Here is a 72,089-nt window from a genome sequence, read left to right on the forward strand (position 1 = left end):
GTCGTGCTGCTTAATATTTTTCTGGAAACCACAAAGGATTCTTTGATGAGCAGAATGTTGAAAAGAACGGCGTCTATTTGAAATACACATTTTTTGAAACAAAGTAATTGTCTTCACTGTCACTTTTGATCTATTAATGATCATCCTTGCTGAATAAAAGTATTAATTTCTTTCTTTTTTTTAAGTCTTTTTTGCCCCTTATCATTTGAATGGTGGTGGATATGAAAGCTGAATTCTGCAAATGACAAATCAGAAATAGTTTGAGCTCAAAATATGAAAAACTGGAGAGTTGACAATATAGCATAACCGCAACTCAAAACCAGCTTTATTTATTTATTTAAATTCAGAGCATATCTTTTTTAGTTATTCAGTCACACATAAGGCAAACTCATCTTAGTTTCTTCTCTCTTCATTAGTACTGTAATTAATTAACACCATCTGAGCCACGTTCATAACTAAGAGATAGTCTTTTATCCATTACCTAAATTCACCTCAAGCTTGTGATATCGTCTGATGGTGGCCTGCTTTCAGTTTGCTTAAAAAAAAAAAAATCTCCCACAAAAATGCCTCGCAAGACAGTCTCTTTATCCTTTAATGGTTTGAATAAAGCAAGTTTATTAATCTGCGGAGAAAGCGTGGGGTGGAAAAAAGACTAAAAGAAAGTGGAACGAAAGCACTTTTGGCTTTCATTTTATTTGGTGGAAACTAAGAGGGAGAGAGAGAGGGAGGAAAAAGAAAAAATCAATTACTGAGCACACCTGAATATCATTTTCTGTCCTATCCTTCCTTCTCCACTGCCTCCTATTCTAAAAAAAAAAAAAAAAAAAAAAAAAAAACTAAATTACTCAGCAAACTTATCGCTTGCTGTAGCAGGGCCGGTATTAAAGAAAACAATCAAGGCTGGTGGGATTAATCTCTGACAGAAGCCTTATCTTTAACTTGCACCTTTGTTATTTTCTGATGAGCTGCTTCTTTCTGTGCTGCCACATTGTGCCATACCTCAGTGCTCCCTTTCATTGGTTCCCCAGGCTGTGGCGGAGGACCTTTTCAGTTTATTAAAAAACCTTTATTTGTGAAGAACAAAAAGGAGACGAAGGCAAACAATAAGGTCAGGCAATCTCTTTTCTGCCAGCTCTCTCTCCTCTCACCTGATATTTGAAGCATTATCAGAGTGTGTGCGGGAGGTTGTGCGCAGACGGAGGCAGTGACAGCAAACAGCCTCCAAAGGGTGACTGACACATATCAACCTCTAGTGAATAACCTTTTCCCTGCTCTTCATATCATAAAGGGCACCACCATCTCCTCGTGCCACTAAGAAGACATGTCAGTGTGAACGTGAGGATGTTGCATGCACACAGATATGCAGATACGAAGGCTATATAGACATGGCAGTTGGAACGCACCTGCAGTTGAATTTCATCATCGCACAATGGTTTTATTCTCATTTTTAATTTAAGATCTCCATGCAGGTGAGCAAATGAGTCTCAGTGATGAGTCGCAAATTTTTGGTTTATGATGTGCTTTCGTATGTAACAGTGGTCTTGGATTTCTATTGACACCTAGTGGTGTGGATTCAGCATCATATATATATATATATATTTTTTTTTTTTTTTATTTATTTTTTTTTTGAGGAGGCAGCAGTGGCTGTCCTTATTGACTTGGTCTTCTAGGTAATATAAGGAAAACATATTTTTAATAATTTAGAAGTGAATAATTTGCTGACTTAAGTCATTAAATTCATCCATTCTTTTCTCTAAATTTTCAGTGAACAGAAATCACGATGCATTTATCATCATAAGGAAACAACGTTTTGACAATATATCCTTTTATTATATAAATACAATCGGAGTTATATTAAAAAATGTCCTGGTTCTTCCAAGCTTTATAATGGTAGTGGTGGTCAAGATTTTGAAGCCCAAAAAGTGCATACATCCATCATAAAAAGTGCTCCACATGACTCAGTGGGGTTAATAAAGGCCTTCTGAAGCAAAGTGATGCATTTGTGTAAGAAAAATATCTATATTTAAAACTTTATATACTGTAGCTTACCCTAACTGTCGCAGCGGTAAATAAAATACTTGAAAGCCACACTTAAGTAAAAGTATTGATTTTTTTAAGTCAAATTTATTTTTGTGGTAAACAACATTGCCCCAAATGCCGTTGATTGACCTTAACTTGTATAGAGTCCGGAACATTCCTTTAATATTTGGCAGAAGAACTGTTGTTGGTCTGCTGACCTTATGAACATGTTACTCCATATCTTCAGGGAACAGCGCTGTCACAGAGTTCTGAGAGGAGGACCTTACAGATTTGGCCACTACATTATGTCCAGCCACACTCGTGAACATCTTCTCTCCCGCTCGGAGAAATCAAGGCCAACATCTGCAGTGACAAGTGTTCCTGTTCACCTCTTTCCGCTTATCTTTCGTTTTCCAGCAAGCTCTTTCTCTCTCTCTCTCCAGGGCTCTAATCTCCCACCCTCCTCCTTCCCTTCTGTATTCATCAGGCTTGGCCTGTCCACCCGATGGCTCTTTTTATCTGACTGAAGAAGGAAGAGCAGATACACAAATAAAATGGGGAAGGTAGAATCTGATGAATGCAGCTCCCTGCAGTGGCCCGCTCCAAGTGTGCGTCTTCTTCTGGCCTGTAATGGAGGTCCCTGTTGGGGAAGAGATTCGTCCTTTATTATTCAATGTGCTCTGAGGCCATTTCTTCCTTAGAGGGCATAGATGGAGGAGACAAAGCTAACAGCTCCTGCATTGGGAACATTGCGGTGACTGTGTTATTGTTTGATGTTGTTATTGAAGCATGTAGACGGTGCAAACACTTGACACAGTTGTTAAACACGGAGCGCCTAAACGTCTTCTAACTCAACATCAAACACTATGCTAATGTTGTGTTGCATTAGCGGCACACAGCGGAGGCAGTTAGCTCAGGCTAACTAACCAATGCATGCAGAAGTGCTCTCTCATTCTGGGCTAAAGAGTTTCAGATCACTTGATGGGAAGTGGTCCTTAGGAAAAGAATTCACCCAAACAGACAAGCACATAAACAGATCTCTGTTATGCATACAGACAGACACAATGCTACAACTGGACATCATGCAGATCACATTCAAAACAATGATGCATTGTGTCGGTAAGGATAGATGAGATTCCTTGGCCTTTGTTGTGATTGCTGTCACGTTTTTTACAGGCCTTAAATTTGTGATGAAACAGAATTAGTGAAAATCAAATCTATTTTTTTTTTGACATATGGTATATCCAAGTGAAATCGATTATCTTAAAAGAAAAAAAAATGTAGAGGGGAACTTGGTTCTATACATTGGTTGCTGATTGGATGGAGACAGATCTCAGTGGGAGCTTTATTCATTTATTTTTATTTATTTTTGTTTTAATTTTTGGTAAATTTGCCTCCTGTCAAATTATAAATGATTTCATATTGTTTATTAGCTAATATAGACATATATATTTATTGTTATAGTTCTTATTATAGTTAACTAATTACAACTGCTATTATAATTAGCTTGTAGCTTGACAAGCAACAGTTTCAAAGTAGATTCTCCAAAACTGCTCATTTCTATAAAACCGCTATGACATTGTGCTTATATAGGCAAAATTTATTATAATACACTGTACTTCTTTAGACTACATTCTTACATGTTCTGAAGAAAATGCGAGTGGTTCTTGCCCATGCAAAACAATGCTAGAGTATTGTGGTTGGTTGCAATGCCAGGGTGTTGCTAATGTGTTTTGAGTGGTTTTAGCATGTTGCCAAGTCTACAAATTTTTTTTGTTCAGTTTAAAATCATTCAGTTACTCAGGATATGTTTACACAACAACAATGTACTAAAAACAGAAAAGCTTTTCTTTCTCTTTTATGAAAAGCTGTTAAACGAACAGCCAAAGTGCATAAAAAGTTTTCCATTTATAGTTGAAATATACTATAACAGTATACTCTGTTTGATAGCTTGCACAAACACAAATGGTTGACAAATATGTTCTAGTATGTATAACTTTAACTAGTTATATACATTGGGCTTTAGGCTACGGGCTTGTTACATGGTTGCTCCAGTGCACTAGTGAATAGGTTTATATTTAAAATATTGAATAAAATAGTGAAAATTTTCTATTTGTATGAGCACATGACTACTGTAAGTAAGCAGGACTGCTGGACAAATTTAGATATTACACGTGTATGAATAAAAACTTAAAATTAGGTTTTCTGTCAACTTCATGATACCAGTATTTCTGGTATCCCACTGTTTTGTTCATATGTCATGTCTAGAATTTGGGACACATTAAACCTGAAGATGACATCTGGGCCTCACGTTAATTTATTTTGAAAGATATTAAATAAATGACCGTTTTATAGTAGCTGAAGAGCTAGGACATATTAACTCTGTCCATGAGGATAAGCCAAACCCTTCTCAACAGTCTTAAAACAGTCTCTAATGGCACCAAATGGAGCTAATAGCACCTGGAATCTTCGCTTGCTCAGTTTCCTGGCATAATTTTCTTATTTGCCCCAGAGCTGCTACTATCATCTGGACTGTTCGCCTGTAAGGGACGCACCCATGCTCCTATAATTGTCTTGTGTCCTTTGTTTGAGGGGTAATGAAGCTCCCAGCATGCTTCTGTCAGGTGTTTGTGTGCTGTCCCTGAGCTGGTGAGTGTGTATATGTGTCTGTGGGTCCCAGCTGGAGTTCTCTACTTGCACTCACACACACACACACACACACACACAAGAGGCTTTGGTAAAGAGAGAATAGGGCTCATTATTGCTACCTAACTGTGGTGTAAAGCCTCTCAGACACCTGTCCCATCCATATGTGGCAGGATAATGACCTCACACCTGACACCAATAGGCCATATACACAGGGCTAATTCAGTCACCAGGAGGTCCAAAGCGAGCATTTACTGCGCGATGACACCCCACGGAATCAGACCGCTACACCTGCACCCAACACAGATGGTTGGAAGGAGAAAACGAGGAAGAGAAAGTGAGGCAGAGAAAGGACATTAACTATGTATCTTCACTCACTGTTTATTTTTACAGTCTTCATTGCCTCAAAGACAGCAGGTCACATGATTCTGTATGGGGTTTTAAGACCCAAGACTAAAAAAATGAAAGTAAAATTTCACCAACACAATGCCATTCAGTTGCTATGCATTTGCTAAGGTATTGTGTGTATTTTTTTAGTACATTGTTGTGTGAATGCTGGGACATTGCTAGGTTATTGGGGCTGGTTGCCAACCTCAAGTCTCTATAGTTCTGGTCACAAAAATCCATCCAAATGAAAATCAGCCCTGGGATTTCTAGCTTATTCTTCTTATTCACTAATTTTGCAATGATGTTAAGTCTAAAATTCTTTTCTGTAAAGTGTTTGTTTCGGACAGTTTGCTTCAAAAAATAATAAATAAATAAAATTAAAATAAACAGACCAGTTCACAAGTTAATTTATTTTTACAAATTCAGTTAAACTGAAGGACAACCTGGAAGTTAGCATCTCCCAGTTTCATTGACAGAAGATAAGAAACATGCAGAAAATAAGCACTGTGACTAACAAAATTGTATGAAATTTGAAGTGTAAATACAATTCAGAGGTTTAAGTGAAAATCTAACATTAGGCAATAAACAAGCTACAGTACATTATGGTCACATGACTTGCATTAAGCTTCCGACAGCTCTTTCAATTTTTGTTTAAAATCTAGATGAGTTTTCAGTCGTGCGAGTAAGACCACTCGCACTATTGAGTTTACCTGTTCAGCATGATGAGGTTTAAGGTCCCTGACAACCTGTTTGTTCCCATCACCACTTGTCTTTTTCAAAACACATAAAAATATAAAGAAATCACGAGTCAGGTTTTATGCACTTACAGCTGTTGAATTAAATTCAAATGTTTATCACAGAATTGTCTTGACAAACTAGGCTTTAAATATACTATGTTGAACTAGGATTTTAGGTATTTCCATATGATTCATTATGAATTTTGCTTATTATAAACATCTAATACAAACATAAGATTTTATATATTATTTCCATACATTTTGTTTGACACCAGTTTACTAGATGATCATTCTAATATAATATAATCTAATCTAATCCCAAATGAGTTACCAAGATTAGTAGTAATAGTAATAATAATGCTTACTTTGTCAGCATTCAGCCTTTCTTCTGCAGCAATCTAAAATCCAGAATGAAATGCAGGGGAGCAAAACTCCAGCCATATGTCTGTCCACGATGATTAATTATGACCCTGAACTGTCATCAGCAATGTGACTGTGTTCAATAGCTATGATAGAACACAGTGAAGCTTTACAGGCCTCGGGACAGTAGATACTCCAGGATCTCATGTTGTGTCTCACAGAATAATGTTCTAATTAAAGCCACCCATACAGTGGGTATAGAAAAGAATCACCAACCTTAAAATAATCACATTTTTCTGCTTTGCAGCCTGAAATAAAGATGGACACAGTTTTTTGTTTTATCCAGCTGTATTAACTCAGTAAAACTTATACCATACAAGTATAACACCTTGTCAGAATTTTATTTTAATTTGTATTTTTTTAATTAAAAGCCAGAATCACTGAGTTGGAAAAAGGATCACCCCCCTCCTAAAACTGACTTGTAAACTTAAACAGGAATAACTATTCACCTTCTCAATTTCACAAAAAGCCGTTTGACTTTGTGTGCCATTGACTTGAAGCAACAAAATGTGATTATTTTAAAGGGGTGTGATTCTTTTCTATACCCCCTGTATGTGGATAACAAGGGTATAACAGTCTGCATTCTGAGCAACCTCTGTTAGGAAAAGGAAGCTGCAAAAAGGAGTTATGCATATCTACGTAACTTTTCCTTGTTCTTTTTATGCCTCATTAATGACTAATTTGTAATGCTCCTCATAGGCGGTGTACACAAATATTGCCCCTAATGTTAATTGTTGTTTACATATTTAAAATAGCATACATTAGCATACATATTTAAATTGTAAAACATATAAAAGTATATTTATAATAAACATTTGTCTTTAATTGTTTTTGATAACACTTTACAGTAAGATTCCAATGTTAACTTTAACAATAAGTTTAAGGTTGCTAACATTGGTTAACTACATTAGTTAACATGAACTAACAACAAAATTACTACTAAAGCATTTAATAATGTTAATTTCAACATTTTTTAATACATTATCAGAAGTTGTGTCTGTTAATATTTTTTAAAGGACTTTGGTCAAAATGCTTACAAAACACTTGTATTTTTAATAAATAATAATAACAAAGATGCATAAATACTCCACATTTTATTTAATATCAGCCAATCCATTAACAAATATTAACTAATGTTAACGTTGTTATACTATGTTAACATTTAGTTTTTTTTTAATGAACCTGTCACAAATTTCCTGCCTTGGAAAATGTCTTAAACAAAATAGATTCTAAGGCGCCTTGATATTTTTTCCAATATTTTGAAACATCTTACATGTAAGTGAGCATGTATCTTTAAATGCTGTTGAGTAAGGCAGCTTACTAGGTTTTGCTTCTGTCTTTATTTGCCTGTCTTTTTCTCATTCTACCTGTCGCCTCTATATTGTGGTAGGAAAAGAGGGGACAAAGCTTGGAGGAAGTTCTGTGTGCCTTACAAAACAGACTCGCTCTTTAGCTCCCATTAACTTTTGTCTCATTGCAACAGTCATGACTACTGATTAACCAGCTGCTACTCTGTGCTCACTCTTCTTTTCTTTCTCTAAATACAGTACTGACTATACTAATATTGATTAGTAGATTGAATGTACATATACAGATAAATATGATGTTTTTGGTAATACAGACTGTGATAAATAAGACAAATAAGGACAAAAAAGTAGTATTATTTGGATAACTTAGCCTTCTGTAGACATGTGCTGAAATACTTACCATTCTATACTTTATATGTGCACTCCAAGAAAAGCAAATCTGTGTAGCTTGGATGCGTCTTTGTTCTTTCCTCTCTTTTCACTGAGAGATTCTAAGCTCTGGGTGATTTTGTCTGCGTTGAATGTAAATGTGATCAGGGAGTCTCAGTAATAAACACTGTATGTGTGCTCGTGTGTGTTGCTACTGTACTCTCAGCTTGTTTACCTCTCAGTCACTGCTAATGAGTGATCAACTTTCCCAGCGTGAGTGTCGCGTGGGTAATTCGATGGCGCTCCATGTTCCCAAATGCCAAAGAGGAGCTTCATTAAAGAGAAGCCCTGTATAATCAAACAATTAGTGCACTGCCTGAGATGAATGCATTCCACTCATCAGTGAAGAATCATCTCTGGCTGTCATGCTTCCTCCTTCTTTAAATCCGTTCAGATGATGAAACCTGACAACTTCAGGCTCTCATATCACACGAAGAGCGGGAGCCTTAAAATGACTGCACCAAAACCCTGTAACACAAAACTCACAGATACCCACAAAACAACATTTATATAACATTCAAAACAAAAACAGTCATATACGTTCAAGCACATATTTTATGAAATCCCTGAAAACAATCAATCAGTAAAATGTAATCATTTTTACTGTAATAATAAAATTGGCAAAATAATTATAATGTTATTCATACAAAATAATTACATATGTACATTATTTTAAATGAAAAACATTTTAAATGATTATATATATATATAATCCATGCAAAATAATTATATCATATTTATATTTAATTATTTATTTTAAGTATTAATTTATTTATACTCGTTGACATTACAAATTATAATAATAATTTTTAATATATAAGAATGTATTAATAATAATAATAATAATAATAATAATAGTAATAATAGTAACAAAAAATATTATTATTATTAGCAAATACATTATCTCCTATGGCTGTAAGTGTTGCTGTGTAAACAGAGTCACCATTCAGTTAAAAGATGTAATATTCTCATGCAAGCTATAATCTTAATTTCATATTACAAGCAAATACCTTCAAATCTATTGAATAATACAAGTAATGCAGAAGATTTGATGTTTTTGTAATCATGATGGATTACATTTCATAAACCATACAAGCCTTCTCATTATTTGCAGAATATGGATGAACCTCTGATATTGCCACAATGCTGCCTCATCCTGGGCTATATGAAAAAATTCCAGTGGTATGAATAATACATGTTTCTCAGCTGTCTAAGCATATTAGTGATGGGCCTGAATAGCTGATGAGATTTACATGGGCCAAATAGAGCAGTGCCTTACTGAGGGGGCTGTATTAGACTTAATCTAACCAGAGTGCAAATGAAAACAAATTAATAAATATCTGCACTGTGATATAAATAAATAAATCAGACTGATGTGCTGACGGCTGCATGCTTGACTGCATGAGAGCGTGACTATGGTGCGAACAGCCGCTCCTCTAATAAAGGAAAACATTAACAAAGGGTTAAAGAAACCGTTTGCTATTCTTGCACTGAGAAAGCATATGTAAGGTTTAATCAGGATTATGTATTTCGGGGGGTTCTGAAGCACAGTGTGATGTGGCATAGGAGCTTTAAGTTGAATCAGCATAAATTAGCATTGATGGCACCTTGCTAATATACCACAGCTGCACCAGTGAACCAAATGCGGTTGCTGGGTGGAGGCCCAGAGGAATTTATGACCCCTCTGGGTCTATTGAAAACTGGCGAAATGCAGGCATCAGTTTAGCCAATTATCCCGATCCCACTCGGCTGGTCCCTGCAGTACACCGCACGTTTTTATTGTCATAAAAGAGACATTTAGAGCCACAGCAGAGTTTATTATTGCCTTATTTGGTCGGATATTTTTAAGGAGGAAGCATTCACCGTCACATAAAATCTATTATTTTATAAGTATCATACACTCACTCACACATATACTTTTGCTAATGCTAATGGATGATGTGACATATAAAGAACTGTGGTTCAAGGAACACACACACACTCACACACAGCTGTCAGCTTTTCAGACGCACAGCTGTGTTATGTCAGACAAGCCTGGTCCAGCAGTGTCTCTGTATGTCTGGACTTGGCGCCGGTCACTGAAGAGCTTGGCTGATAATTGAAAGCAGCCTGATATTCAGTCAACACCTCATACTTGCAAATGACAAACCGTTGTCTCCACTTGTATGAATGGACAGTCCTGGTTTGTACATTTGCCAAAACAGCAGAGTGACACTCGTTCTGTATGCAAGCTAATCAAGTAAGCTAATCTGTTAGCATGCTAATACAGGCTTTTAAATAGAGAATAATTAAAGATGTTTTGAAGGAGTTGTTCAACCAAGATTGAAAATTCTGTCATGATTTACTTACCCTCATGTCCTTCCAGACCCGTATGGCTTTCTTTCTTGTGTGGAACGTAAAAGGAAGAATTTACTGCCTGCTCTTTTCCATGGAGTTAAAAAAAAAAATGTAAATGCATCAGAAAAGTATCATTAAAGATAGTCATGTATATACATAAATAAAGGTGTACATCACACACATATATATATATACACACTGCTGTTCAAAAGTTTGGGACCAGTAAGATTTTAAGTGTGTTTCTGTTCATCAAGGTTGCATTTATTTGAGCAAAAATACAGAAAAAATAGTAATATTGTAAAATATTATTAGAATTTATATTCTAATATACCTTTAAATATAATTTATTTCTGTGATGCAAAGCTGATTTTTTTTATCATCATTACTCCAGTCTTCAGTGTCACATGATCCTTCAGAAATCGTTCTTAAATGCTGATTTATTATCAATATTGGAAACAGTTGTGCTACTTCATTTATTTTTTATTTTTTTGAAACCTGAGACAGTTTTTTCAAGATTATTTGATAAATAAAATTAAAAAGAACAGCATTTATTTAAAATAGAAATTAAGTAAAAATCTTCTAATTAGATTACAGTTTCTTTTTAATAAAATACATGATTGCATATTATTAACACATTATTTAATTCAAAGTCTCCATGAGATTTTAAGTTAATGTTTTTTCATTTTAACAACACATTTGCATGTTCACGGTTCTCTGATGTCAGTTAATGGTCACACTGACATGCAGGTAAACAAATAAAGTATTTATATTATACTGTTCAAGTATTGTTTTTATTTTAAAAGTATTTTTAATTTAAGTTTACATTTTTATGATTTTATTATTTGGCTTTAAAAAAAGTAGTAGGACTATATTACCTAAAATGTGCAATCTAATAGATTAGGCTCATCAATATTTCATTTATTTTACTTTTATAAATCTAAGAAGCATTAAATAAGTATTACTACACAAAAACTGCACAACCGTTTCTACCACTGATAACATTGTTTCTTGAGCACCAAATTAGCATATAAGAATGATTTCTAAAAGTGACACTAAATATTGGAGTTATGGCTGCTAAAAATTCAGCTTAACTATCACAGAAATAATTTACATTATAAAATAAATAAAATAGAAAAATGTTATTTTAAATTGTAATAATATTTCAGAATATGATTGTTTTTTTCTTTATTTTGACTAAATAAATGCAGCCTTGGTAAGCATAAGAGACTTCTCTCAAAAAACATTTTGAACAGTAATGTACTGTATATTAGGAAAACAAGTGCCTCACATATAGCCTACAGATTTCATATAGAGAGTATTTAGTAAGTAAATACACATACAGTTTATTTTTTTATTTATATTTTAAGCTGTCTTCTGAAAATAGTCCTACATTTTCACACAAGAGTGTAAAAAACGATACATCACTGTCAAGAAGCTAATGAAGAACTTATATTGGAGTACTGTGAGAATCTAAAGCTTGACATTTTCTCCACTTTACTGTATGAGCACATTAAAGTGCTAAATGAGAGATTGGTGGCTGAGTGGGCCTGATTTTTCATTACAGCTGCTGCCAGCTTTAGGGCTCTTTCATTTCCTTAATACTAATGAGCTAAAGATGGAGTGAGAAAGAGAGGAAGAGAATGAGACAAACAGACAGACAGAGAGGGAGACAGGGTGGTTTATGTGGCAGCCCATCTACCCTCACTCCAGTGGAGATAAAGTGGTGGGCGATAGGAGCCTTGGAGACCGCCAATGTCCTCCTGCCTTCAGATATGGCCAGTGATAACACTGGAGAGCAGTGGAGACTGTGCCAAGCCAGATGAGAGCAGAACAGCTGGCACCTCTGCTGCAGCTTTTCCTGCTCAAATAAAGAGAGGATTACAGGATACACAGGACCATCCTGCCCTCTGTCTGTTTGTCCTCTGAGCAAAATGCAAGATCTCTGTATTTACAGAAAAATAATATTACAGATTTACTGGGTTTTGTACCAGGCAACATAGCATATGGTCGGAGACTGTTTTGTGTATTTAAATAATTTAGTTTTTCAGTGTTGGTTTCGGTTTAATTTTTTTCACAGGAATAAAACACATTTTTACAGTTATTTTAAGCATTACTTTTTTATTTTTGATAGATAGATAGATAGATAGATAGATAGATAGATAGATAGATAGATAGATAGATAGATAGATAGATAGATAGATTTGTACAAGATTTGTACAAAGTTCATAGACAAAATATAGAAAAAATATATATATGTGGCATATGAGCTTCCACAAAAATTGTCAGGTCAAATAAACATTAACATTCGGAATGTGTCCATCATATAAGCGTAAAAATATAAAGGAAGCCAAGTTATTACTTTCTTTATTCTTGAGCAGCACTCATCTAATTAGTTAATTTACCCATTGACTGAATGCATTGAAATAACTTCCTAAGTTTACAAAAAATAGCGTGATGTGAAGATGACCGAAACATTATTCCAATAAATCTACAAAAAATGGTGCCACGTAGAGAGGAAGATTATTTTTCTTTTAGATGCATTTATCATAACATGCATTGAAGTTATGATAAATGCCTGATTCACTGTCACACATATTTTATTATAGCATCCCTGTTGTTTATGCATAATCTACAGTTCTGAGAATTGTCTTTTGTTATAATTGTTGTTGTTGTTATTATTCCTCGCTGGTTTGTTGAAGTGACACCCGCTGACTTCAACAATTCTGTGGCACACAGAATCACACAGAGAGTTCTGTCCATGACAACCTCCGGTTACCACGGTGAGGAATGTTGTTGTTATTGCCAGCGCTGGTCATATAACGGGAATCCCAAACTCACAAACAACCATGTTCTAATGGGCTGCCCATCTGGCCAATAATCCTGATTCAATGAAAAAACCTTTTTAAAGTGACCTCTCATCTGGAATAAATTAACATGTGTATTAGGTGCTAAATAAAGCAACCCATAGAAAGCAACAAAGTCAGAATGTTATAGATCAATGCAGTCATCCCTATCCTTTCCTGAACTTTTGAAGATAAATAAAGGAGTTAATATTAATAAATATTTCTTATTTTATTTTTGTATGACTAGAAATGTATAATAATATAATATAATATAATATAATATAATATAATATAATATAATATAATATACAGTAATATAATATAATATATAATATAATATAATATAATATAATATGATCAGGCTGTCATTTTTTTTCTGACAAAGACAAATTTTGTTTAGACATAAAAACATATGTTATGCAATAAATATATTTTGAGTGTTACTTTGATCTTATTTAATTTGAAGACGTGAAGAATTGAAGTCTTCGGTTACTGGACAGAATGCGTCTTCTAACTTAATATATTTGATTCATGAACAGAAGGTTTCATTTTTCATTCCGGACCGACGGATGGCGTTTCTCTGACACGAATCCCCTCGGGCCAACTCCACATCCACACCCACACCAAGTACACTTTTCTTTTAATGTAATTTCATTTGCACATTGGCTTTCCAACTAGTAGCAGGTGTGATTACAAAAGAGGAGCATATAAATACATACATACATACAAATATATATATATATATATGGATGGATATATATATATATATATATATATTTATTCAGAAGATGTATATCTATATATATATAATTAATATATATATATATATATATATATATATTCAGAATTGCTAATAAATTACACAAATTAATCAGCAAGTAACACATTGAATTAAACATTACATTTGAAGTGGAAAGACTAAAATAGTACTTGCTGGTAAATTTTCACGCAAAAATTCTCACTATTAACTAGTTGCTTATTGGCATGCATATTATTAGCTTATTAACTGTTTATTAGTACTTATAAAGCATATATATATTAATGCCTTATTCTGCATGACCATATTTTACATCCATTAATTCTACCCCTTACCTAAACTGAACAACTACTTTTCTAACTATTAATAAGCAGCAAATTAGGAGTTTATTGAGGCAAAAGTCATACTTAGTAATAGTGAGAATTGCTCCCCAAACTAAAGTGTGACCCTTATTTTCACAATGTATATATGTATACTTTTTTTGAAAAATAAATAAACACTAAATTACAAATATATAAATAAATAATAAATATGCAGTGTATATGACTTTCAGTTCAACTACCCACACACGTATATACTTTAGCATGGAAAGAACACTTTGAAAAAGTCTGTCTCACACCACCACAAGTGGTTCAGCCCTTTCATGTCAGGCATAATCAGCCGGTGTATGAACATGGTGCCAAGCGTCTGTGTGCCAGGAAACCTGTGGATGTGGCCCTGGCACCCTGCACCGGCATTTGCTGTGACATATTGCCCGTGTGATCATTCCACCTCAGGGTCGTGTTCCTCTAGCACGGCTGGCATCCCTTCCTGACAGCAGTGATCCAGATCCCTCGCCCTCCTCTCTAATCACTTGTTCTCCAGGGATAGAAGGGTGAATGGGGGGAGGAGTCATCTGAATGAGAGGCAAAGGCCTGGCATGGTTTACAGGGCTCATTTCTGTAATTCATTCTCCGTCTCTCAGGACCTGAACAGCCGAGGCTTTTCTCTTTCATTACTTTGTCTTTCACATTACGCTCCGCACTCTTACTTTACTTTTTTTCTTTCTTCTAATCATTTGTCCTCCTATTTTCTCTTTTCATTTTCTTTCTTCTCTCCTGTACACTCATTCTGCTGCCTGGCACAATAAGAAACATTGATTTTGAATGAATGAGTGTTTTGGAGGCTGGAAGAGACATGCTCACTGCAGAGAGCTATTTTACTTACAATTAGACACGCAAGCCCTCAAAGTGCTTCCATATGCTCCTGCATAATGACATAGATTCAATATCTATAGCTATATTGAACAATATGCTTTATTTCTAAAAACTCAAGAGGTTTTTGAGCAGCGCCTCTCAAACTAAGCATTACCAAACACATCTCAGTCTCACAGACCATAAATACACTCTATCCAGAAACAAAACACCAGTATGGAAATCTATTTCAAACTTAATGTCAGAAATTGAGCTGAGAACAAAAAAATATTATTATTATTTAAGCCATTCAATTTATACTTAGTAACGTTATATTGATTTTTTATTATAATGTATAATTTTGTTACTTTTTTTTCATTTTATCCACTCATGATATACTACAAATAAAGTAGCATTAATGTTTATAGTAGCATTATAGGTTTATTAATGATTTAAACAATGTTTTTATTTATGAATCTAGTTGTTTTATATCAACTGTTTATCTATCAACCATAATAAATATTGAATATATATAAAATTATTTAATATGGTTAACTAGTTATCTTTCAGTCTGATGAAAAAACAAAACAAAAAAGGAATATATATTCTAAAGTTAATTTGAAGAATATATGTAATATATAAAATGTAGTTTGTTATTCGAAAATTAATATGAAAAAAGCTCAGCTACCGCCACTATCCTTAAAAATGTACTTTTTAAAACTAGTATTATTTCTTTTAGTTAGTTACTACTGAATACTGGCAAATCTGTATTCTCTTATTTCCAGATTTAAATAATTTTTCCATCTTGCCATATTTTAGAGGCCAGATCTTGTCTTTGTTTATGAGTGAGTGACTGCCATTGTGTGCTAATAGCTACTTTAAATAGCACCAATTAGCCAGAAGCCTGAGATGTTCAATCACTCCGAGGCTATTAGTAATCAGGTGCTGTTCAGGACCCGGCGTGTTCCACTCGCTAGCTCCATCTCTCCCTGTCCATTTCTCTCTGCGGGGGGCCAGGAAAGCAGGAGGAAAGGGAATGAAGCCCCTTGATGACCATAAAATGAGGACTAAATGTTCATGGTTGAGTGGCAAATCGTATAGAACTAGATTGTGTTTTTAGTCTTGTGATGCAGTTTTAATGGAAAAGTGGGCGATAACTGTTTAAATGGCTGCTTTGCATATTTGTGAAACTACACTTTTTTTTTAATTGCATCCCCAAAATGGGAGGCACTGATGCCTGAATATAATGGTATTTTTACAACCAATCAAAAAATTTGGACAGACCTTGTGTAATCTTTATTATTACTGTTTTCAGTTAAGAATAATATAATAGCCATAAAACAATGAAATAACATTAAAAATAACATTTGTAACAAAAATAACAAAATTATAGATTACAGCTCTGCAAACTCTGTATAAACTCATTCTCTTCAAGATGATCATGCTTGGATGCTTATTAAATGGTATAAAACAGTTTTTAAACAGTTCCAATATTTGCTTTGCACCTGGCTGCCTGACTGCCTTTTCATGATCATTTCTATTAAAAATTAATAAATAAATATTAATTTTATTATTTTTAATTTGTATAATTACACACACACACACACACACACACACACACACACACACACACACACACACACACACACACACACACACACACACACACACACACACACACACACACACACACACACATATATTATGTGTATAAAAGGCCTAGTAAAAGTCCTAATAAAAATACAGTTAAAGCAGTTATATTTTTACAATTTAAAAGAACAATTTTTCTATTTAAATTCATGTTTAATGTCATTTATTTCAGTGATGGTAATGCTGAATTTTCAACATAATTACTCCAGTCTTCTGTCACATGATCATTTTGAAGTCATTCTAATATGCTTATTTGGTGCTGTAGAAATTAATTTTTTTTTTCAGCTTTCAACAGTATCAGTGTTGATAATAGCTGTGCTGCTTAATATTTTTGTGGAAGACATTATACATTTTTTAAATTCATTGATGGTGATGCAGTTAAAAACAGAATTTATTTGAAATACATTTTTTTTGTAACATTGTGTATGTTTACTACAGCTTTAGCAAATTAATGCATTTTTCCTGAATTAAAAAAAAAAACCTGGCCAAACTTTTGAACAGTATATCAACCCAATCAACTGTGTCCAAACACTAACTAGTAGTGTATAATTAAATAAAAAAAATCTTTAAAATATTTATCTCAGAGTTATTACTGGACAAACTGACCTGCTGTTTTTTTTTCAGTGATCACTTTTATTATTGAATACAGTTTAAAATGGACAAATGCGCGCGCGCACACACACACACACACACACACACATATTCACCCACACGCACAACATACAATGTCATACTGTCTCACACCTGTTCAAACAATCCCGACTTTACAACAGCAGCCCAAGCTGCTTGTTTTGATAATAACTCTGTTGGCCGAAAACATTTCCAGACCACTGATCCTTGTTTGACTGCTGCTCTATTGAGTTTGACCAACGCTACACGGAGGCCTTTTCTTATCAAACAGGATGTAATCATTTCCCACAGTCACCCTCTTCGCTGCTTCGAGCCAGACAAGGCGCCAGCAGAGAAAAACACCAAGGTGTACAATTAAACATTATACATTCTCCGGCTTGTTTATGGAAAATTATTATGGAAAGTAATATGACTGTCTGCAATGATGATTGATTACTGTTTAAGTGGAAAAAAGACAGGATGTAGGTTTCATCAGCTGTGGGTTTCTCATCATTTCTCATAAAAAAATATTCTTGGAATATTCACTTCAATTCATCTGTTTAATTGACTGCAATCCATATAGCTGGTTATATATGCTTATAGACCAGACGGCTGACAGCTGGGGGAGGTGTGGCTAATTCCAATGTGTATATTTGTTCTAAACCTGGATGACATAAGCAGTATGTTGGCTTTGTATGTAGTAGCGACACACAGGTGCATTTTGTACCTGCTGGGAATGAGGGGCCCTCAGGAGCCTCTATTAGTGTGTATGGTGACAGCGGGTCACGTCTTTTTTCACAATATTCCCCTGCCCTTTTGGAATTTCTCATTTCGGCGTGGCTGAAAATAGCTGAGAAGCCCAAAACCTGAAAATCTGAGAACATGTGACGCTGTGACCTCAGAGCATGCTGGGAGATGCTGCAGGCGGTATCTACAGTATCCCGCGGACATCTACGGGCTCCGTTGTTTTTAACCTTGAGATGGATGAAGAGAGAAAGGGGGAATTGCTATCTGTGCAAAAATGCTTGGGGTTTTCTTTTGTCGGAACTGATTTTATATGCAAACAATGTTAGCAGACATAAAAATGTAGGATACCTGCAGAATCTGCATATTTGGTTCAACTGTCTTATTGTTTTTCATGCATGATCTCCTCTAAAATAAATCAGTCCATTAGGGGGCACAATCAGAGAGGAGACTGCAGGCTTAAGCATAAAGCAGTCCACAGACAGGTAAACAATAAACAATGCAATAATAATAATAATAATAAAACGGTATTATTTACTTGGTTTGGAATATTCAGATAATAACACATACACGTGCATTATAGGATTTGAACTGTTTACCTAATGCAATAATAGTACAACAGGACAATATATTGCACACGTTTACAGTATGCCTGAAATACTTCTGTTTTATCACTGCTCACATAAGCACGCTATTAAATTATTTTTCACCTTAACAGAATACAAATTTAGACTACATTTCTAAAATAAGATCAAAGATAGTGTATGCAACTTGCCTTCAAGACAGGGCTGATGTATTATTTGTGTGGAGAGGTTTTGTACAAACAAATGCCTTCTTGAGTGATTTTTCTCATTCATTTCAAATAATTTATTCAACGGACGAAAAGTAATATTCCATGCCTTTAACAATTAACTGATTTAAATGAAACAGTTTACAAGAATCCAATAACAGTTTATTGTACATGTTTTAGTAATTGTGTAATTTAGTACAACTAATTTAACGGACAGAAAACCGAGCACGAGCAAATTAATAATTTATGATGTGAGACCTTTATTAGCAGAACATCATGTAATCATTCACTACATTTATGTGAAAACACAATATTTACAGAACAAAAAACATTTTTGATAAAAAATATTTTAGAGTAATTACAATCAGCTGGTTGAACATATATTCTCTTACACATACATTTATAGAACATCCTCCTTGTTATGTACAGTATTATTTAAGTCAACACTTATTGTAGTTCTTTACACTATTAAACAGCAGGGAAATCCCTGTTCAACACAAATCACCTAACAAAGATGTCAGATGTGTACATTTTCATTTTGATTCATAAAGCTTTACAGTCTGCTGTTTTTAGGAAAATTAGATGTGGGGTTTTAATCCGAGGTGCCTTTAGTTATGTTTCAATTGGAATTCCAAATTCCAAATTCTCGGTCCAAATTCAGCATTTCCCCCACTGAGAGAGAACAGAATAGCCACGGGAGAAATCTGGCTGGCTTCACCGCATCTTTGACAGTTGACGTTAAAATGTTTACATATTATGATTTAGTAGCTATTAGTTTCAGTGCTGCTCCCCTGCGATTGGGGCTGGTGTGTGTTGGATTCCCTGGTGAAGCTGGGCTTGGCTTTGGATGGGTTCAGTGCACACCTGTGAGAGAGGAATGAATAGAAGGGGTGTGTGAACTGTGTGCTCCAGACTGACTGGCGCCACCGACAAAACAGAGGGCATGCTTGATCAACAACCCAAAACAAACCAGGTCAAACAACAAGCACAGTGCTACGCAGGCCCGGACTGCTAACCTCGTGTGTACGCGCTCCCACACACAGCTGCGGGCCAACCAGCCCTGACGCTTCACTTTGGAGCGACCGTCAAACCCCCCTCTTAGCAGGACCGCCACAGAGTGGACAGTTATTGTGCAACCTACAGCTGGGTTCGAGTGGCTGCCAGCGTCCGGGAGCCAGAGTTACAGTCCAGCCAGAGCGGAAAGCGCAAGTAGACAGATTGTCACAAAAACCGGCATTCATACTAACAGGAATATTATGGTAATAACTTCTATCTATGCGGTTTTTACTGTCACGGCTCTATTAATAATAGCCATTGCAGCTGCATGTATACTGCCAGCTCTATTAGAAGTCTGTTACCCAATTATCCTGACAGTTCAGCCCTGTTCTTTAGCTGTGAATTCTGGGTAATGAAGCATTTCTCTGGCTTTTTCCACTGCTGCATGTGTTCAAGCTGGTTTGAAATAGTCTTAATGCAGGCTTATTAAAACACTTGGTGTATTCTTGCTTTGTTTTATCAAAAGGAAGCATCAAAATTATTATTGGTTCTGAAACAAAAATATGACAGTACTCTAAAATCTAATCTATAGAAAATCATTTTTATTTAAAAATAGTAATCAGTTAAATTGGATGCATTTATTATTATTTATTTCATGTTTTATTAAAAGTAATGTGTGACACTGAATGTGACAGGAAATAATTTGAAAATGATTAAATTAATAATTAAAAAGCAGTATTTGACTATTCATAAAAAACAAGATACATGCCTACACATGGAAGTGCCGAAGAACCGTTTTTTATCAGACCCTGCAAATTTCCCAGTGTATCAGATGAATTATTATTTGTAACCTTACATGAGACATGGGATGAGTCCTTTGAGAATATTTTATACTGAATTTCATGTACTCACCGGTGTGCAACATTTCAGCGACACAAAATTGAGTCTTCCTTATTGACACCCGTTGTCCTCTGAAAGCAAAGGAAACAGGTGCATTTATTCTTACTGCGGTTAATGGTGAGGTGACACCAGGGCCACAATAACCATCAATAAGCTATTGTGCATGGAGTAATTTATTTAAAATAATAAAGATCATATAGGAAACAAAAAATATGCACACACACACATATACAAAGGTTTAGATATAATACAAATTATATCTACATAGCTGAAAAATTACATATTCAGGTTACATTTAAGATTACATAAATAAAATTGAACACTAAGAAAATTAAAATGTTTTTACATTTTGGTATTTGGCAAGGAACCAGGCCTCCAGCTCTGTGATCTATAGCATCATGTTTCGTCTGGTGCAGTTCATAGAAACACACTATTTTCACTTCCGTGCGTAATGAGGCTACTGTGCACAGCCAATATCACCACAGTTGTTTTAGTGAACGTTCACGAAGGTTTCGGGTCCTGCTTACCTGCTCTGTGTTGATTTGTGTGAGAGGGGTCCGTGTGGAGGCGGGTGGGCTCGTCTGTTTCAGGAGAACCGGGTGCGTCTCCAACGCCAGCTGCAGGTCTAGGATATAGTCAATGACATGCTGGAGGATCTCCACTTTACTGACTTTCTTATCCTGCGGAATAGTGGGCACCAGACGCTTGAGTCGGCTGTAGCAGTCGTTCATGTCGTACTGCAGACAGAAAAGATCCTCCTCTTCCATTTTGCATCGGCTGCGCTCCGACAAATAACGCAACGAGAGCTGACTGCAGCCAGAAGAAACCTTATGAGGGCGAACCGGTGCGCTGGCCTTCATTGTAATAAACAACACCTTAAAGAGCTAAACGAGAAGGGGTGGAAAAAACAAACGTGCGCGGGAAGCAACAAGAGGTTTCGTTGAAAAACGCAATTTGGTGCACGCAAGAAAAGGAGCGCAGTTCTATCCTGACCACATCTCCTCTCTGAGTGCGAACACACAGTGTAAAACAGCGGATGAGTTGAGGCTGGTCATATATAGAGGAAAGGGGGAGGCGCCACCCGCGCGAGCTTTGACAGTCCTGCGCGAGGAGAAACCGGTCAGTCACGAGCTCCCGTGATGATGGAGCAGCGCGCGACCTGTAACTGCGGAGGGGCTCGAGCGCAAATAAGAGGCTGCTGGGTGAAACGTCTCTCTCTCTCTCGCTCGCCATGGAGCTTTAAAATAGCATAGCAGAGACCGGGGCAAGTTGTCACACTTGGGATTTGACAGCAGTTTTCAGTATGAGCTCAGAAGTCGAATTATGACAATATTGCCTAGAGATGGTTTTGTATGTTGATTTATAAATACCTAGTTCAAGCCCCTCTCAATAATAATAATAATAATAATAATAATAATAATAATAATAATAATTATATAGGCTATATATATATATATATATATATATATATATATATATATATATATATATATATATATATATATATATATATATATAGTGAATTCTGCCCTTAAAACTAAAATGTTGGCTAGCTTATGTATCAAGTAAGCACAATAAAACTTTATTATTTAATTATTAAGGGACACCTAGATAAAAAAGGCAAATTTTAATTAAAAGTGGTAACACTTTACAAGAGAGTCACATTAGTTAACATTAGTTAAAGAATTAACTACATTTGTTACAGTATTTATTAATCTTTGTTAACTTTAGTTAATTAAAAAACAATAGTAAATTCCACAGATGAGGAGCAGTGTAGTCAAAAGCTTGAGATCCCATAGAAACCAAACACTGAACAAGGTAGAACTAGAAGGAATGTAGACGATGATATGTGAGTTCGAGAAGGAGTATATGTTAAAAGCAGGTCAGATAAGTAAGAAGGAGCCAGGTTATGTAATGCCTTATAAACAAGAAGCTAAATTTTGAATTCAGTACTCTGTTTAACAGGAAAGCAGTGCAGTTGTTGGAGAACAGGAGGTATGTGTTCCACGACAGGGTTTTTAGTAAACAACAACAACAATAATAATAAAACAACGACAACATAATAAAACAAAATAAGCTATTTATATATTTCCAATAAACAGTCAATATCCATTTGCAAACTTCATATTTGCATATGAATATTTCTTCATATTTCATATTTGTTCAAACACTTCATACAGCATTGAAGAAGCAGGATATTGTTTTCCAGGTTAATACTTAGTTAGTCCAGTCACTCATACATGATCAGTCACCTCAACACCCAATGCTCATGGAGTCACCAACATTAACATACTTTTCTGTAGTGTAATGTCCCTTATTCGCAGCAGTCCACCTTCAAATAGTCTCACAACGTGGCAAGTTGCCAAGGCGATGGAAGTGCCTCCCCTCTGGTGGCAACAAGTTAGAATCCGCTTTGCTATTCCTCTCACTTTGATGCATGGAATCGTGTAATGTTCTGCCTATGTGTGTGATATGTATTAGGTAATCATGAGTCTTTGTCATGAAAAATTCTGCTTGCCTTCTGCAGGTGGGTTGGCCAAACACCCTGCAGCTTAGCAGGTGCAAAGAGTTTGCAAACAGCGCTATCCGTCATGTTCTGAAAAGGGGTCCTCAAAATGTAGCACTGCCGTCCTCTTTCTAAAACAAAACCACTTACGATGCATAAAGCCCTGCAATTAGCACATCACAACAAAAATCCTCGCCGTTCTTTTCTTGTTTAGTCAGAACTTGCAATGGTTGGTAATACTTTATTTAAAAGGGAGCATGCAAGGCCATTACAGGAATGTTTACCACATCTTACATCTAACTCAGGGCTGCAAAGCATTAAAAAGATTTAGCATGATGTTTGACTATAAACCAAATCATAGACTACAGTAGGTATGAAAAGGTGCATTTTATAATGCATAAATACAGAAAATTATTATAAATAATGACAAAAAAGTTTTATTATTGTATGTGTGTGTGTATATATATATATATATATATATATATATATATATATATATATATATATATATATATATGAAAAAATGTTGTCTGATAAAATGAGTGTCATGTGTACGTGCATGTAAAATGTAGAGAATACACATGCATAAACATGAAGAAAAAAATTAAACAGAAAATAGATTTTAAGACGTATTCTTTTAAAATATCACATAATTTGTCCCTTTTTTATTTCAAAGCGAGGTTAGTTCTGGTAGTAAATTGTCATTTGGTGCAACTTTCTAAAAACATAATGATATTATGAATTAATATTCATAATATTTGTAAAACAACAAAATATTATTTTATTCAAAATACATTATTAATTTTTGCTTAATAGTTACACCACATGACATTTTTCATCTATATGAAATCAACATAATTTCAATAAGTAAATTTCTAAGACATGGACACTTTTTTCACAGTTTTGATGCACATTGATCATACCATATTCTCTTTAATATGATCATATTTTAGTTGACTTTTTAATCTGCCTATTTTCTGTTTTGTGTATTATTTATGGCTCCTGATGGTGTCCTATAGTCCCTGGATGGGGGTTGTGTCCATTCAGGTGAAGAGAACACACATCTCACTCTCTCTTTCAAAGACAGCTCTTCAAAAGAGACAAGTGTATGAATCTTTGATGGTAACCTTTCCCAGAATACCTCTCCGTCTCTCTCTCTGACTCTCTATTTCAGCCCCTGGGCAACAGGATACACTGTAATGCCTGAAGTCTGCAGGCACCGTTACAGAACTTTGCAAATGTGTCTTTTCATCCTTAACAAAATCTTGAAAATTAACCTTTTTGAATGAACAAATGTCACTGAATGGATGAATGTAACTCTTTTACGTTAAAGCTGGAGTGTGTAATTTTTTGATGTCAAAATATCATACCATCTTAATATGCAAAGGCAACTACAGTACAATAAATAGGCTGATTCCCCTGAAAAGTATAATCTGTTAGCAAACTATTTGTCTGAGCATCCTGACCAGCCCAACACAGAAACACTGGATCAAGCAATGGTGTGAGTTTGGGGTGTGTCTATGTGTTTGTCCAACCAATAGTAGATGGGAATGATATATTAATTTAGTAAATATTCATTTTGTTCCACTGCCACAGAGAGATCAGTAAAACAACACAGGGATCCCCTTGTAAAAAAAAGTAGTGAACTTAATTGTTCAAAGCTTAAAAGTATATATATATATATATATATATATATATATATATATATATATATATATATATATATATATATATATATATATATATATATATATATATATATATATATACAAGTTGTTTCAAACCTGTATAGATTTCCTGTATGATATTTTGAAATGTGTTAGTAACAAACATTTGTCTGTAGCCATTGACTTCCATAGTATGGAGAAAATTACTGTGGAAGTCAATGGCTACCATCAGCAGTTTGGTTACCAATATTCTTCAAAATATCTTCTTATGTGTTCAACAGAAGAAAGAAACTCATACAAGTTTGCAACAAGTGGAATGTTAGGAAATGAATTTTCAATTTGGGTGAACTATCCCTTTAAATGTATTTAAAGCGAGGACATTTTCATGATTATGTTTCTTAATACACCGAGTATAAGTGCAGTTTGTTATAATCTCAATTTAAAAGCTTTACTTTAAAGTACATTTTAAATCATTGTTTAAATAATCTTTTGTCATGCTTCAAAGTACATTAGAGAAAGAATGAATGTGAATATATACGTATTGTAATGAGGAGTCAATGGAGTGAGGATCCATGTGCAGCTTTACTTATAAAAGATCAGCATTAAGACAGGTAGGATTAAATGACCAGTAGACAGGGCTATCAGACACGAGGCAAAAGGAGAGTCCAGGTACAGGCAGAGGGTCAGGGCAGGCAGCAAACAATACATAAAAGAGTCCAAGCAATAGAGCAAGGAGATCAAGGCAGGCAGCAAGAATTTGTGAAACATGGTAAGGGTCAAACATGGTAATCCAACAGAGTAATACAAGAGAATGCTCAGAAATGTCAGCTGGGACAAAACAGGAGTTCGCAATGAGTATGGGGAATGGAGGAGCTTATATAGAGCAACACGTGTGCTCGTAATCAGTGCCAGGTATGGGGTTTTGGGAAATGGAGTCTGTGGGAAAGCTAGTATTCCAGTATTCCAATAAATAAATTATTGTCAGGACTGTACATTCAGGAGTACTCTTTACAATTGTAAATAATTTTTTATGAAATTACAAACAAAGATGTACTGAGGCACTCTAATATGTTCAGCATTTAATATAAATTTTAACTATAATACATTTTAATATGTTTGTAGTTAAGTGCAATTAAACATGCAATTAAGTGTCTGAAAACAAATAACAAATTAATAAATAAAAATAAAAGTATATAATTTAAAGTGTACTTTTTCACAAGGGTTAGAGCCTTTTAGATACAGATGCAGTAAAAGATCTTTCATTGAATTAAACACTAAAAAGAGAGAATGACATCCAGTAAATTGTGGCCAAATTTATGATGACCTCATGATTAGTCTTAACGAATCTCTCATGCAAAGGACAAATGACCTGTGTTTTTAATCGCAAAGCTTAGACATGTTTAAGCAGATGCTGTTTTCACTTCTGTAAACTGGTTTGCTGTAACTTCCCTATTCCAGACAGCTGGGAGGATGCAGGCATAAAAATTGTTGCTTAGTCTGCATGATCATTGTGGATCAGTGTGGTACCTTGCTGTTGTGTTACTGCTGAGCTCCATATCCTGACTAAACAAACCATCATAATGTTCAGTATAAGCCTTAGCAGTTTTGTATGTACTTCAATTAAATTTGATCAGTGATGCAAACTGTTGTCAATGTGATAGGCGGTTGCCATTTTTCTGTCTATCATTGTTGGCAATGGGAGTTTATTTAGTGGGTCTCTTATCCTCTTATCCTCACACTTACACATATAGACACGTCTTCAAATAAACACTCCACCCTCTTTGTAAGTTTCCTGGCATGGCTTCGAAATTATAGCACATTATGCAAGTCTATCACAGACTCAGACAGTCTAAGCTGGGGTTATGTGATCCTGGGTGCACCGATGCAGAAATGATAGCTCCTTGCTTTCCAAACATTAGACTGCTTCTGAAGATGGGCGTGTTTGCACACATAAACCCACATGCATAAACATACAGACATAAACACACCCACACACCTGCACAATAAATAACAAGGATTCATCTGCAGTGAGTTAAAGGAATGCTTCACCTAAAAATTAAAATTCTGTCATGATTCTAAACGTATTACATTATGACTCATGCCTACAGTAAGTATTTGAAGCAATATGACAGATATGAATATAATTTTAAGTTATCATTTACTAATTCTCACCGTTCTTTCCTGGCAGTGAGCTTCTAACTGTTCTGGTTGGAACACTGAGAACTGAATGAGTCCAATGTGTGAATGAATCATTTAGGATCACATTAAAAAAAATGTGATTGAATGATTAATTTATGAATCTGATATTTCTTTTTCTCTCATGAAGGACCGATGTCAAGATTTTCAGTTACTTCAATTTTTATTTCTAGATTTTTATTTTATTTTATTATTTTTATTATTATTTTTTCTTTTCATTAAGGCATTTGTCAATAAATGAAAGATATCAACAAATTCTCCCCTTTGTATTCAACTAAAGAAACAATATCATACAGGTTTAGAACAACATTAGAATAAGTAAATGATTATATATTTAACTCTCCAAAATACTGCCTATTATTTAACTTCACATATGTTCTTTCTAGAAGACCAGCACAGAAAAACTGGTCCCATTTGTTGTTTTATGCATCTCTCTCCCTCCAGCTTATTATAAATTATGTTTACAGCTTGATGATTTTATTCTGGTAAATTTTCCATCTGTTTTAGCTTTGTGGAAATGAACATATTACACAAAGTAAGCATTTACTTACGCATTTGTTTTTCGAGAAACTGCACCTTCAAGAGAATATCTTTGCCATTTTGCCGAAACTGAGTATAAAATGTAGCAAGAAGATCAAGAATAAACCATACTGTCAATGTTGAGGTTGATTATTGAGAAGTTCTGGAGAAGCATTAGCAGAAAAACAAAAACAGGCCAAAGTGTCTGGAGAGCTTACGCTTTAGATCAACTCCTGGGTCACAACCCCAAAATGAGTCTCAGATCTACCTTAAGTGAAAAATCAATGCAAAATACTGAAATGCAACCATACAATTTTACAATGAATAAAATTGTGTATAGTTTGGAGAGCAAAATAAATAAGCTTACACAACAGTTAGTTCTAGTGATCTCATTTTTTTTTTTATTGAATTAAATTGAATTGAACACAGCAGTACAAGCAACAAAATGGGGTTGGCAGCTCTTTAAGACGCACAAGAAAACAACACAATAAAATAAACAACTACTAATAATAAGAGACATTATAGTCACTACAAACATTGTGCACAGTAGGACAGCTGCAGTATAATGTTGAGAATTAGGATAGTGGAAGAGGCAGTATATTGTAACAGCAGCAGTATTGCACGTTATGAATTGTAAACATGTTCACAATATAGTTGTAAGCAGTAAACAGTACTGTATAATTGTCACCAGTTTACCAGTGCCGCTCACCCTCAGCACTACACTTCCCATGATCCCCTCTGCCTACCACCTGCACTCACTTCCCAATCACCTGCACCAGCTCATCAGAACACTTATTTAAGCAGTTCACACACAATTAACAAAGCTGCTGGTTTTCATACTTTATTACAGAAACTTTCAATATATTAAATTCACCAAAATAATTTTTGTGATTCCATGAGTTTCAAGAACTGTATGTTCTTTAATAAAACACAGGGGGAATTTTTACACCTAGAGTTTACACCTTGATTTTATGTCAGTGTGTGTTTACATTTATATTATTATCCTTACTGTAAATAATTTAAAGTCATCCTGTGGGGCCTTAGAAGTTTGTTGAGGACCTCTAGTGGGCACCGGCTCCCTGCTCTAAAACCACAATGAAAACAGCAAAGTAGAAGGATGTATGACAAAATGACAAAAATATGTTCGTGCCAATCGCAATTTATTATTTTTTTTTCTGAAAATAAAACTGAAATACAAAACCAAAAATGTAAATTATAAAGACAATAAAAATTGACAAATTTTCTGTGTTTAATTCCTTTCTTTTACGGAAACCAATGATCCAGTCTCCAAAGAGAACATGTTACCCTCTCAAAGAATTAATAGCTCTCAATGATCTTGCCATCTGCTATAGTGAAAGTTCATACCTACACAATGGTTCTAGAGAGAGTGAGAATGGGCATTAGTTAAAGAGAACTCTTTCTCATACAGTTTTGTGCGTCCCATGGTCTGAAAGAGCAGGACCTTCACTAAAGGCCACCATCTGCTGTTTCTTTCTTTCGAACAACCCCTGAGTGCTGCTGACGGCCTCTTCCCAGCTCTGATCCCAAACCCTCAGAGTTTGTGAAGGAATGTGTTTTTAATGGAACAAAACAGTGCACTTGTGGGAATGGTGCAGGATTAGTAGTCTGGGTTGTAATGAGTGTGAGAGGCCAATGCCTGATCCCTACTCATTAACTCATCTTTTCACCCTCATCCCCCCATCCACACTCTTTCATCTGATTTCCTTTTTAATCCCTTCATTCATCCAAATGATCCTCCGGTGTTCAGAGATTGCTCCTGTCCTCTTGGGCTGAGAAACGGCCGTGTGCTAAATCAATATTTGTTGTTTTGTCAGCAGGCAAGTTGTCTTTGGTTTTCATCAAACTTTCCAGACCTATCTTTGAAAGTTTTAATTAATAAAAGTCAGCAGGAACTTAAAAGTAATGAGAATAATTCCAGGTGTTGAAGAAGGATGTAAAATGCTTCCAAAAATGTGTAAATTGTAAGCTGGCGGCAATATTCCGGATCCCTCTTGTGTCATCAGCGGGTGTGACATCTGAGAAATATTCTTCTTGGGTTTCATAGGATAACATGGAACAAGAAAAGTAATTATAACAGGATAAGGTGAAAATCACAGAAGAAAGAGTCCAGGCCCATTGGAAAAACCTGCCTTAAGAGACATTTCTGAAAAAGATCTTACATTGTTTCATGAACACTTTGTGATACTTTCAGAGTGAAATATCTAATGAGTGACGCTGAAATCATGTTCGTTTTTATCCTAAACAGATGAATGTGAATCTGGCAAACTGATAAAAAACACATTGCCAAGCCCAACCATGCCATTATGCTCTGAGCTGTTTTATAGTGACTTTGAATGCTTTGAATAGCAAGTGCAATGCAATACCAGGTGAGTAACTGAGCAAGTTTACCTTATCAAAAAAAGAAAAAGCCATAGATATAGAGCTGGTTATGTATGTAACCATCATAATGTATTCGTTTATAAATCATGCACTATTATAAAAGTGTTTTGAGGTCATAACACTGTTTCGTGTAAAGCCCTAAAATAAGGATTTTATTAATCAATAATCTACACCTATTATTATAATCTGTGTCAAAACAATTACAAATTGTTGTACTGTTGTGTTCACGTCAGTTGGAAATTGCAGTGATTATGAATGAGCAGATGTACAGGTACATTTTTTAGAGTTTATCAAAAATGTAGGTAGAGGCAAAATTTTCCAGTAAGCCTAATGACATTAATGTCATTTCCTGAATTCAGACACATCTGTTTATTAAATACACAAACCATTAAAACAGACTAACCTTTTTTTTCTTTTTCTAGGTTATAGTAAAATATTTTCTTCTCTTTGTGGAGAGGACGGATAGCAAAGATGGTTGGATTCTGAGGCAGTTTTTCTTCATAGTGCCTTTATAAAACAAAAGCCTTTTTCTTGGCTAATATTTAGCTCCTTCAAATGCTAATGACTTGGTTCCTTTCTCCAAGGTTAGCATAACAATTATGGGAATGCTTTAGATGTGGGACATTTGTTTATGAGTTGAAAGGGGTGTGCAGAAGCATTGAGCAGAGTTGTCCTAACTATTCACATCCTCCCTGTGAACCTCGAGTCAATTTCAAGATACAAAGCTGCACAGTTATTACAGTTAGCAAGCTAATTTCCATGTGGTGCTATTTGCACTAAATATTTAGAGCAAATGAAGGATGAAAATATCAGGCACTTTAGATTTTAATCAGATTTTTGGTAGTTTGTAGAATCCTGTTTATTAATCATGCCTCATTTCTTAAAAAAAAAAAATGTCATAAATATATTATTTCAGTAAAAATAACCAAAGAAATACAACAAATAAGTTCAAGCAAGTAAAGACTTCAATGAACATGAAAACAAAGTTATGTAAGAAATAAGACCTTTTTTTAAGTAAAAAAAACAAACATAGAATACACAATCCATCTTTTGTAATAATAAATGTAATATGATTGAATTTCACCCTCTAGAGAGTTCTATATTTCATTTAAATCTGGAAAGGAAAAATCTTGTTAATGTTCTAATTTCATGGACTAGATCAAAGTTGCCTGTAAAGAAGAGACATTAAATTGAATGTGGGCCCAACAGTTTCACCTCATTAACCAAAGTTATGAAATATTACAGATAGCCAATACAACATCAAACACACCAAATTGCATATGACTACACAAGCATCTCATATTGCGCCAATAAGATTTAATCTCTTCTTCATTATCAGCTCACTGATTTTGTTTTCTTTTTAACTGAATGTAGGTAAATAGAAAAAAGTACCCATACCATCTATCTATCTATCTATCTATCTATCTATCTATCTATCTATCTATCTATCTATCTATCTATCTATCTATCTATCTATCTATCTATCTATCTATCTATCTATCTATCTATCTATCGGACTTCAGTTATGTATATTTTCAATTTTTTTGATGGTTGAGATCTGTTCTAAAACTCTAGAGGACACACATAAAATCAATGTAGTTTTTTTTTTCTCAGAAGAAAAGTGAGAAGCAGGTGATGAAGGCAAAAGTCTCAATTTATTTTTAAAAGTACAGTTAAAATGAAAAAAATCGAGGTATTGTGACTTTCCTTTCCTATATGGAGGATCAACGCATGTGATGTGTAACTAAAAATACTTCCCATTCCTCAAAAAAAAAAAAGAAAGAAAAAAAAAGCCAGTCCCAAAAATTCCCAGTGTGCCTCACTCAAAAATATACCACTATTCCTTCAAGGCTTTTCCATGCATTATTCACCTGTTCTGTTGCCAAGAGAGCGCTCAGGGGAATCGTTGAGACCTCATTGCAATATTAATGCGGATCTCTGTATTGCTTTACTTCCAACCTTATTAAACTCCATAATTTTCTCAGGAGAGTCTTCCACACCAGAGCTTCTCTGTCAAAAATATTCATAAATATGCCTAATAAACAAATTAGCATATTCATAGTAAGTGCTTATGACAGTCACTCAGGGTTTTATATCATACACAAACAGAATTTTTAGGTTTCTGCAAATTTTATCAGCTCTAATAATATTATTCATACTAGTTCGCTACACTACAGTCCCTTGTATTTTATTAAACATCCCTGTTTTGCAATTGCATTGCATTTTAAAGCATACATATTTAAGGGACACCATAGTTTGTTTACAGTTCATCTTTGCAAGTAAAAGCTTTCTAAACTGAGGCAAAATGGTTGTGTTTTAAACTAAATCCATGAATGAGTTTTTCAGATGAGTGTAGAGACTGAAGTGTTACTTGATCTAATGTGTTCATGCGATTCCAAAAACCCAAACCAAACATATGAATCAGGCTAAATCAAACTCCTTGCACCCATGCAAAGTGCTTGAAAGTCACCCAGGTGTATTCTGCAGTTCCACACCTTGCAGAAGAGTCAGAGGTGGTTTTGCTGAGAGATAGCGGAGCATATGGCATTCTGGCATTAGTTAAAATTTGCATTGTTCATCACCCATAACATTCTTGAAGCTCTGGTCACAGACAGTGGCTTCTGCAGTTTCTGTACATTAGTGAAGGTCTGCTATCTCAGGCTTATCACCGCACATCTGTTTCAGTTCTTGTCCTCTAGAAACAGAGATATCACAGAATGGAGAAATGGCATTGCACTGTTCTTGTCATCATTTGCTGAATGTCAAGCATTAAATGACCATCTGTGCATTGCAGGGGGTATGCTGAGGCAGGTGAAGTGATCTCTCTCTGTGTGCACATACGTAGCTATAATTTGGGAACAAATTTGTCTCCAGAAATTAGCTAAATCTGAAAAAAAAAAAATGCATTAAAAAATCATTTTTAATGGTTAGTTTGTAATAATTACAATTAATTCTATCTCTCTTTTTTCTCTCTCTATAATACATTCACATTTGGGGAAATGGGGAGGGAATTGCTTCTCACTCCTCGCTAAAACTGTCCACAGTGATTTGATAATATTCAAGTCAGGTGAATTGTCCAGCCAGTGCAGATGCTGATGTGTGCAGTGATAAAGCCTGAGATAGCGGACTTTCACTAACTGTTGGCTAGTTGACAAATTGCTTTGTTGCTCTTTTTGTAAGTTACTTTGGATAAAAGCATCTGCTAAATGCATACATGTAAAAAAAAAAAAAAAAAAGAATCTTGGTGCTCCAACAGTCCAGGTTATGGACTTTTTTTTCTTCACATTTTAGCATTGATGTCTGTGAATAAAGTTTTAGCAATTGGAGCTCTTTCATGGCTTTTAGCTTTGCGAAGCTTTCTTTGGTTGGTTTTTGTGGAAATAGGGTTTTCAAGGTGAATATTTAAGTAAACGAGTGAATATTGTGGTAAATGGGCTCCCATGATTTGTCCTTTTTAGAAGTCTGACAAGTCACCCATTTCAATAAACACTGCTAAGCACCACCTAGAGAATATACACAATGAAAAGATTAATAAAAGATAAATGTTTGTTCTGACAGATCTCTTGAATCTGCTCAAGTCGCCAGTTTCTCCTTGTTCTCGGAAAGCAATGATCTAGTCAAAACATCCGGTGGTGTGGGTTTTCCACGAAATGCATGGACTGTCTAGACCTCTGTTTCTCGTAAATACTACCATGTATTGTGCATATTACATTTTTGACAGACATTGATGCCGTGATATTCAAATTATGTGGATTTGAAAACAGATGGCTTGTAAGGTAATAACTATTTATTTCTTAGCTGGCAAGTATTTGCGATTGATGCCCATGAGTGTGTTATGTTGTTGTTTACTAGTTCTAATATTCAAACCAACAGACAGCCTAATTTTCTGAGGGACATGATAACATACGTGAGGTGTGAACCGTTTGATTTGTGGGTATTAAAAAATTAGCTGGAGATGAAAAAAAATGCTTTTTGTGAAGTTTTGCTTATTTTACATAATTTTAATTTGTGGTTTAAATACATTACATGTTACTCAGAGACTGACATGATTAGCTTGTCTAAAATGTTACAGTGAGCTATTTTAAGGTTAAAAAAAATGAAAGGACTGATTTGGTGTATAAATTATAATTTATATTGTATTAAATTGTGTGTGTGTGTGTGTGTGTGTGTGTGTGTGTGCCCATCCTCCTACATCCACTGGGACACTATTCCTAAACCCTGGGGTTTTTGTGCACCTAGATTACTCTCATCACTGGGTTCCCATGGGGACCACAAAACCCCTGTTGTCACGGTACCCATGTCCCTCGGCAACTCAGCCAGGCAGCCGGCTTGATAAGGGAGTGAGGGACAGAGGGATGGATGGGAGGATTAAGTCTTCTCTTCCAGGATAAAAACCTGTCTCATTGAGACAACACTCCTGGAGTGGGTTTGATCTTTCCACCCATATCCCTTCATCTATTTTCTCATTCCCTCCATCCCTATTGTGATATTCCTTTCCCCTTCTTCCAATCACCCTACTGAACCGTAATTTAATGTGACATACTTACAGATGGTCTGTCAATGGCAGCACCAGCGGTTGCTCAGTATCAGGAGGGCCCTTCGCTTGGCCGCCATTCTGGATCTTGTGAAACAAGGGGCCTAATCGAGCTTATGCTTTGATACTATAGAAATTATGCATGTATATGTTGTAAGTCGGGGTTGCTGAGAGTCAAGAGGTTGTATATATCGAAGAGGCATATTTGTAATGACAGGTCAATGAGAGTTAGGGGGAGCTGGTGTGTCTTCATACCCTGAGTTTGGTAATTAGACTGCTCCCATGAGAGAAGAAACTGACACATTTCTAGAAGAAAGAGAAAGAAAAAAAACACTTTCATCTCATTGAAAAATAATACTGCAGACCTTTGCTATTATAACTGTAAGGATTCTGGACTGTTCTGTGTTGTGTTTTGCCCCTGTTTCTGTTCCTGTTTTTCCTTATTTGGTCATGTTCCTATCCTTGTTTAGTTTGATTAGGATTCCTGACACCTGTGTTTAGTAAGTATCCCTTGTATTTAAGTTCCTGTTTGTTCAGTCTTCCTTTGTCGGTTCTACTTGTTGGATGTTGTGAAATTCCCCTGTCATTCCATGGATTAAAGATTGTTTACGTACATTACGTCTCCTTGTACCTCGTTCCATGCTCCTCCAAGCAGATCGTGACAGAAGAGCTGACCGAATACAGTTACCTCCATGTGTTCCCTTCTTTTTTGTTTCCATTTTTCTCTCAGTCTTTTTGTTTCCATAGTGTTTCCCGTTGTGTCAATGGATACTTTATTTCGCCCTGAATTCCTCCTCCTCCTGTTGAAGCAGGGGGAGTCCTCACTCGAGGACCATACCAGACTGTTTCTGGCCCTTGCCGAACTTACCAGCTACCTGGACGACGATGTTATACGAAGATGGTCCTCGAGCGGAATTCGCTGCCTTTGTTGAGTGGACTCTGGCGAGAAACAGATCGCCATCCTGCCCCGTGGATGATCTATTCAGATCCACTCCAGACCCAGTGCCAGAGATGGTGACAGAGCTGAGGATGCGAGAACCGGCTACAGAGCCCACCACGAGTGAGCTGAGTATGGCGTGGCAAAAGTGCCAAAATGAAAAGGAGAGAGCTCCAGTACCCAAATCCAATCCAGAGTGCCTCCAGTGCCCGCTCCTAGAAAGCGCCCTCCAGTGCCCGCTCTTAGAAAACCCCCTCCAGTGCCCACTCCTCCAGAGTGCCATCCTATTCCTGTATTCAGCCTAGAGGGGGCTACCGATCCAGAGTTTAACCCTGAATGCACGGAGGCTCAGAAATGCCTGCCCTCCCACCCGCTCCTGCCTCCTCCTCCGCTGTCGTCTGGCAGCCCCTCTGCTCGCCCTCAGCCCACCATCTATGCAGTATGAGCTCTGCAGGACTACCATCCTTCAGCATTGCCATGGCTGGAGTTTCCCTTGACTCCGCCTTCAGCCTCTAAGCCCCAGACTCCGCCTCAGCCCGTGGACCCATCGTCTCCACCATGACTTCTAGCTCCCTCCTCTCCGCCTCCCTCGTCCCTCTGGCTCCCCCTTGGTCTGGCGTCGACCATCCTGCACCTTGGGACTCCACTCCTCTGGCTTTGCCTCGTCCCTCGGGCTCCATCAGGCTCCTTCATCCCCTCGGCTCCTCCTCAGTACTCTGTCGCTCCGGCTCCACTGTGGCCTCCTGGATCCATGCCTTTGCATTGGTTGCCGGCTCCATCTGTTCTGCCTAGGACCTCCGGATCCTCCACGTCCCCCAGGCTCTCCATCTTCACTTGGGGCTCCTCCACCATCTGCTCCTCCACCGTTGGTCGGCCCCCTGGAGTCAGCGGCCATTCCTCCTCCATGGCACCTCCTTCCATCGGCTCCACCGTGGGTTTACATTATGGCTGTGGCCTGGGTCCAGCTGGGCTCCTCCTGCTCCAAGCCCCTCCTGTCTCCTCCCTGGACTCTGTCTGTTGGCCCCTTCCAGGGTGTCCATCATCCTCTGGAACCTCCTCCTTAGTTCCCACCCATTCCTCCATGTCAGGATTCTGTACTGTTCTGTGTCGTGTTTTGCCCCTGATTCGGTTTCTGTTTTTCCTTATTTGGTCATGTTCCTGTCCTCGTTTAGTTTGATTATGATTCATGACACCTGTGTTTAGTAATTTTCCCTTGTATTTAAGTTCATGTTTGTTCAGTCTTGCTTTGTTGGTTCTACTTGTTGGATGTTATGAAATTCCCCTGTCATTCCAAGGATTAAAGACTGTTTATGTACTCAATGTCTCCTCGTTCCGCACTCCTCCCAGCACAGATCATGACAATAACGTGTAAGCTAGCATGTTTGCATAAAAATAAAAAGATTATGCCCACTTCATACTGCACAAAATTCTCAAAGCTTGGCCATGGATTGGCCTTATTATTATTATTATTATTATTATATTGAATATTATTAGTAGTATAACTTCAAATTGAGTTCTTTAAAATTACAAAACTGATCATCATAGAATTGAATTAATCTAATATGAATCAAGAATCACGTTTACCATACACCCTAATGGTTGTTTATTCACACAAAATAGAACCCCAGACTCAAAGTTTACAGTATTAATAGCTTAAATAATCAGAATTTACTTAAAGCCTTAGTCCGTAAGTTTTTCCTCTTTGTCACCATCTCTATTTGAAACATGCAATTGCAGTTGTTTGCAGAATTATCTTCTTTATGTGGGTTGTGCATTAGTGTGGCTCCTCAGCATGGATGAATCTAATGTTTTGTGTATGTGTAGGGTGTCAGTCAACACATGAGTGTGGATATTCACTGTACTGCGGAATTACATATACTACATCTTGGAAGCATATCCAAAATAAGAAGTTTCACCAGAAAATGTCTGCCAGTTTTGTGTTTTGACCAACTAAAAAAAAAAAAAGAAAAGTAAAAAAAGCTTTACAATAAATTACGCTACCATTGGTGATTAAATCTAACAATTGCAAAGTTACGCCCAATTTATACTTCTGCGTCGAAACTGCGTAGCTACATCGTAGGTTGTGCGTAGCACGCGTAGCCTACGCCGTAGACTGACGTGCATCTCTCCAAAAATCTAACAGCACGTCAATTCTATGCAGACAGCAAGCGCTGTGGTTGGTCTGCTACAATCCCTCCCTCCGTATGTGCTTGAGTTTTGTGTATGTTTATGTGCACTTTAATAAATTTTAATGTTATAACTTCTTATAGAAAATAAAACAAAGCAAAGTCTTTTTAATTTATGTTACTACATAGCATTATACATCAGTAGTTGTCCGCGACAAACAATGTTGATCTGCCATGGTACAAGTCCTTGTGGAGATGGAAAGAATGCCATATCTTCTCCTGTCTCGTTGTTGTTGTTTATTTGCCGCCGTCACGGGTATAATGATTCTCTGACGAGCCGCTTCTTCTTTGGCTTTTGCCGTGGTACTGCAGGTTACACCAGCAACATGCCCGTGGACACTGCACACTAGCGGTTTGCATGTGTTCTTCACGTTGACGCGGACATTAGCATTATCTGTAGATTTCAATTACTGTAAAGTCTAATCTCTAATTGTCATACCATTCAAATGTCATCTAAATAAACTGTACTTTCCACCTCAAAAAGCAATTTAATGTTCCTTAGAACTCATTCTGAAAAGACAGGTTTAATTATTCCAGTTGCTGTAAGAAGAGGTTACAAATGATCTGCCACCTGCAACATCCACACACGCGATGTAGCCTACTAGCCGGCATTCCTTCTTTATGAATGGATTGATGATGTAATGATGTAAAGACAAACAGCCCCAAAAAACTGACCCAAACCATTCAAATTAGAAATCATTATTACAAACTTATACCATAGCGAATAGGTCTAAACTAAGGAGATAGTTTTGAACACTGATTCGTTATTGCTTAATAATTGATTTTGGATAAGCTAATTTTAAGAATGCTGCTTTAATAAGAAAGTGTGTAACACTTAATTTTAAGGATCAATTCTAATTTTTAACTAGCAGCTTATTAGCATGCCTATTACTATTATATTGGCTGTGTATTAGTATTTATAAAGCACATATTAATGTCTTATTCTGCATGACCATATTTGAGATTCCTTAATCCTACCTCATACCTAACATTAACAACTACCTTAATAACTGTTAATAAGCAGCAAATTAGGAGTTTATTGGGGCAATAGTTAATAGCCAATGAGTGATAGTTAATAGTAAATATGTGTATTTACTATTCTAAAGTGTTACCAGAAAGGGTTTGTATGCCTTGTTCAACTAAATGTTAATGTTAGCTTTTTGATTTTGTGGTTACCTTGTGCTAAAGAGTAAAGCTTTTGCTTAGTTTGTAGACAGATAGATGATTCACTCAATGAGCATGCAAGTATCATTATTTGTTTGAATGGACTTGTTCTAGTCTGGTTGTAGGAATGTAAATAAATAGTGTGGAAATGTTTTGCTTAATTTAGGAACTTTCAAATTCGTTGCTCAAGTTAACCAGTTCAAGATCAAATTAATGTCAGATTAGTGCTGTAAATAACAAACGGCACAAAATAACATCTGAGGACTATTTCGCTTTTTTTTTTCATTATTATTTTGCTTTATTTTGTGTGTTCCCCATGGTACTGGTGCAAGTGTGCACATACTCACCCTTCAAAAAAAAAACAAAAAAAACCTTGGTGTTTTGATTCCCTTACCAAACTAAAGAATGTGTAATGATAGAATAAAAGCTATAGATTGCATGTTAGCATATGCTTTTGGTATCACTGGTTGGCAAAGGAGCCACATATTTGGGGAAATGATTTACTTAATTCACTTTATTACTTCATTCTGACCAAATAGTTAAACTTCAATTGTCTCTGCATATCATACTGAGAAAAGGGACATTTTTAATGTTAAAATAACATCTTTCAGTTTCAATATCTATACAATGCTAATAGTGACATTTTAAGTGAGTAATTCACAAGCTATTGCAGCATTGTTCCCTAGCAGACCACTCTTTTTATAGCAAAGCAAATGACCCATTGAGCTGTACTGCTGCAAGGCTAAACGTTCAGCTTCTTGCTTGAGGGCACATGTTGTCAGCGGGTGATGTATCCCAGAGTCCCGCTGGAGAAGTCACACTGAGGTTGCATATTCATCATGTGGCCTCCACATTCAGCCTGATGTTATGAATCTAATTATTTGATGGTGACACTGTCCTGTATCACCATCCTGCTCGCATGCCTACACTGAGCCCCAAACAGCTTGCAGCCTTTATGCCTTTAATCCAGAAACAAATCGTTTGCATGCACAGGAAGAATCTTGTATTTGCAATTGTATTATTTTAATGATGCAAATAAGAAACTGAGTTTTCTGCTTTCTCTGTAAATCCATAATTATATAAAGATACTGCACTTTTACTGCAAAATATTCATTTCATGAGATGCAGGTTTAGATCTGGTTTAGTGTTTGATGTGAGTTAGTCAGAGGTTGGTTTTATATGTGCGTAAACCTTGTATTGCACATATTCTTTAGAAGGGGCTGATATTAAACTGTCATACAACGTCTGGGAAAAGGTAAATGAGATTGAACAGTTTTTTTTTTCTCCAATGAACATTTTCAGAAAAGAGCATTTATTGAAAACAACCGCAAAAGTGATGTTTTAAATTACTTTCTAATGTCACACAGATGATAGTAGTGTGCCATTAATGTGGTTTTAAGACACATTTACAGGTTACATTTTTTTGGAGTTAATTATAAGAGCATTCAAATATATTCAATGCCATTACATTTAACACACATTTTACATTACAATAGTTTTATTTTGTTAATATATAATAATATATAAATAATATATAATATCCACTTTGACTAGCTTTACAAAAACGTATAAATAATACAAATCTATAATATGATCTCTGACAGTTCTACCCTCCTTGTTAATGCACTGCATAGAGAAGCAGAGGAACTTCACACTAAAGTCACAAGAGGACTGTTCACTCACACTATTTCAGTCTGGTATGCTGTACTTTTGGCCTGTCAGAAAAGAGCTTTTTTGTTCCATGTGTGTGAAGAAAATGATAGCACTGGATGAAATGTTATCAATTTACATGCACTTGTGAGAGGAGTTCCAATTGTGGCTTTTAGCACCAACCCATTAGCCTGATAATTGAAACCCAAGCTCTGTATGCTGCTGGCTTTGAATAGAACCTAGTTAATGCTAAAGTTAACGTGAAGAGCGTTCTTGGCAAAGTATTGAGTCTGGCAAATCCATAAAATCAGCAGACGTGGTCTTATGTTAATGAACTGTATAGTTGCTGTTCGATATTTATTTTCTCACCTTATCTTGCCTGTTCATCATTTCCACCCCTTTCATTTTCTCCCAGTCTGTAAATTATATTTTTATCCATTCGTTTTCCCTGCAAGGATATCTGATCTGAACACTCAAAGGAGCACAAAATCATCTTTCTGTTGAATTAGTCCTGGATGGCTCCTTGATCAAAACCAAAGGAAACCAGAATCTGATGGACTTGTGGATTGTGCAGCATGTCTCAAGTGCACAGGAGTCTTATTAATGTGTGGTGTTATTTACTACATGCTTCTAAAATCGAAATCTCTCCGTAACGATGTGTGTGTGTGGCATCTGGTATTATGGCAGATATTAACGTACAGTCACACCCTCTCCCTGCACGAGTCACGACACATAAAACCCAGCACTCATTAAAGATGGATCAGTGCATTTTGTAAGAGCCAAGACAGCGTTGCATCCCTCCAGAAACATGCAGAATATAATATTCAGATATTTATTTAACCTAGGAAGAGTGTGTAACATGTAGGCAAACTGTACCTGTGTGCACGCTCTTGTGTGAGTGTGAGTGCGTGTATGTGTGATTTTAGCTGCGCCTGTTTGAGCTCATAATGAGAATGTCTGTCACTTTCCTCATTTTCTCACTTTTCCAAGGTAATATAGCAGTTTGTGCTTCACTTTTATTTGTTACTGCCTTGTTGCATGTAATTGTCATTTTTAGCTTACCACTGAACATTAAATACATAAATTATAAATGTTTCTTGAGCGGCAAATCCATGATTTCTGAAGGATCATGTGACACTGAAAACTAGAGTAATAGGTGCTGAAAATATATTATTGCCATCACAGGAAAAAAAATAAAATTTTACAATACTGAAACAGACTGAAACAAAATCTTACAGACCCCAAATTTTTGAACGGTATAACCAACCAATATCCCTATAGCAATATTCTGACCAATGAGTGGAGAGTTTGGTCATGTGACTTTTATTAGCATAGTTTGGTCCATTTTGAAATGTGGCCTTGTAAAAAGTTTGAACCATCTTGCATCTCTTGCAATGCATTAGTGGCAGACAGATGTCCTGCTGCTGCAGGTAAAGTTTTTGTGGCAAACAATAGCTTCAATAATTTGTTCAAGAACTTATACATAATAATAATAATAATAGAACAACTTCCATCCAATCACAGACCAGTAAATTTGTAAGATACAGCATAAAGTTATTTTAATGTAATACCATTATTTATTAGTTCAGAGTTATTTCTGAACTGACAAGCAAAGTAGTTTTGAAGTCTTGTGATACTAAAGCTGAGGCCTTCTTTGGTCTGTCTGTCTCTTTCTCCCACATTTCTACAGCAGCCGCTGTCAGTCTGGGCTCTTGTCCAGATCTGTGCCACTCTGATATTGCATTCAGACTCTTTCTCTCCCCCTCTCTGCCACACACACACACACACATACTCACACACTCATACATTGCTGAACTCATGCCAAAGCTCTCAAAGTGCCAGCATGTGTTTCACGTCCTCTGATGCTCCTCGTGTCACCACAGCCTGTCTGAACGCTTCATAATATCAATAATTGATGCTCTTGAGGAGCAGTAATTAAATTAGTTAATTATGCCAGTAAAATTACATGTAATTATGAGACTGGAGGGTGTGTTTAGTAAATTAGTCCCATCCATGCTCGCTGCTAAAGAATGTTGCCAAAATTGGTTCCTTGATGATTAAGTAAATATGATAGTTTGTTCTCGTTCTTTTTCTCTGGAATCAAATGTGTATGAGAGGAAATGTAATGATCAGTCACTCTCCAGACTCACTTCACCCTTCTGATAAAGAACTACATTTTTTTTAAAAAAAATTTATATATATTCTTAAAGGAAGAGTTAGTAACACTTTCTATGAATCTTATATTAAATAATGCATTATAAGGGTATTCTTAAAGGAATAATTCACCAAAAACTTTAAATTTGCTGAAAATTTACTCACCCTCAGGCCATCCAAGCTGGCCTAGATGAGTTTTTTATCAGCTGTTTGGACTCTAACGGCACCTGTTCACTGCAGAGGATCCACTGATGAGCAGGTGATGTACTGCTAAATTACTCCAAATCTATTCCAGTGAAGAAACAAACCCATCCATATCTTGGATGGCCTGAGGGTGAGTACATTTTAAGCAAATTTAAATTTTTGGGACTATGTAATGCATACATAAGGCCTTATAAGGCACCGTGCAGATATTAAACCATGAATGAATCAATAAATAAATAAACACTATAAAACTATAGTAGTTCGCTGTATCCAATATTGTCATATAAGTCATATAATTATCTTTACGCAAGGAAAAACTGCCTGAAATTCAGGTATATTAGTTACATAAGCTTTACTAAACTATTTGGAGTGGATCTGACTCTCTGCCCTTTGCTGTAATAATGTGAACATTAGATGTTGTAATTTAGAGATGCATTAGAGATGCAAATTTATATGAGATTTCTCATCCACACTTCAGATTCTTAAGATATCTCCCTGATTTTTAATCTTCAAAATGATTAAACAAGTTGTCACATCATCTTTCACTTTTACAGCTCGAATTACTTTAGAAATTTAATTGTGTTTGCCTCTAAATCACACTCCAACACCTTCCACTACACAGCCTGTGAGTCTTTCCTGAGCAGTGCCAAAGAAAAAGAACCCAATAAAACATCATAAATCAGCAATTCGTATAAGTCAATATAGTCAAAATTCGCATTTGAGAACTTCTTTATCAACAGACCTACTTTAGTTGCATTAGTGGGCTCCAAAAATTTGATATCACTAGTGAAATTGCTTCCATGTTGCATATTCAGAAGTTAATAGTTTTTGTTTGTTTATTGACAAATGACAAATTATACTATCAGCATAACAGTTTGAGAGAAAAGTTGAACTGAAAATGTTGCATTTCATAAATTTTGTTATTTTTCATTTATGATAACAGAATTGAAGCTGCATAAACTCTCAAAATTTGTGCAAAACCTAATGATCATGTTTTCCAGTATGGTTTAAAAATTATCCAAAGAGCATCTTGTTCTTTAGTCCAAGTAATAACATTGGACCTTTGCAATTTTGTCACAAATTTGGTTATTAGTGACCCAGAAATAATGCAGAATATTTTTTATTTTATTTTATTTTATTTTATTTTACCTCATAATGCTTCTTTATTTCAAATCTTTCAAAATAATAAAATCTTGTTTATTTTAAGGTTTAAATTAGATTTTGAATCCCAGGTTTTAATGTGGACTTTTGGACCCCGCAATATTTGCCATATGTAACTACTTTCCAAAATATTTTGGATGCAGATTTCAGCACCTTAACTGTAACTCAGATGCTTGAAGCAAATGTTCACATCAGACTCCTCCATCTGTCGTCGCTCTATTAAAGCTATGGAAAAATGGCAGTGTGACAAAATATATTGCTTGCATATTTTGATCAAATACATTTGACAAAAATATAAATCTTTCACTTTTTGTTGACTAGCAAATAAATCATCTGAATGAAGAAATAACTAAAGTTGCGTTTTCTTATTTATCTTAAGTGTACAGTATAGCTCATTGTTAACATTGTGTCCAATGTTTTCTCAAGTGATTGAAATAGCTTCACAAGTTTAGTAGGGTTGTGTACCTTTGACTCATAATAATGAGCTACAAGCAGCTCTGTTGGGTTTGACTGACAGCTTGTTGACTGAGTATGATGGGGAAACGGGATGTGCTCATGACAGCTTCAGTCCTTCAGCCCTCGGTCTTTCCGCTCAAAGACATTTATAAAGAGCATCCCGTCTCTCTCTCGCTTCCCCCTCACTATCCCTCTGTCTCCTGAGATGCCATACTGAGTTAATTGCATTATTCTACACATTCCCAGATCCGCTCACTCTTTCTCTTCCATTTTTGCACATACAAACACTTGCACGTTTCGAAATCACACGCTTTACCTCAAGGACGTGGCAGAGTTTTTGATTTATTTAGAGTGAAAGCTCATCTTAAAGATGGAGAGGAGAAGTTTACACAGTCCTCTGTACGGGGGAGGAAAATTCGATTTGACTGGGGGGTTGTCACGGAGACGCACATGCGTTTTGACAGCAGGGGTAACTGGCTGATTGAACAATACAAAAACAAGCTAGACAGAAAGCAAGACTTCACTCCCCTGATGCTCATTTCTGAGTACTTGGTCGAGACCGCTTTTATTCACTAAAATGGGGCCTGGAAGGAAGCAAAGGATTAAAGAGAGAGATTCTGAGTGTGCGTATTTTCATAAAAACTAGGCTAATGCTAATTTGGTTAGCATATATTAGTATATATTAGTATATAACGTTTAGGGGCCCGTACAAATAGTTTTTGCATATGGGCCCGAGGCTATGTCTCTGAATCAGTTGACCGAGTTCACAAATTATTCAAAATTGTTAATTCACAAATTGGTGTGATTCAGTTCTCAAGTTCAGATCACTGAATGATGCTGCTGCAATGGTTTATTCACTGGTTTGGAAGTTTACAAACGCATAATGATTTAAACGTTCAGTCAGTCTCATGATTTCAGAAGACTTGAATGAAGCTCACAAATCTTATTGATCATTTCCATGGTATTTTTATGGTGCTTTTGCATAATTTTTCATGCTTGAAAGCTCCAGCCCACATTCATTGTAATTGCAAGGGAAAGATTTTCTTTTGTGTTCCACAGCAGAAACAAATTCATATGGATTTGGAACGACATGACGGTAAGTCAATGATGAGAGCGAGCGGACCTTGGGCCAGGACTGAAAGGACTGATTGCCAGTGTGATGGACCCACCTCTGTTGTCAGTGAGAGCAGCTGGCATCCCCAGGACCTCAGCACTGGCTATCACAGAGATCATTCCCCTATCCTCAGTGCTTCCTGTTATGGCGGTAGCCATCCTGTGTGTTTGGGCTACTTACTGCTCTGTTACCCAAGTCTAAGAGTCTATCTCAGAGGCTTCTCCTGTCCAAGAATCTGCCTTAGAGGCCTCTCCTGTCCATGAGTCTATCCCAGAGGCCTCTCATTTCCATGAATTTGCTCCAGTGCCTCCAGAGGTGGTGGCTTCCGCTGCAGAACCTCCAAAGGTAGTGGCGCCCACTCTCTGTCCTGTCACGGCCATGGAGCTGTTTTGTAAGCGCTTGTCAGAAGAAACAGTCGAGCGACAGATAAGGACAGCAGTTTGTAAGTGTTTTTGCCTCGCTTTCTCATTAGACTACTGCGTGATCATCGTTGCTAGGGAAACTTTGCTTTAATTACTGTGTGTCTTACCCTGGTAAATACGTGTGAAGTGGCGTTTGGTTTTGCGTCTGCCTATCGCGGGACTGGACAGTTTCGGTCTGCTAAATAGGGAGGCGTGACTAGCTGACTTCAATCACAGGTAATCAGGCAAATATATAAGTGGTAGGTGTCACTGCGGCAGCGGTCGCGGCAGCCCTCGTGTGCAGCCTCCTCGTGTGAAGACCGACGAGTGTAAAGACCATCGACTCTACCTGCGCGACTCCACCAAGCAAGGACACCGACAGGGGCACTTGAGTATTGCTTTTCTCCCCCCTTCAATTTTTGTACGGCTCATCCTCAAATACTTATTTTGGTCACTTGTAGTCACTATGTGCTTTCAGATCTCTACTATCACTACCAACACTCGGAGAGCACGCTATGTACGTCGCAGGAAGGCCTGCCCGACAAATCTAAGGCCTGTCCCTCTGACCTCTACTACATTTCTTCTATTGCCACTCATTCCGGTCTCAGCCTCATCTGCTGTTAACAAAGCAGACTTCATTTCTTCTATTGCCACTCATTCCGGTCTCAGCCTCATGGCACTGACTGAGACTTGGATCAAACCTGAGGACACTGCCACTCCCGCATCCCTCTCCACTAATTTCACTTGTTCCCACACCCCTCGTACGACTGGGAGGGGTGGAGGGTACTGGTCTCCTTATATCAAAAGATTGGAAATTTGATCTTCAACCACCACCTACAGGTAACGGTTCATTTGAATCACATGCTGTTACTGTAACCCATCCTGTTAAAATCCACTTCGTGGTCATTTATCGTCCCCCAGGTCAATTGGGAAACTTCTTGGAGGAGTTGGACGTGCTGCTATCAAACTATCCTGAAGATGGTACTCCTCTGGTACTGCTTGGTGACTTCAACATCCACCTAGATAAACCCCAGCCCGCTGACTTCAACACTCTGCTCGCCTCATTTGATCTCAAGCGAGTGTCTACTACAGCGACTCACAAATCGGGCAACCAACTGGACCTCATCTACACGCGCTGTTGCTCAGTGGACAACACTTTAGTTACTCCACTGCACACCTCAGACCACTTCCTCATTACTGCTAACCTAGCACTTACTCCTGAAGCGGCCAACACTCCAACGCGGGTCACCTTTCGACGGAACCTACGCTCACTCTCTCCGTCTCGCCTATCCTCTGTGGTTTCATCCTCACTTCCTTCACTCTCGCAGTTTTCAGCTCGGACACTTTTTGTTCCACTCTAACCTCTTGCTTGTACAACTTTTGCCCACTGTCGTCTAGACCAGCACGCACCACCCCATCTGCCCCCTGGCTGTCCGATGTACTCCGTGAACATCAATCTAACCTCAGGGCTGCAGAGAGGAAATGGCATAAATCAAGAAACTCTACCGACCTCAGTGTGTATCAGTCTCTCCTCTCTTCCTTCCTTCCTTACAGCTGACGACTTTGCAGTTTTCTTCACAAATAAGACAAGAACCATCAGTGACCAATTCTCCACACCGCAGACTGAGGATAACTTCACAACGACTAATGCTCACTCTTTCTCCTCCTTCTCTCCACTCTCAGAGACGGACGTTTCCAAACTTATCCTGTCCAGTCATCCTACTACTTGCCCACTGGATCCGATCCCCACTCACCTCCTTCAAGCAATTTCTTCTTCAGTCATACCTTCACTTACTCACATTATCAACTCCTCTCTTCACTCTGGAACATTTCCCTCAGCATTTAAGCAGGCTCGGGTAAGCCCACTGCTGAAGAAACCATCTCTAAATCCAGCACTTCTAGAAAACTACAGACCGGTATCCCTTCTTCCATTCATTGCAAAGACACTTGAACGAGCTGTGTTCAACCAGCTCTCTATGTTTCTTGTACAGAACAACCAGCAACCAATCTGGCTTCAAAATCGGCCACTCAACTGACACTGCCCTGCTCTTGGTTACTGAAGCCCTGCGACTGGCAAGAGCAGCTTCAAAATCCTCAGTACTCATTTTGCTGGACTTGTCTGCTGCTTTTGACACCGTTAATCACCAGATTCTCCTGTCCACCCTCAGAAAGATGGGCATCTCTGGAACCGCACTCCAGTGGCTTAACTCCTACCTTTCTGATAGATCCTTCATGGTGTCTTGGATGGGTGAAGTTTCTAAGTCACAACAACTAACTACTGGGGTTCCTCAAGGCTCAGTACTTGGACCGCTTCTCTTCTCCATCTACATGACATCATTAGGATCTGTCATTCAGAAGCATGGCTTTTCCTATCACTGCTACGCTGATGACACTCAACTCTACTTCTCATTCCAACCAGATGACCCGACGGTAGTTGCTCGCATTTCAGCCTGTCTGAGTGACATTTCTAGCTGGATGAATGACCATCACCTTCAGCTCAACCTTACTAAGACTGAACTGCTGGTGGTTCCAGCTAACCCATCGTTTCATCACAACTTCTCTATACAGCTGGGCTCGTCAACCATAACTCCTTCCAGGACAGCCAGAAACCTAGGAGTTGTGATGGATCATCAGTTAAGCTTCACAGACCATATTGCTACAACGACCCGGTCCTGCAGATTTGCCTTATACAACATTAGGAAGATTAGACCATTCCTGTCAGAGCAAGCCACCCAACTTCTTGTCCAAGCTCTTGTTCTCTCCAGACTGGACTATTGCAATGCTCTCTTGGCGGGCCTTCCTGCATGTACTATCAAGCCTCTACAACTGATCCAGAATGCAGCAGCGAGGGTTGTCTTCAATGAGCCAAAAAAAGCTCATGTTATTCCTCTCCTCATCAGGTTACACTGGCTACCAGTAGCCGCCAGATTCAAGGTACTGATGCTTGCCTACAAAACGACCACTGGCACGGCGCCAACTTACCTAAACTCACTAGTTCAATCTTTTGCACCCTCCAAAAGTTTGCGCTCTGCAAGTGAACGACGCCTTGTGGTGCCATCCCAAAGAGGTTCAAAATCACTCTCACGGACTTTTTCCTGGACTGCTCCCAGCTGGTGGAATGACCTCCCGATCTCAATTCGAACAGCTGAGTCTTTACTTATTTTCAAAAAACATCTAAAGACTCATCTTTTTCGCCTGCACTTAACCAACTACTAATACTAGTACTTACCTTTTTTTTCTTGTCTATCATATTCAAAAAAAAAAAAAAAAACCCTGGCTACGTGTTCTGTACTGACTAACTGAGACTTGTCATAGCACTTGTATACCGTTGTTGTTCTCTCGTTGATCTGATTGTTTCTACTGTTCTCATTTGTAAGTCGCTTTGGATAAAAGCGTCTGCTAAATGATTAAATGTAAATGTAAATGTAAATGTGAGGCCATTCATAAACTCAATGTCTGCCTAGTAACAGCCATGGAGGCTGTTCACAAACTCACAGACTGTCCTGTCACAGCCAAGGAGGCCATTCATGAACTGTCTGCCTGCTCCATGGCCCAGACCCTCCACCGTTCCACAGTCTGCCACTGCTCCATGGCCCAGGTCCTCCAGTGTTTCACTGTCTGCCATCGTTCCACGTCATGATTCAGGTCCTGTTCCCCTTCACGTTACATGGACATTTCACGTGGGGTTTGGGTTTTGTTTCTTGTTCATTGTTTTCATGTCATTTATTTTTTTGTTTGGCCACAGTCATGTTCTGTCATGTGATTCCTTTGTCTGTGTGTTATGTTCTGATTGGCTCCTTGGTTCATGTGTCATTGTCTTATTGGCTGGTTCTTGTCATGTGACCCTCATTGTTTGATATAAATAGCCCTCATGTTGCTGTTGTTCTTGGTCTAGCTTTGATGTTGTAACCCTGCTGTCGGTGAGTCTGTTCATGCCAAGTCTGTTCATGCCAAGTCAAGTCTGTTCAAGTCAAGTCAAGTCTGTTCAAGTCAAGTCTTTAGAATTATGTTTTGTCTTTGTGTAAATAAACTGAACTTGGGTTCTCACTTCAACTCGCATTCAGTTGATCATTCGTTACAGTTATGCAGAGGTGATTATTGTTTTTTTTTTTGTTTTGTTTTTTTCATAAAGATGTCATTTAAAAGGATTATTTATCTAACAGAGATTAATAAAGACAGCTCAGGGAAGAGTAGTGAGGAGCAGAGCTCAGGGGGAGAGCTTTTCACTCAACATAATTTCACACATATAAAAAAAGGTTATTGTGTTGTTTACGAGCATGCAGATTTTATTCATTACATTTAATTACACCCATTACACCACAATACTGGGTGTGTCTGCATGGCTCTCTCTCTTTGTCTGAGTACCGTTAATGGGTTTCTCTTAGTTACCATAATATCCTGCCTACATAAGAGCTCTTGACACAATATTACACAACTCAACACACTAACAAAACTGCAGCTTGGTGTTACTTTTATATGTGACTAGTGAGCTTTGGATCTCTGTTAGGTCTGTAAATACAACTAACCGACAAAGTCAAAATATAATTCACGTTGAGTGGCTCTATGACTTTATCACACACGAGCCGTGATTATCCACCTATACCAATATCACTGCCAGCATGGACAAGTTATAGCTGTCTTTGATGTTTGCACCACAATATTTGACTGAATGGATACAATAACAGTAGTTTTCGTAAGTTATTTTATCTACAGGTTGTGAGATCCAGAATTCTGAAGTGAAATCAAGGAATGTGGTAAGATAACAATTATTTGAATTAATTTGAGAGAGATTGTGTGTGTGAATTACCTGCGTACTGTATGTGCAGCCTCTCAATTCAATTCAAGTTTATTTGTAATGCGCTTTTTACGATACAAATCGTTGCAAAGCAACTTTACAGAAAACTAAGTTTCTACAATATTTAGTAGTAGCTTATCAATGGTGACTGTCAGTTTATGTGCATATGGCAGAAATGTACAGAAAAATTAATTAGAGACGTAATCAAACAGATGATGAACACTATTAACAGCAATTATTATATGATGCAATCAAATGTAAATCCTGTGGCAAAACAGAGAAATAAATAGAGACATAATTAGTGTAACAGTACATCTGTCTAGTTGCAAATTGTAATCTACAAGATTCTGTATACTGTTTTTGGTCCAATAAGTAATATCTCTGTCTTATCTTAATTTAATAGGAGAAAATTATTGGTCATCCAATCTTTTGCATTTTTAACACTTTCTGTAAGCTTAGATAATTTAGAAGTTTCATCTGGTCTCGTTGAGATATATAGTTGAGTATCATCAGCATAACAGAAAAAAATAACACAATATTTCTAATAATATTACCAAGGGGCAACATGTATATTGAAAATAGCAGAGGACCTAGGACAGATCCTTGTGGCACTCCATATTTTACTGGTGATAACTGAGATGACTCCCTATTTAAATAAACAAAGTGGTAGTGATCGGACAGGAAGGATCTAAACCATCTTAAAGCCTGCCCTTGACGTACCACTTACACTGACAGGGGAATCTGTCTGCTTACATGGCAGACTGAGAACATATGAGAATATCAGAATCAGAACCTGCTTACACATCAGTGGTTTATATCCGATCTGTGTCACATTTAGCCTAGTGTTTGTATCATTTGTAATTGGTGGATTATTCATACTATCTCATTCATACATTTTTGTATAGTCAGCTTACACCTAGTAACTGTTATGCTTTTTTTTACCTGAAAAAATAGTTTGCATACAATTAATGTGGTACGAATTAATATGAAATCACCACCTTGTAAAATAGTTACATTTTCCTGTGAGATCAGGTTGGCAGGACTAAGATGCAGTTCAGTGCTGTGGACTACCCACCCACACACACACCGGTTTTCAGTTTACCAGTTAAACGGTCAGCTTTAGTAAGGGCCTGACTGCTGTTTTGGGCAGAGTAATCTACATCTGCGGTGGAGCAGAGCCTAGGGAGATTTATAGCTGAGGAAAAGCCGAATACAGAAACACCTGGTGCTGAGGCTCAGGCTCCCTGCCGTGCCCGTTTAGAGAGAATAAAACCCATCAGCACCTCCAATATGACTCAGCACTTAAAGATGAGCAAAGTGGAGATGTTGTTGATACAAGTATATATATATATATATATATATATATATATATATATATATATATATATATATATATATATATATATATATATATATATATTTCAACTTGATTTGCACCTTGATTGGTTCCACAGGTGTTTTGCATGTCCTGTGTTACCTTGTAAGCCTAATGTGCATTTATCTTTTGTGTTTCTCTGGCTCTTTGCTGCTGCTTGTTTTGGCCTGTTTCTGGATGGTTTGGTTTTTGCTTGTGGTTCTTAGTTCTTTAAATTTCTTCGTGTTCTTCCCCTTCCTTTGTTTTTATTTTGTTTGTTCATTAAACAGATTTGCATTCGGATCCTCGCCACTCCGGTCATCTTTATCTACCCATCGTTAACACTGGGCCACATGTCATATATTCAAAAACTCATATTTATAATGAGGAAAACTGCCTTTGTGATGGCCCAAGATTGGGCAGATTGCATTTCCTGATTGTGTTGCTGTAACCTGTGGGGTTTGATTTTCAGAAACACTCACATGACCACTGTAACAGCAGTGAATCAAAGAGCCATTCATAACGAAGATGTGTTAAACATATCAGGATTAACGTCAGCATTTACCAACCTAATACTGGGATTAGAGAGCTTAGACAAGCAACACACCCAAGGGTGTCCTGATCCTGGACTCTTTCAGATTGTTTTGTTTTGTATTCTCTGACTCATATTTGCAGGCACACACACACACACACACACACACACACACACACACACACACACACACACACACACACACACACACACACACACACACACACATTCTGAACTGAAAAGAACCCGGAACTGTGTGTGTGTGTGTGTGTGTGTGTGACCATGCATGTCCAGAGTGTCACTGACGTTTGTACCCTTTGACCAGCGGGCATGGTGTGCAACCGTGAGGACAAAGTCATTCTCTCCAAGACACACGCACACACACACATGCACATAGCCACATTCCATTAGAGGTGACAGACAGTTGGCCTATCAGGAATCAAAAGCCGCTAAAGCTTGCTATATCCGAGTGCTGCGAGTTGGCGTAGTCCTCACATTTAAAACTGAGGAGGAGGCTGTCAATCAAATGCACAGGTGTGTGTTTATGTATGTGTGTTCAGAGGCTGGGTACGCAAAATCAACACGGATGTAAATAAAAAGCCATTCTTGTTGTCAAAAAGAGGAAATGTTCACACAGTTGGATGGTGTTATACAAATAGTCTTTAATAAAGTGCACAGGCAACGTTTGTGCAGCTGCCGAAGCTTATGAGTGACGAACAGGTTTTGCTCCTGTAATGCATCTGCGTTGTACTTGTGTCCTTGTGAAATGTTTGACTCTTTGCTTTCCTGCATAATGAGCATGAAGACTGTTGATATTGTGACTGTGGTGGATAATGATCATCTCTGTGACTCTGAAAGAACATTCAACACTGTCTGTTAACCAGGCTTATTATCATTAACTAAAACTAATTCAAAAAAGCTTTTCATTGTTAGATCAAGTTAAATAATGTAGATAATATTAACTAATTGAACCTTATTGTATAGTGTTACTGAATACTTATTGGATTTCAGCTAGCTGCCAAGGCATTTCTCAATTTCAAGTTTTGAATACAGGACACTTTATCTATCTTTTGATATAATTTATAACCCCACCCACTGTCAAATCTCACTGGTTGAAAATCCAATTCCACATACATGCATTTTAAAGATCAAATATGTTCTAAATGGCTGATTGACTTGGGGAATCACCTAGAAACCGCACAGGGACATGCTAAAAGCACCTTAGCAACAGCAAATCGTCACCCTGGCAAACATAAAAAACAAGCATTGTGGTAAGAACTTCTGCACAGGCGAAACCCACTCACATTTTTTTACAGAAAATATAAAAATATAGATTTGTTTAATTTTTATATTTGGTTTGATACCACAGCGTGTAGTGTTTAGGAAGGCATCACTCTGGTTTATGGATGATGTTGTTGTTCTCATTAAGTAAAAATAAAAGGAAGTTAATGCAAGACAAAAAAAAAAGTTTTAACTCCAAAAAGGACATAAAGGCTGCATAAAACTGATCTATACAACTCCAGTGGTTTAAACTTTTCTGAAGAGATACAATCCCTTTGTGTGATGAACAGAATGACATTTAAGTGGTTATTTACTCTTGAATCAAAGCAAATCATTGATCATTTAATGCATACAGAGCTCAAGTCAACATAACGGCAGTTCAATAACATCAAACCTCATCAGTGCTTACATTACACACAAGAACCAAGAACGTTTGATGTTACTGACATGTTGCTTTATATACATAAGTTGAAGAAAAAAAAAAAACAGCTGAGACATTCAGATATTACCTTTTGTGTTCTGCATAAAACAAATAAATTATAATAGTATTTTAATTTTTGAGTGAAATATTCTTTTTTTGTTTATTTGTTTCTGCAGCATACAGCGTGCATGAGTGTTTGTGTTTCTCATTAACTGTTGAAACAAAGCTTTAATTTTGGAAGTCATTATCGACATACTTGCAATATTTCATGATTTAATTAGTAAAGACTAAAGAATATATTTCTAAAGAATAATTATTTCAGACCTCTACATACAGTACCAAGACTGTGTGTGTGTGTGTGTGTGTGTGTGTGTGTGTCATCCACAAAGTAATTTCCTGATGTTTCCTGAACTCTGCCATAAAGCTGCCTCTTTTCTTTTTAATTACAGATCATCGTCAACACCCAAATCTGGTGGCAGATATTAACGAGCGAGCGAGCGAAGAGTAATAGGCAGTTTTTCTTTTAATTAAAAGAGCGGCGTAAATAATCGGCTCATAATCCACCTGTCAGAGCACATCCACAGTCCTGTTTAATAACAACGACCTGCACAGAGTCATCAACCACATACACACACTAATACTCTAATAGATTCCCAAACACATCCATGAATACGTTTAAGAAACAGGAGCACAAATACATAAATGCATGCAGACATATTGACAGATTTATATCCTACACTTACACTTATATCATGCACACACATGCAAATATATCAAATATATCCTACTAACCTAGTTGGATATTCGCATATGCTAATATGGCAATAGTGCATTAATAATTGATGGTCATATAAAACGCACTTCAGCGTGCTGCATCAGCCGAAACAGAAAAGCCACAGGAAATGATTTATCTCAGCCATCTCTTCTACAGCTTCAAAATTCATCCTCAGAAATAGTTTTTTATAAAAAAAAATTAATAAAAATTATATCACCAGTACATTTTTCGTTTTCAGGATTTTTTAATATATAAATTATGTCCAGTCCAATACGATGACATTACACTTTAAATTCTTTAAACATAAAAATTACAAAGAAATAATCCCATCTACGCTATTCACTTTAATTGTATTGCTCTATACTTTACAATCAACTCAATTGTGTCTTTTCATTAGAAGAAGCATTACATACATAATTCTTAGCTCAGAGCTGCTTTACAAATGAAATTCTCACTCAAAAATGAAAATGAAAAATCTGTCAAGATTTACTCACTTGTCAGCATTTACTCATGTTGTTCCAAACCTGTATGACTCACTTTCTTCTGTGGAACACTGAAGAAGATTTTGAGAAATTTTTTTTTTTTTTTGTATGTTTGGTTAGCAACATTCTGCAAAATATCTTCTATTGTGTTCCGAAAAAGAAATAATTCAGATTTGGAATGACAGAATTTAGATTTTTAGGTAATATTTCCTAGAGTCTAAAAGTGTTAAAAACTCTTTAACAAACATATCGAGTGATGCAAATAATGTACATTTTGAGGTACATATCAGAATAAAAAAACAAACAAACAAACAATGAATATGAAAGTAGAGTTTTTAAGTTCATTATGGTCATGTCTGACTCTCCGAGTTGCACCTGAGACCTTTGTTTGCTTTATCCTTCAAATTTGGAATGCAGAAAACGCTGAATCCACACCCAAAGGATTTTTATAGTGGAAAGTTTTTATTAATTGTGAGTGTTATGAGTTTGTTTATTCTGTTCTTAAAGGAGAACGGCTAATTGGAACACCTGCTCTGTTTCCTGCTGAAGAAGCTTGCTCCACCTCATTTTACCTGTCTCCAATGACCACAGAAGCTGTCTAGAGGTGAGCCTGCGGTTACAGGTACAGTTTCAAGTGTTTCAGACCACACACACATAGACACTAGCACCTGCAAACACCTACACATTAGGTGCAACACGCTGGTAAATCGGTTGCAACGTTCACTGCTATTCTATCTTTTTATTTGCATCTCTTAGATGAAGTTTCACACCTAAGCAATGCTGTGAGTTCAACCCAGAGTGAGAACAAACCTGTTCTTCAGCTCAGAGAATGAAGTGAATCTGTCAGCACTTTGGTGTGCTTCACAAACACAGCTGTGTTACAACTGGAAACTTGCACAAACTTTCATTTTCGGGTCACTGGCATAATACTATTTTGTTTGTCTGCATCTAATTTTTTAATGCATTTAATTCATACAATTACATGAATATACCTCTTTATTTATGAGTATGTTTTTCATTTCTGAATAAAAGTTTTTATATATTTTTAATGACTTTAATACATATTTTGGAGATATTATTGTAACAATGTCATGTGTTTCACAATTTATTCATATTTGAGCTGTTTGAATAATAGAATAGTCAACATACAGAAGAAAAAAAAAAACACTAAAAGATCCTATGAAAAAAGAAAAAGATGTCTATGAATTATTAAATCACAATATTTCAAAACTAAAATGCTTTTTATATGGAAAAACGTTTTAAAATTTTATTTTATTTTTTAAATAAAGTTTAAGATCACATCTATGTATAAGGTGCAAGGGAAATCTGTAATGACCTTTTTCTTTCTTTCTTTCTTTTGGTATAAAATTGGTATAAATATGTCAAAACCATATGAAACCAACATCAATACAATGATTACATTCTAAGAAGTGCCCACACAGATTTTCAAACTATATAGTTATATATACTAAAATCTACTGGCTTTTTACAAAAAAAAAATATATGAATTTATGTGTCATTGACTATTTTCACATGATCATGTCCTTCAAAGTTCATATTGATAACAGCGAGGAGTCATACGGTCTCTGTATAAATACACATTCATGCTCACACATGCACAAATGCACATACAGATGCTGTCCCACGGGCAATGTCCCAAAAAGAGCTTAAGACAAGTTCTAAAATACTTTGAGCTGTCAACGGTCAGGACTGAGCTTACTATGTGCTTGGGAAATTTTGTCCTTTTATTTTCCATGCTCTAAAAGAACACATGCTGATCTAACACACAACAAAATATCAGTTATATGATGCAATGACATCATAAAAGTTTGGACACTGAAGCCACACGCAAAGTTTATGAATGTCAATGCAATGGATAACAAATCTCACAATGAGCCATCTGCAAAGAAATAAAGCCAAACCATTTATCAAAACGTATGTTTATGAGTCATTTTTGTATTAACCAAGTTGTTGCGTGGTAATTTTAATGCATGTATGAAGTCAGTTCAAACTCACAGATTTTCATCATTTGAAAACCACAAAAGGTTCAATTTTTTTCCTAGTTATTCTTTTAACATACACTAAGTTTGGGATCAGTAAGACTTCATGAGAATCAAAAAGGTTTGTTTTTTTTCTTTTTCTTTTTTCTTTCAGCAAAGACCCGCACTAAATTTATCAAAAGGGATAATTATAATGTTACAAAATATATTTCTGTTTCAAATGAATGTTGTACTTTTGAACTTCTGTTTATTGAATAATTGTAAGGTAAAGGTATCACAAGCTTGCGCGGAAGAATGATATGAAAACACTGTACAGGATTGTTAAAGAACTGATTGGAACAAGGAGTAACATCAATGCACTCATTAGAGATAAGAACGGAAATATACTGCTGACGAAAGAAGAGCAAGACCAGCGCTGGGTTGAGCATTTACGAGAGACTTTGAACCAGTCTGAACCAAAGAGCACTTTTGCTTTCGACCCCAGTTACTTTTCACAAGAATTGCAAGTGAAAATGGATAAAATCACAGTGGATGAGACTGAGCAAGCACTGAAAAATTTCAGAGCGGCAAGGCAGCAGGTCAAGACCAGATTTCCGCAGAGCTTCTGAAACACGGCGGAACACAACTGTTTTCAACATTGATGATAATAAGAAATGTTTCTTGAGCACTGAATCCGCAAATAAGAATGGTTTGTGAAGGATCATGTGACACTGAAACTTCGCTGAAAATGCTGAAAATTCGGCTTTGCCATCATATGTATAAATTACATCTTAAAATGGAAATAACTTATTTTTATTTATTATAGCAGTAGAAGTAGTACTGTAGTAGTAATCAGTTATTTATTATTATTATTTATTATAATATTTCACAATATTACTTTTGTATTGTATTTTGTATTTTTGATTAAATAAATGCTGGCCTAAATTTTTTGAACAGTAGTGTAATTAATGTTTTGCTTGGAAATTGCTTTTAAAAGTTATAGTTCATCTAATGTGATCATTCTGACATTATTTACTTAACCACATCATTTCAAACCCACATTACTTTATTTTTTCCATGGAACAAAACATGAGATATTCACCAGAATATTTTGACAGTTCCAAGTGACCATGACTGATAAGCTCCAAACACTTGTGAAGATTCTTCCAAAATGTTTCTGTTGCGTTCTATGGAAATGATAACACCCTACGGGTTTGAAATGACATACGGATGAGTAAATGATAACAGAATTTTCATTTTTAATAAATGAATGTCACTTGGCTTGATATTTTGTCATTTAATCCAATGCCATACATACTTAACTGAGGCTTAAGTGTCCAAATACATTTTATTAAGCAAATGTCCAAACTGAAAATGTCCAGAGAGATTAAAAACTAAAATTGCACTAAAATAAGCCAAAGATAGACAAGTGCATGCCCTCCTAATACCATCACAAATATCCAACAGCATTGTGTGTCAGCCAGCATTATTAGTTCAAATACACAGCAGGAGCGAGTGAGAGTGATATTACCTTATACATACTAGATTGAGAAAAGATGAGGAAAGGCTCCTTCATGTCAGAAGTCACTTTAAAGCACAAACCCTGTTGCTAAGCTGTTGCATCATTCATCACATGGAATTATGCAATACTCATAGTCAATAATGGAAGAAAATCAAGGACTCACTAGGTTTGATCACAAGGGAATGTGAAATGTACCACGGGTTTGTTGTTCCAGACTGTGCATTTATTCTCAGGGCCTCTCTCTGCCTCTCTTGCACATAGAGAAGCATGTGGCTAATAGAGACATCCATACCTGACTGGGAGCTGGCAGGATACATGTCTAGGTGGCACTGGGAGCCGACTCATGCCAGGCATCATTAGGAGCTATGCCAAGACTCTTGGCTGCCAGCCCCAATCTGCTTCACAGCCTGTTTTCTCGTTCTCTCTCACCCTCTCAATCGGTATGAATGTGTGAGAAAAGGCTCAATTCATGCTTTTACAGATGAAAACACTTGTGCGATTCCCAGCGTAATTCATACGGTCTTAGGCTGTAGGCAATGCGCTCTTGGCATAGTTAAGTTCAAAGTTATAATTGTACCTGCATGAAATGATATCTCAGTTGTGCTCACCGATATTTCTGGGCGGTCTGAAGTAACCCAAAATTTTTTACAAAAAATTTTTATAACGTGTGTGCATCCGTGTGTGTGTGTGTGTGTGTGTGTGTGTATGCATTGATGATTTACATGAAATTTATTGTGTGTGCAATGCACACTGTGCATTGTTTAAGCTAGCTTTCAGTTAAATAAAATAACATAAAAAACTACATTTTGGATTTTTTTTTTTTAAACTAAGGTGGGCATGCTGTGATCTGTACTGTATTTTTTACTGTAACTGACAAATTCTGGGTAAAAAAAAAACACAACACAGTAGTGGGAGGGAATGTGAGTCATTCTTCTGGTATTGGGACAGGATGGGATTTTTCGCCAAATCTAACTCAACACAAGCATCTTCTTAATGTAAGCAGAATGAATGAACATGAGAGGCATTAATAATGATAATAGTGATAATAATTTAGAAACAGGGAATACACATATTTTGTCAGGCAATCAGTGCTCCATCTGTGAGGGTGTTAATATTGAAAAGATACTGATGGCGGAAGAAGCAAGGCACCTGCATCAGTAATGAGACAAGAGCCCATAACAAACATCTCTTTTATGTAGAATAGTATTATTTATTAACACCCTGCCTTAAATATTAATCATCAGATAAATGGCTTCCTCTGTTTTGTGATTTTACTCTCAACAGACCAAGAGGAGGGAGAGGAAATGAAAGAAAGAGAGAGAGCGCAAAAGAGTGTGAGCTACGCTGCCGCATGTGAATTGAAGAGCAAATCATTCTTTTCATTCTTTTCAAGAGACAGATCAGAATCACAAGCTCATGATAAATTATGCAGAGAGCTATGAGGAAATTAAAAGTCGAGAGGTTCCTTTTAATTTTTAATTTTAGTGCTTAGGTAAATGTTAAAGCACAAGGAGTCACGCTCCCTGAATAAATAACATTCATCTCTGAAGTATTGGTGTAGTATACTGAAAGACTTGTGTCTAATATCAAATTACATTAAGTCAAATGTTTCTGTGTAATGTTGAATAAATATTTACCATGCTGAGACTTGGTCAAATCTTGAGCCCCTACACTATTACCCAAACCCCCCGCTTACCCCTTCAAAAAATAAATAAAATAAATAATAGTTATAATAATACAAATAGTGATGTTATACATAAGAGTCTAAAAATGGGTGAAATGGTATTGTTAAAAAGATATACTGATGTTATTTTGGGCAATTTAGCCCTTTAATAATTTTGAAACCACAATAAAAAAAAATTCCAGGATTCTTTGATGAATAATAAATGAAGAACAGCTTTTGTTTGACTTTTGAAAGTTTTATGATTTTATTTGATAATTAATAATTTCATTATTTTATTGTATGCATACTTGCTAAACAGTAGTATAACTATAAGTATATATATTCAGATAGTTATGCTTTTTCTGTGTCAACTGTTCTGCAGTTTGCTAAAATTTTACAATTTCAAATCAATGTAAGTGACAGTGTTTCTAGATTGTATAGAGATCACTAAACCTCGATTAGAACATGAATTCCAGTGCATAAATGCTTCATGTTGTGCATTTCTTTGCTCAAGTCTATCATTACCATCTCTCTCTTTCCCCAGGATGATTTCTGCCTTTCTCTTACTCACAGGAGTCGAAACGCTTCAGCAAAATCGCATCACTGCAGCGGTTACACAGATAAGTAAAATACCATGGCATAAGAAAAGACCATCTCACTCTGTGTGTCGTTTTCTCTCTCTCTATTGTTAGCAGCTGCATGCCTCACTGCACTGCAAATTTTCCCTGTCACACTCCAATAAGCCTAATTGTCCAAAATAAATTAGCTAATTTCTAAAGTTCCAGTTTATATGAGAGAGATAAGCAGCTTGCTGATTGATTGGGGGTTTAATTCGTTTTTCTTACATTTTGGATGTGTGTGACAGAAGGGTAAGTGTGAGTGTGTCTTCTTTTGTGTGTTATTCTCAATATGGATTTATTTGCCTCCTGATTTTCTTCCATGTTCAGAAAACAGGAATGGGACCTCAGGTGGGATGTTGGGAGCTTTAGGAAGGGGGAATGTCCCAGTAGACTGGAGCAAAGTGCCCACAAAATCTTATTAAAAGTGTCATTTGAGGTAGATATCCACAGATGAGACGGATAGGTTTTCAGTATAAAAAAGGCACCATGAATTAATCATACTGTAAGTTCCATTTTGAGAGGCTTAGGCCAAAGGATGAAGTTCATATGTTGTTACTGTGTGATGGAATGAATTTTGTCAACATTTATGATATGCCAGGAAGCCTTGATATCATATTATTATACTGATGTGGTTCTACTTAGTTGGAAAAGATATATATATTTTTAAAAGGTAATTATTTTAAAATTATGCATTAATTTCTCTTCATTGATGAAAATTATTCATCAATTTGACTTCAGGATGAATAATCACTTTAATTTTGTGAATGGGTTTGAATGTATAATGTTTACGCAACCTTTTTGGAACTTGAAACTTTTGGACCCCATTGACTTTCATTGAAAGATTCTTCAAAATATGATGGCAGGACTTTCATTTTATGCAAACTATTTCTTTAAGGGAGTGTACGATTACAAAATGTGATGTACTCACATTTGACAATATTGCCAGAAATATTTCTTCCATCCAAGCATGTGGCCAACAGTCTCTTGAAAGACATAAAAGCATTTAAGCAACAACATTACATTTTCATAAAATCAGGTCTATGAATTATGCAGTATGAGTTGAAGGCAAAAACTAATTTTTAGTGTTTTAAATTCGTTCTTTATAGGACCAAAAGTGAAGCATGCAATGACAGCAGCAAAAAGTTGAAAAGTACTCAACTTCATGCAATATATATATATATATATATATATATATATATATATATATATATATATATATATATATATATATATATATATATATATATATACTCACCTAAAGGATTATTAGGAACACCTGTTCAATTTCTCATTAATGCAATTATATAATCAAAAAGTTGAAAAGTACTCAACTTCATGCAATATATATATATATATATATATATATATATATATATATATATATATATATATATATATATATATATATATATATATATACTCACCTAAAGGATTATTAGGAACACCTGTTCAATTTCTCATTAATGCAATTATCTAATCAACCAATCACCAATCAACCAATCACCAACATGGCAGTTGCTTCAATGCATTTAGGGGTGTGGTCCCGGTCAAGACAATCTCCTGAACTCACAACCGAATGTCAGAATGGGAAAGAAAGGTGATTTAAGCAATTTTGAGCGTGGCATGGTTGTTGGTGCCAGACGGGCCGGTCTGAGTATTTCACAATCTGCTATGTTACTGGGATTTTCACGCACAACCATTTCTAGGGTTTACAAAGAATGGTGTGAAAAGGGAAAAACATCCAGTATGTGGCAGTCCTGTGGGCGAAAATGCCTTGTTGATGATAGAGGTCAGAGGAGAATGGGCCGAATGATTCAAGCTGATAGAAGAGCAACTTTGACTGAAATAACCACTCGTTACAACCGAGGTATGCAGCAAAGTATTTGTGAAGCCACAACACGCACAACCTTGAGGCGGATGGGCTACAACAGCAGAAGACCCCACCGGGTACCACTCATCTCCACTACAAATAGGAAAAAAGAGGCTACAATTTGCACAAGCTCACCAAAATTGGACAGTTGAAGACTGGAAAAATGTTGCCTGGTCTGATGAGTCTCGATTTTTGTTGAGACATTCAGATGGTAGAGTCAGAATTTGGCGTAAACAGAATGAGAACATGGATCCATCATGCCTTGTTACCACTGTGCAGGCTGGTGGTGGTGGTGTAATGGTGTGGGGGATGTTTCCTTGGCACACTTTAGGCCCCTTAGTGCCAATTGGGCATCGTTTTAAATGCCACGGCCTACCTGAGCATTGTTTCTGACCATGTCCATCCCTTTATGACCACCATGTACCCATCCTCTGATGGCTAATTCCAGCAGGATAATGACTGTGGGCCCTCTACTGACACCAAATGATATGAGGAATGATCTCTGTCTGGTGACACTTTATATGTGTGTATGTTTGGAAAGAGAAGGGTGTGTGATAGCTGTGTGGCTTTAGGGGGAGGGGGTGATGGGACTCAGACAGCCAGACACTGCAAAGGTCATTTTCATGAATTATTCTGGACCTGCGCCCAGATGCCTGGGTTCTTTTTAGCTGACTCATCGAGGCCTTCCATCTGCGGTGCACCGAAGAGAAGCACCCTTGGATTGAGAAGGTTACAGCAGAACGAGCATATGTCTGTCAGCTCCGTACATAAAATGCGACAAAAAGAGAGAGAATGAAAGAGAAGATGCGAAAGAGAGAGAGAGATAGGCTTATCTTTCTCTTTGACCCGTGCCAGCTGTTGCTCAGCGGTGCATCGAGGGCAAATACTCATTCATTTCCTCTCAGTCGTACATCTCAATTTACAGTCTAGTCTAGAGTGCTTAGAAGGATGCAATGAGGCCTTGCAGACACCAGCATATTGATCTGACCCTCTGATCAATTCAGCCACAAAGAGGAAGAGAACTGCATGACAAATAGCATTAAAAGAGAGCCACTTCATTTAGCCTAGCGGTCAATGAACCACTTGTGTGCTCTGAGCATTATTCTCTGGCTCCACAGGGACAGAGATTCTATAATATTGCTGAGGCAATTTCCCATTTTAGTGTGTTCATTGAGAAGTCTTAATCATTGCTGGGAAACCGCTAACTAGCTACAGTTTTTCAATAGCATGACAGTCGCTAAGCTGTGTTCAAAAATGTAGCTTTTAGTAGCAAGAACTGTAGCGTAGCTTTTCCAGTAATTAGCTGTTTTTTTCATTAACTAGCATTGTAGCGTGACAAAATGTTTTGAACATGTTATATGGCATCAGTTTAACACGCAGAACTGCTGTTAAGCAAGCAGACAACAAGTCTTAAATAATGAAAAATTTTGCAATGAGGTCAAATTAAAAGCAAATTAAAATTTGATAGTCAGTACATTTGGCAGTACACATTTATTTTTTCAAAGACAATTATGTTCATTGTTAATTTACATATAGACACTCTGAAGTTTAGCAAACTGCAGTTAATATGAATTTACAATGCCATACATTTTCATTTAATTGCAATTATCATGAAATTGGGTGCCTTTAACATTACATTCAGTTTGCACTTAAAATATATTATTTCTGTAATAAGTACTTTTAAAAGTATGCTTAAGTGTACTTCATTTTCACAAGGAGTTCTTTGGCTACTAGTACAAACTATAATGCCAAATTAGAGTCTCCAAAATTGTCCACACAGCAGAGAGTTTCCTTCTCAACAGTTTTGCACATATTTCCACAAAACATTGTTAAAGAACAATTTTTTCCACTTGATTTTCATTCCCACAGAGTATGTTGGACAGCCGGTGTGCATTTATGAGTCATACAAACACACATGCTCATACACAGACACATAGACTACGAGGAACCAAGGCCTGCCATCTGCCATCTGCTCCAGGCTAAATGAGGAGTAAATGGAGGAGGTGGTGAGAGGAGTCACACCATCAGGCGAGCTCAAATCTCATCTAACCACACACACGCACACACCTCCGCTCTCCTACATGGTTCATCCTGGCACTTTATAGCTGTTACATGTCTCACATAATCTCATACCCATCAAGTGCCTGACTGGAGTTTAAGAGACAAGGGTTTGCCCATGTGGACCAGCAATTACATACCCAGATACTGTGCCTTTTGTTTGATGTGTGCTATTTCAAAACGAAGCACATCTAGAATCAATACTAGATGTGTTCTGAAGAATTTCTAAATTTATTTCAGACCAGCCACAAAAAAACATATATATCCACATTATACACCACATATCACAAAACCAGTGAAACGCCATGCTTAAAACGTGGCTGCTTTGTCATGATGATGATGATGACGGCATCTCCTTGGAGAGCTAACATCTCTATTACCCCAGTGAATTCTAGAAATTTTTTCCTGCCCCCTCCTTTTGTTAAAAAGTACATCCTAATTACTTAATAGACATAATAAAGACTTGTTTGACCTTTGGTCATGAACTTTACTCTGTTTGATAACTTAATTAAACCTCTATTCAAAGATCCTGACCCATGTGAGAAGATTGACATGCAGTCAGATATATTTGTCCCACAGTGACACCCACGGAGAGAGAAACATCTTATTGCCTTTATCCTAATATTTAATTCAAAATCTTTAAAAAAAAAAATTCAACATTTAGATTAAAAACAAAATAAAAATATTGTGGAAATTAATGACTAAAATATTCATTAACCAAGTTTTTTTTTTTTTTCATCAATGATAAAGATAAAAAAAAAACATGCAACATGATTATAATTAAACAACTGTAATTAAAACATAAAAAGAACATGGAAGAACATGATTGTTTTAAATAATCCAATCATAATGGTGTGGACTGACATGCTTGAGTCCCTGGGGGAGCCTCCAAGGGTTAATAAATAAATACATAATGAACATGAATATACACATAAACTTGAAGCTACAACCTCGTCAGAATCTCTAAGTCACACTGTTTCTATAACAAATCTTAAATACTGACAGTGCTATTACAATGTTATTAATATGTTATTACAATATTATGCATATAGCAGTTTGCACATACTTTGAATGGTGTAATTTTACACTTTTACTATGAAAGTCAGCGTAAAGTTGACTTTGATTTTATTTTAATCAAAACTTTAACTAAAAATGTGAAATAAAATGAATCCATTTATAAACAAGCAATGAAATCAAAAATATACTGGAGTAAATCATTCACGATTGCTGCTGTTTATGTACAACAGCCCTTGATCTTGGATCAGTGCGACCTTCAGTATAAAGAGGTTGTCATGTTTCTGATCTTCATATCCTCTCAAAGTCAACAAGGTCTCAAACACCCTTCCTAGTCCTCATCTGACTTTGACAAGCATCGAATTTAAGAACAAGCAAAGTGGGTCAATGTTCAAAGGCACCAGAAGTCAGGACCATGTTAGACATTGGCCTGACAGCCCACCTATGGTGCCATGCTGGGCAACACGGTCAAATTCAGCAGATTCACACCCCCTGAGCCCTTCCTGGGCCGAGCAAAGCTCTCTGCTGGGCCAACAGATGGAGAGGCATCCGGTGTTGACAACCAAATGCTCTCATGGCGGTTGCTAGGTCAGTGCGGTTACAGACGCAGGTGTGAGTTCTTGTGTGTACCTGGTAGAGTAGCAGATCATTTCACTACAGGGTATGACCAGGGATAATATTTTTTGGAGGTGTTAAACTGGGGGAAGTGCAGAATTTAAATAAATGAGAGAAAAAGAGTCATCAGTTTACATTAATAAACTTTACATAGTCTGCAGGCATCAAACCAGGATTGGAATTGAATGGGAGCTTGGGCCAAAAATGAACAAAGATGCCCCCCAACTGAAAGAAAACTACAAAAAACTGCCCCTGGACAAATTCAAATGTAAAAATAAACCACTGTAGCGATTAAAGTCACATGTGAAATTGAATGAAAAGTGTTAATTGCCACATTACATTTAGATCTGCTCAAGTTGCATCAGATTTACTTTTAGACTTTTTTGCAGTGTTGTGCATTATAACCAATCACACACGTTTTTGTTGAGTTTATGAATGCATTAGCCATTGAGAGGCATTTGGATTAGTCAGCGATGAAAACTGTTTTTAAAACAGTTGAGTTTTGTTCACTCACTGTATTCTGCACTCTCACAAATTCTCTCATCATAAACAACAAAAAGCAGATACAATGAAAGTAAGAAATTCACTTCGAACTGTAGACAGCTTCAGTGATTGTAATGGGGTTTTCGCAAGAGTGCAGAATTTACAGTATGCTAAACTGAAGACATAGACTGCTTCAGTGATAAGGAAGTGATGTTTTATATACTTTATAGGCTATTTAAATTGTGTAAAAACATACATGCTATCTTTAAGCAGCATTAAACTGTTCCACCTTCACAGTGTAATCTGACTTTAATAAATGTTAATAGACGCTATTTTTTTTTATTGTTAACAGTCTATAATTCAGATTAATTAATTGGTTAACTTTAAGTATGTGACAACACAGTTACAATGATGCTATTATAAAAACTGCCAATTTCAGGGGGCAAATATTGCCATTAATGAAAAAATTCATTTCTGTCCCTTCATCAAAAGCAACGTCCTTGTTAGAGAACCTCTTTGTAACCGAATCCAGAGGAGGGGAGGTTTTCTGCAGGGCATGAGCTGTGTGCAGACAGCAGGTGAAATGTCTGCCGTGTGTTCATCTTCACATGCCATCCACGTATAGATTTATGAACATGTCAAGAGCAGCTGAAACCATGCAGGTCAGGTTGAAGGTCCAGCGTGGGCAGATTGAGATGTGCTGACCACCTACTGATGCACAGGTGCACCAGAGAACAATGGGACTGATTAGAATCCACAACAACCTCAGAGGCATGATTGTAGGACACAAAACAAGACACAATTATGAATCACAATTAGCAAATATGCCACAGAGAGAAGGAAGAAACTGAAGACTGGCAAATCCGAAGAGGAGGTATTTAAAATGGCCATCAGTACAGTGTTTCTTAAAATGTAGACATTTTTCACTTTGCTGTGGAAATGAATTATCCAGTGGCATTGAACTTCTGCTGGAGGTGGTTTTAAACGAAGTTTAATAAAAGCTGTTCTGCCCAGTGAGTCCTAATGGCCCATGTTAGCCACCGGTGTAATAGATAAGTGAATATGGGAGGCAAAGGGTTGGTAGGGAAGAACATTCTTCTTTTTGTTGAATATTGAATGGAAAAAGACAAATTGGCAGTTTGCCACTGATGATGTTTAAAGAATGTGATGTTCGAAATCCCATGTTGTTTATATAGCTAAACTAGTAGACTGTGGTGCTAGCAATGCTAACCAGGAAACAGATACTGATAAAAAATATATAAGCTGAATGCAGTCTGGAGTCACTTTTAAACTCACCAAAAAATTCAAACAGTTCACTGGTGAATGTTATTCCAAAAAAAAAAAAAAAAAAAAAAAAAAAAAAAAAACATCATCAGAATATAATAATTTGCTTTACCATGATTTAAAGTTTCCACTGACATCATCAAGACTCCTCCCATTCAACAACCCTATAAAAGTAAGGTGGAAAACTATAGATGGTTTAAACGTATTGTGTGTAATTTTACTGTAAAATGCTATCAAATGTATATTTATGACAAGTAAAAACTATGCCATGTGTGTTACACTGATGGTGTTTTGTCTTTATTGGCCATAGTCATGGACTGACCAATTATGATGAACTGTGTAATGATCATGGTTATTATTAATACATTTTATGTACTATTCCATAATACCTGAAACATAGTCACCGTATTTTTTACTGTGAAATTCTGGCAATCTCAGTATCCTGGTTTACTTTGAAAAATGCCAGATTATGGAAGTAAAATGAATTGCAAATGGATTTCATATTGACCCATGTTGACTGTCTGCCAAATTATGCATTTAAAAGTAAAAATCTGTATTTTGTACTATGGAAATGTTTTGGATTTTTGTGGGTCTAAATCTATCTCACAAGTTAAGAGCTCTGAACCATCGCTCAAGCCCATCAGTCTGGCTTTCACAAACAGAAATGAGTAATGCAAGCTGACATGAAGATGAAACTCAAGGCCTAAGTCCCTTCAACTCTGTCGCACAACTAGAGGAATCCAGCCTGGGAAAAAGAACACAGAATTGACACTCAAAGACAGAAGCCAGCACTCTTCAGATGAGAGCCCTTTCTGAATCCATTGTGCTCGCTCTGTGTGTGTGTGTGTGTGTGTGTGTGTTTGGGGGGTCTTTAAGCTGAGGGACAGTGTTTGGCTCACTTGCTGGGAAACAACACTTCAGCCCCACAGCTGCAAGCACAAGAGAACTCCAGCGCTCTGACATAGGGTTCAATAGCGGAGCGCTGGCAGCTAGAGATATGCTTTCACTGCAGGGATCACACACACTGGGAAGGATGTATTTTAAACTTTCGCTCTCCATCCTATTCTCTCTCACTCAGCATCTCCCTGTGCATAAACTTGAATAAACAGCCCTTGCTTTGTGGCTTGTTCTCTCTTTTAATTCTCTGAATGAAATGCCATCACCAGGCATTTTATCGCTGTGGTAACTGAGAATTTCAGCCACGTTATGCCGATGAGGATACAATAGCATAGGCTGTGCTTGATTGCCAATTAATGAAATCATTCTTTATGGGACTGGTAAAAATACAGTAAATGTCTGGATTGCTTTTTACTTCAAGGAGTAGTTCACCCAAAAATGATTGACTCACTCTTATGTAAAGCACCTGTAAAGTGATTGATTATAATTTTAACTTTTTAAAATATTTTAAATGTACTCACTTACAATTTCATTACGAATGTGTCATTTTGAATATGTTGAAATGCATGACATATGTTTCAATAGAAATCACGTTGAAGTTGATTTTTTCCTTAATTTGGCTGTACACTTTATCCATATTCTGAAAACAACAGAAGTAATTATGAAATTATGAAAATACATAAAAAGATAAATGGGTCAGTTAATTGCATTTAACATCAATTTAAACTAATGGCATTCCAAACCTGTGTGACTTTCTTTCTTCTGTGTTATTTTGAACATGTCACATTGTTTTTTGTCAATCATTTCGTTTTGGACCCCATTGATTTGGATACAGTTAAAACATTCTTCAAAATATCTTCTATTGTGTTCAGCAGAATACAGAAGAGCATGAAGATGAATAAACAATGAGAATATATATATTTTTTTTGTTGAATTGTCCCTTTAAATTCCCAAGTTTTTGGGAATATGTATGTGCAAATCAAACATCTATCAAACAAAGCTACCTGTAATTGTTTTTGTCTGCATATTTGTTTGCTGGAAAATGCTGCATTATGATTCAACCCTACATTTAAGCATTTAAAACGCAACTCTTGAAATGGAATATATGTAATATAGTTCGTCCATCACCAATATAATTTAAGCAGCATATGTCTTCACACCATAGAGCTGAACACTTTAACTGAACAACAATATGCCACTTGTACACATACATATTAAACTGAGACACTTTCCCTTATGAGGGACAAAGAACAAAAAGCAAAAAAAAATAAAAAAAAATAAAAAACATGAATCTAGTTTTGAATTATTTCTGTCTCTTGCTGTCTTTGTCTCTCTCTCTCTCTCTCTCTCTCTCTCTCTCTCTCTCTCTCTCTCTCTCTCTCTCGCTTAGCTTTGCCATTAGAGCCATTTGCATGTAGCTGAGAAGCCATTAGAATTTTAATGAGGCTGACCCTGGAGGCAGGCCTTTGCTGGGTCCTCAAAAACACACACACATACACACACAGCCCCGAGGCAGGAGCACTCAGTGCTCTCATACACATCCATTTACACACATCTATCCTTATAATCAGTATCACAGAATAGAAGTGTTTAAATGTTTGTGTATCTATCACTATTCACTGCTTTCCTTTTTTAATTATATTATTTTGAAATTCCACTGATCATACCACTTCCAGCAAAAAGACCTCTCGAGATGATCAAAACCATACACATTATATGGAAATCCAAAGTCTATATTGTCTTTTTTATAGGCCCAGTATTATTGTCCACATATTTAGTGAAATGCTAGAAAAATGAACATCATTCAGTTTTCATTTGGAGGGGCTGCACTAATGTGCCTGATTTTCTGTCTCATTATAACATTAATCTTCAAGCCTCTTTTATGTGCTAATTATTAATTTTTGAAGGCTAAAATAATAAAATGTAATTGCTTATTGCAGCACGGAGTTGGAAGTTTCTGTTGTCTGATGCTCCGGAGAGACAGCATGCTCTCTAATTAGAATCCAGGGACTGAATGGTGAATGAGTGTGAGGTGAGTTTTGGTTATTTGACTCTAAAGACTGGTTATTAAAAACAGGTCATGTGGTTATGTCAGCAGGATTTGGCTTCGGTTTGTTTCTTGGTGTGTTACACAACACTGTTACTGGGACGTTTGACCTCTTTGAGAAGCCAGTTGATCAACATTGACACGGGCGGGTTAACTGAGCATAATGACCTAATAACACAACATACACTCAGTGTACAAGATCAGAGAACTTATTTTGTGACCCTTTAGAACAAGATGTTTGATGTCAAAGAGGTTTTCACAACTTAGCCCAACTAAAAAAAAAAAAAAAAAAAGTGTACTTAGTTGTATTGAATGTGCACTTGTATTGTACTTCTAATCGTAAGAATATGAAAAAAGTACTTGCATATAATATTAAAATAAAAGTGTACTTAAGTGTACTTAAAG

General features: G+C 36.6%; 1 protein-coding gene and 1 long non-coding RNA gene across 2 annotated transcripts; both read right to left on the reverse strand.

The window, feature by feature from the left end:
* Positions 1–1,938: 1,938 nt before the first annotated feature.
* On the reverse strand, positions 1,939–8,606 carry LOC122147947. The gene is made up of 3 exons (XR_006161925.1): positions 5,763–8,606; positions 4,788–4,956; positions 1,939–2,659 (listed from the first exon to the last, which is right to left on the reverse strand). It is a non-coding gene; the product is annotated as an uncharacterized LOC122147947 (long non-coding RNA).
* A 10,481-nt stretch (positions 8,607–19,087) lies between these two features.
* On the reverse strand, positions 19,088–21,892 carry LOC109073053 (DNA-binding protein inhibitor ID-4-like). The gene is made up of 3 exons (XM_019089232.2): positions 21,271–21,892; positions 20,756–20,814; positions 19,088–19,711 (listed from the first exon to the last, which is right to left on the reverse strand). The coding sequence occupies exons 1-2, from the start codon at positions 21,601–21,603 to the stop codon at positions 20,770–20,772; spliced, it is 378 nt and encodes a 125-aa protein (XP_018944777.1). The 5' UTR covers positions 21,604–21,892; the 3' UTR covers positions 19,088–19,711; positions 20,756–20,769.
* Positions 21,893–72,089: the final 50,197 nt, after the last annotated feature.

This window comes from Cyprinus carpio, chromosome A16, assembly GCF_018340385.1.
Source record: "Cyprinus carpio isolate SPL01 chromosome A16, ASM1834038v1, whole genome shotgun sequence".
NCBI classification, from domain to species: Eukaryota; Metazoa; Chordata; class Actinopteri; order Cypriniformes; family Cyprinidae; genus Cyprinus; species Cyprinus carpio.

What these genes read in the sequence shown, in the direction of transcription:
- LOC109073053 (XM_019089232.2), bottom strand. Translation starts at nt 21,603, where the DNA reads ATGAAGGCCAGCGCACCGGTTCGCCCTCATAAGGTTTCTTCTGGCTGC. An exon ending in CACAAATCAACACAGAGCAG is followed by an intron (nt 20,815 to 21,270) that starts GTAAGCAGGACC and finishes CTTTGCTTTCAG; the next exon opens with AGGACAACGGGTGTCAATAA.